This window comes from Perca fluviatilis, chromosome 6 (genome assembly GCF_010015445.1).
Source record: "Perca fluviatilis chromosome 6, GENO_Pfluv_1.0, whole genome shotgun sequence".
Classification (NCBI taxonomy): domain Eukaryota; kingdom Metazoa; phylum Chordata; class Actinopteri; order Perciformes; family Percidae; genus Perca; species Perca fluviatilis.
The window spans coordinates 14,814,837-14,886,925 of NC_053117.1; the positions used below are offsets into that span (position 1 = coordinate 14,814,837).

General features: G+C 41.0%; 2 protein-coding genes across 6 annotated transcripts; both read left to right on the top strand.

The window, feature by feature from the left end:
- The first annotated feature begins 27,234 nt into the window (after positions 1-27,234).
- LOC120560087 (far upstream element-binding protein 3-like) lies at positions 27,235-52,819 on the top strand. Of its 5 annotated transcripts, none has more exons than XM_039802194.1 (18): positions 27,235-27,424; positions 35,432-35,540; positions 37,080-37,113; positions 37,415-37,464; positions 38,523-38,594; positions 38,815-38,872; positions 38,955-39,117; positions 39,212-39,310; positions 40,325-40,426; positions 40,529-40,646; positions 41,962-42,062; positions 42,175-42,313; positions 46,902-47,062; positions 47,782-47,852; positions 48,283-48,368; positions 48,733-48,804; positions 49,397-49,494; positions 49,668-52,819. In XM_039802194.1, exons 1-18 carry the CDS (start codon positions 27,332-27,334, stop codon positions 49,674-49,676), a joined length of 1,635 nt encoding a protein of 544 aa, XP_039658128.1. In that variant the 5' UTR covers positions 27,235-27,331; the 3' UTR covers positions 49,677-52,819. The 5 variants fall into 5 exon arrangements, with proteins under 5 accessions (XP_039658128.1, XP_039658132.1, XP_039658130.1 ...); XM_039802198.1 differs by having other exon boundaries at positions 40,544-40,646; XM_039802196.1 differs by having other exon boundaries at positions 37,418-37,464.
- Positions 52,820-63,791: 10,972 nt separating this feature from the next.
- Positions 63,792-71,618, top strand: prdm12b (PR domain containing 12b). The gene is made up of 6 exons (XM_039802199.1): positions 63,792-64,270; positions 66,203-66,268; positions 66,939-67,063; positions 68,887-69,042; positions 70,657-70,771; positions 71,022-71,618. Exons 1-6 carry the CDS (start codon positions 64,012-64,014, stop codon positions 71,504-71,506), a joined length of 1,206 nt encoding a protein of 401 aa, XP_039658133.1. The 5' UTR covers positions 63,792-64,011; the 3' UTR covers positions 71,507-71,618.
- The last annotated feature ends 471 nt before the right edge of the window (positions 71,619-72,089 follow it).

The window sequence follows — 72,089 nt, forward strand, 5'->3', positions numbered from 1 at the left end:
GATTTTAAAATCGGCGATAAAGCAGAGGGTGTTTTAGGGCGTGGCTAACATGTGATTGCCAGTGAAAGTGTGTAACGTAACGTGGCTCCTCCCTCACTCCTCCCTCTCGTCTAAAATCGTCACATCCGCCACCAGGATGGCTGCGCCCGTAACGGGAAACTCGGCGACTCATAGCAGATCTCCACAAACCAATGGGTGACGTCACACATGCTCTGTCCATTAATATTAACAGTCTATGGTTTGGTCCACTGGTTCCCAACCTAGGGGTCGGTCCCTTCCAAAGGGTCACCAGATAAATCTGAGGGGTCGTCAGATGATTAGGCCTAATAGGAGAGAAAAAGAAACTAAGTTCTGATACACAAATCTGTTTTCTAAATGATGTCATCTTCCCTTTTTGCTCATGTCAAACTACAATACTGAAGAATTACCATTTATATAAATGACTCGCTGCAACACAAACAATAAACACATCCAAGACTACTGTGAAGCAAAGCAGCATGCAAGAATATGTTGCTTTTAAAATTCAGATGACAGTGAGCGAAATGCATCACAGCAGACACACACTGGAGAAGAGCACAGAGACCGTTTCACACAGCAGACAGTAGATAGTTAAAGGCCGTCACCTAATAACCAAACTGATCACGAGACGAGTTCATGATCCGGGTTCACCATGCTAATCACCATGCTAACAGTTTCTATCGTGTGAATAGAACAGACCAGTCAGAGCTCAGGAAGCTTCTCTTCTTAGAGATGTTTGTAACTGATCTGAGGTCAGGACAACTTTAACAATAACTGGACAACTTACTGATTGTTGAACAGCAAAAAAGGGACCTCCAAATAATCATATGAGTTCATGTTTAATCTAAAGATTCATGACAAATATGTGTTCGGATACAACATGGATCAAAATTAGAAGCAAACTGAACACGTCGACTCGAGTGAGTTGTAAACATATATAGTTGATGAATGTCTTTAAGATGAATCGAATATCGAAAGGTCAATCAACCAAATTTAAATTCTTAAAAAAAACTGGTTTGATTTTTGTAAGCTGGAAATATGTGAAAGGAAACATTTTATCACTGAACATCTCTCTGTCTGTCTGTCTCTCTCTCTCTCCCTGTCTGTCTCGTGTCTCGCCCCCATGGCTCTCTCTATTTAGTCCTGTTCTTCTTCCAGATGAACAAGTCTCTGTTTCGTCTCATTGTTTCCGGCTCACTGAGGAGATTGAATATCGACCACCGCTGACCCAGGACCGGCCTGCTCCGCCCACCTATAGAGGTGACGCGGCCATGTTGGAGGTCCTGGGCTCTGTCATCAGCTGACTCTAACACTATTTGTACAAGCCAAATTTCCCATGCGATACAAAGAAGAGAGAATTCTAACACTGTCCACAGGCAGAAGAGTTGGGAGGCGCTCAGATATCTGCAGGTTTTCACTGATCGTGTTTGCTTTATGTACTGCAGTGTGTTTGAGACGTAGTCCTTCAAATGTCTGTAGTTTATGACAGAGTGAATGTTTTTGACACTTATGTGCTCGGTTGTTTTATCTCAGGCTGATGTATGCATCTGTGTTCTGATTTAATGTGTTTTATTGGTGCAGCAGACCATTTTCTCCTCTGAGACACAATAACCTTAGACGACATCTTTCAGAGCTTGGAGGAGCACAAATGTCATTTCACCTCCAATTGAAACAAATGTTTCAACAGCAAAGACAATCAAACCTATGTGTTGATTCAGTGCAGTAAATCAGAATTTTTTAATGTGTGATTTGGGTGAAACGACAAGTCTTAAGAAGTCAGTAACTGTCAAAATCTTTATTAAAGTGTATTTTTCTGCTCCGTGCTTTCTCGTCTTGGTTCCTGCTGCTCGTCGCAGTGATGAAGATAAAAGCTTGACTGCATTTATCCACCTGCTGCTGAGGCTCCGACACAAAGCCAGAGAGAGTCGAGAGCGATGTTTTTAATTTTCTTTTCTTTATCTGCATCTTAGTGTATCCGTGTGTGTGTGTGTGTGTGTGTGTGTGTGTGTGTGTGTGTGTGTTTGCGTGCGTGCGTGCGTGCGTGCGTTCTTGTGTTTGGGTGTATTCCTAAATGAAGAGCTCAATCAGGAGTCATTATTAGCGATGAACAATTGTGTACAAGGCCGCTGGAGCCTTGTGATGCACACCGCTCCTTTTAGTTCACACACACACACACACACACACACACACACACACACACACACACACACACACACACACACAGACACACACACACACACACACACACATACACTTAGGTCGTGCTGTCCTTCAGAGTCACTTTACTTCATAATGGAGAGCAAACTGTCGGCAGCTCCCAATGCTAATAGCAAACCTGTATACGGCTCTACAACTCTCCCTCTCTCTCTCTTTAATGGCAGTTATTGAACTTCTTTCATCTCTTCTTTGTTTCTATAAAACGACATCTGAGGTTTAAAAGCTTCTAGCTTTCAAACAGTAAATATTTGTTTATCATTTCCCCATTTCATCCTGCTCCAGGATCAGTTTATTCTGACCTGTGTTCTGTAAACAAATAAGAAATGGAGACAGGAAGCAGCAACATCTACAGCAACAGTGTGATAATTTTTTTAAATCCCTTCTCTAGACTCTGGGGAAGTTTGAAATATAACACCTTCATGGATTAGATGTTCATAACACAAACGTAATAACTAAGCATGTTTGCTGTCACCAGTTTTATGACAGGTCTTTGGGCTGCAGGGAATTTTCCTCCATCTTTCCTTCTCTCCTGCTTCTTCCTTCCCTTTATATTTCCTTCCTTACTTCTTTCCTCCCTTTCCTTCATCCTTTCTTTATCCCTTCTTTTCCCTCTTTCCTCCATCTTTCCATCCTCCATTCCATGTCTATCTCTACTTTACTCTCTCTTTCCTTCCTCACTTTTTTCCTTCTTTTCCTCCATCTTTCCTGTGTGTGTGCGTGCGTGTATGTGTGTGTAATTGGTATCTAGTTTCTACCCACTGAGTGTCTAACTGCTTTATAATGTCAGTCTGTCAGTCAGAGAGTCAGTGAGGAGGAGAGGAGAAGAGAGGAGTTCAAGAGAAAAGTTTAATTTAATGTCGGCAGCAGAGGAAGGTGGGTCTATGGTTGACACGTATTGACCAGAGTAGTTAGTTGCAGTCCGGTTAAAAAAACACACTAATAATTTTGTCAATCTTTGAACCTTACAACATGTAGTTGGGCTAGAAGATAAAAATTAGAATTGTATGTAAATGTGACCTAATGTCACGGTACCTGCCCAATACATTTCTTGTGTTTCAATAAATATTGTAACCTGATGTTGGCACTAATGAAAAGGACATTTTAACAGCAATCTTCATGGTAATCTGAGAAGTTAGTTGCAGAGATGTCTGACCGACCTCTACATCATCAGGCCTCACTGCCAGTGGAGCAAAAATCTGAAACGCTACAGCATGCTTTAAATGTGATTCGTAGTAAATGGGCTAACATTTAAAAAAACACCAGAATTCTCCTTTAGAGGCAGACTTTGTTCGTTCTTATGCAGAGTTTTCAAATGAAAACGCCTACTCAGCCCTAGCAATGATAGTGACGTAGGTTACCACGTAAGTTAATCAATACGGTTATGAATAATGTGAACGGTAGCACTAGCTGAGTCAACGTTAGCTGTGCTAAGTTTGGAAATAATTTAATAATTTAAAATTTAATAATTTCTTAACAAAATAATAATCACAGATCTGCGTTTTGCTCTGATGCAGCCATGGCCATGGCTGCACAGGTTGACCTGCTCTCAACATTCATCCTGTGGTCATTTCACTTTGTCGTCTTGTGTTTAACATTAATCACATACAGTAACAATAATATCAGCATTTTCCGAAGAAAAGGTGTGTGAGAGCTCTGAGAGCCGCAACAGCATTTTTTAAAATCTTTTAGCGCTACCTACAGATGAAATTGTATCAAATTCTACAGACTTGCTGAATTCTGTACATTAAAGAGATATGGCAGTTAATAATGCCATGCACATTCTCATGGCGAAGTTATTTACCTTTCATTTTATTAAAGGGGGGGTGCAAGGAGAGCGTGATTTACAAAAAGAAAACGTCAGTCTTCTGGACCCCACAGCCCGTTGCTTTGAAGCCTGGCATAATAATACCTTAATACCTTAAAACATAATGAATTATTTTGAAAAAGTGTCCCCATATAAAAGAAATACAATACTTTTGTACACTTAAATCAGCTGATCATAATGTAAATTAGTGAGCCACTGGTAAAGCTCATCTGCTCACCTTGACAGCCACACACCTCCAAAAATATGAACTGAGCTCAACATGCTTACCTGAGACTCTCCACCTGACTGTCCCTGGTCTCCCTGTTCCTCAGTTCTTTCTGTCTCCTTTGCCTGTGACATAGTGACGTTAGTATTTCCTTAAGCACCCATTCTTCTAAAGATGTTACCAAATTGTCCTGATATGAGGACTTATTGTACTTACTTGGCATTTTGGTGTAGGCCTACTGAAAAAGGATCTTATGTCTGTTTTATCTGGGCAACAACAACACAAATCTTTAACGTCAGATGTCTAAATATGAGTTAGTTTCATAGGTTCACCACGCAGTCATATTATAATTCTAAAATGATCTTGCGTCCTCCAGATAAATATTAGGTTTCGTCTGGGACAGAGGATATATATTTAACTGATCAGCCACTTAACTTCATATTGAGCAAAACACAACTGTATGTTTGATCTTCAATATTAACCCTAAAATCAGTTCACACACATAACGTTAGGTTTATCGCCGTGGTAACGTTAGTTGTAGTGGGTGCATTTCTATCCAACAAGCTATTAAACAAGCTAGGTAACGTTACATTATATTACACTAACATAGCAAACTTTTTTGTCATGACTAATTCATTAATTACTCAGCATCATTTCTATTTGAGAAAAGAAATAAAACAGTCTTGAACTGCCTACTTACTACATTTCTGTCACTACCCATGTGACTGTGAGTCCAGATCCTAACCTATACTGTCTATGATCCTAACGTACAGCAGGCAGTGGACCAAACCACTGTGCGGCAAGGGAGGGGGAACTCAAAATGTTTCTAAACTTTTTGGGGTTTGTATTGTTTAACTACTTACACAGATATTTTAAGTATACATCATTATTTTATTTACAATACACAGCATTGTTTTAATGATATTTCTAGGGGGACAACCCTTAGACCCTACCGACCCTCCTAGGATTTACACCCTTGGCCAGAAGCTGAATGCGGTCAAGCCGTACAGGGGGATGAGGGGCTATTCGCTGTTTTTCCATGCTGGTCGGTGTTCTTCTTCAGCATTTAGCGGCAGTCTAGAACATTTTTAACATTAGGCGTATATACTGCCCCCGTCAGGTCCGGAAGGATTGCATCCCCCGGTACCTACGGTAGGCCTACTGTTGAAAAATAAGTACCGCCACGCTTTCAGAACTTTGGTACTGAGTTGGTACCGAAGTACCGGTTCTTGTGACATCCCTAGCGATGAGAACTAAGTGGCTGTGCAGGAGAGGAGAGGGGGAACAATGAGATAACTGACAGATAGATGGATGTTGATGGTTGACAGACACATAAAAGATACGATAAACTCTGATCTACTGATGACTAAATGACACACACACACACACACACACACACACACACACACACACACACACACACACACACACACACACACACTGAGTTTATAATGATGGCAGGCGGACAGCTCAGTGTCACCAATGATTTCCTGCCATTATCCTGTCTCAGTGTCAACACACACACACACACACACACACACACACACACACACACACACACACACACACACACACACACACACACACACACACACACACAGAGGCTTTGTGGTCTGCAGCTGTTATTTTTGATTTATTTCCCAGGATGTAAGCAACAGTGAAAGTGCCATTTGAGATTCTTAATGTTTAGCATGTAGTGTTGTAATAAGTATAGGATGTTGAGTGCAGGTACAGAGAGGAGGGAAATGTGTTGAGGGTACAGATGATAACTGAGAGGTCTGAGGTAAAAACTTGAGTGCTGAGACAGTGATGCCTCAACCTGCTTTCTGCTCTCAAAACTGTATTGATGAGAATGACTGAAGGTCTTTTGGACCAATCACAGCTCTGCCTTTTGCTCTGATGCTAAAATTCATTGCTTCTGCAGACTGTGGTCACAGTCATAGCTGTCTTCAGGTTTACCTGCTCTCAACATTTATCCTGTGGTCATTTCACTTTGTCGTCTGCGTGTTCAACATTAGTAAGAATAAAAACTGACACCAGTGAGAGGTCAGCAAACACAGCACTGGACATGAGACAGACATGAGACTGTGGAGGAGAGAACCAGAGGACTCCATGATATGTCACACTGTTCCTATAATACACCTCCACATTAGAGCGACGCTGTGCAGATATCTGAAGTATACTCGGCTCGCCGTTAAGTGCCAGCAGCAGGTTTTATGAAAAAGGTGTAATTCACTTGTTCTGAGTGTTTCCTGTAAAAACGAGAGCTGTCAGGTTACAACCTGCTGCTCAAATGAAGCACAAAGAATTCATTCACATTCACATTCAGAGAGAAATCAGCGACAAAATGATCCCCCTTCAGGCTGACAAGTACCCCTGTGGTTCACACACACAGACAGACTCGCACACACACAAAGGTAACCTCCCCTCTCAGTGCAGCATTAAAAGGCAGCTGTCATTAAGGCCCACTGTGGTGTGTGTGTGTGTGTGTGTGTGTGTGTGTGTGTGTGTGTGTGCCCGCTGCCATTAGGCGCCCACCGCAGCGAGACTCGGTCCACTCTGTCCCAAGGCATGCTGGGAAAATCTCCAGCTTCCCTGCCAGTCTGAGCCCAGAGACAGAGAGCTAAATGACAGGGTTGACTCCTCCTGGACGCCCCGCACCGCTATTCCAGCGCTCCCTCCACCTCCACTGCTACCCTGCAATTAACACACTGCTGAGAGGAGAGGAGAGGAGAGCAGAGAAGAGCAGAGCAGAGGAGAGGAGAAAAGATGATGTATATGAAGTATTTTAAGTATACGCGGTAAACAGTATATACGGCTATAAACTAGGTGTTTAAACACTGACGGCATCAAACTAAAGGACCATAGGTGATTGTGTATGTGATTTTTTTTTTATTGTATGTGTAACTTGTGTGTACTCTGTGTATGCCTAGATTGAACTTGTTATGTATTCTGTATGTACATGTCTTGTACCTGGAAGGTCAGTGTTCTTGCAGACTTCCTCTCAGCTCTAATTGGTAAATTATCCAATCAAACATAAGCACTTGTCCACCAATTAGCTGCTAATTGACCTGAGAGCAGGAGAGAGTCGAATATATCGCGTTTGTGTGTGTGTGTGTGTGTGTGTGTGTGTGTGTGTCTCAGTAGGGGTTGCTAATGGAGCAGGTAGCTGTGAATTCATTACTGTGTCATTTATAAAGAGGCCGTTTAAATGGCCGAACCCCACAGAGCTAAATTACCGCTCACTGTCTCTCTGTCTGTCCGTCTATCTGTCTTTCTGTTTGCCTGTTACCATATTTAGTTTGTCCCTGTGTGAAGACAGAGGGAAAAAACAACAATAAATATACAGTAAGAGACTGATAACAGTGAAGCAGAGCATCATTGTCTGATAAGACACGTTTATTTGTTATTCACCTTTAAACAACAAGGTGATTCAAAGTGCTTTACGTAAGACAGACTGACTTTAAAGGGATAGTTTGGATCTTTTGAAGTGGGGTTGTATGAGGTAATTATCCATAGTCAAGGTATTACACCTACAGTAGATGGCGGTCAGCACGCCCCCTGTTTGGAGAGCCAGGCATGAGTACCGACACAAAAGCTTAGCAATGTACTACTGTGGGCGGGGGGCAGCAGCTAAACCTATTTTAGACACATAATAAAATCATCAGTTTAAGTCTACAAGCCATATATATTTAGCTCTACCTTGCCATTAGCCAGCCCTTTACGACGAGGAACTTCAGCCGTTATCTATGCTCTCTTCCAAGCCACCAGACCCCTTTGTCATTTTACCTCGTAGAACATGGGAGTTGCTGGTTAGTTAGTTATTAGTTAGTTAGTAGTTATTGTGTGACTTTGGTGAATTACCCTTTAACACCAAAGTAAACCATCCTCTAGATCTCAGAAGGTTTCATAGACATCTTTCCTCAGATTGTCAAACATTTTAGTGTTCCATCTTCTGTGGCTCTAACTTTGTTCTTATTTCCTTTCACAATCCTCCGGAGCTATAAATGAGCATGATCCTCCCCCTCTCTCCACATCCTGCTTTGATTGACAGCTGACAACTCTCAGCCAATCACAGCCCTCGGTTAGCTCACTATCAGAGCTGAACACTGATGTCAAAAATACTACCTGTCACACTGCAGCGAGGAGACGAATGTGTGTGTGTGTGTGTGTGTGTGTGTGTGTGTGTGTGTGTGTGTGTGTGTGTGTGTGTGTGTGTGTGTGTGTTCCTTTATGTGTTGAGGAAATTCTCCTACTTTTTAATTTAAAAAAGCCTCTTGGATCAGATAGAAAATTAATCGTCGCTGTAAACCGAAAAACTTTTTAAGCCCAGTTCAGACCACAGATTCGCGATGATACAAGTTAAAACTTGCGACCAGGCCTTCTTCCATTTCGACCAGTTTGCAGTTTGTAACAGAAATAAAATGGATTATGGATAATTTTATTATTTAGTTTGTAGCTGATTTTGCTATTGGCTGTTGAAACAGGTGACGTTTCCTTATGTTCTAAAACCAGCCAATGGCGACTTGACAAGCTGAGTCGCAGGAGGATCACTAAACTTTCTGCTATTGTTATTTCATAGCAATGTAGCATCCAGCGCTGGGGTTTGTGCTGGCTTGGTTCGGGTTGCTGTAGTCGCTGGCTGGGAGCTGGCTGTGGCTGTGTCCCCTGGGCTGTTGTTGTCCGCTCTCATCCTGACGAAGTCTCTTAGTGGCAAGGAATAAGGCTGAGGAACCATGGTGCACTAGCTGGCTAACTTATCATTAGATCAATAGACTACCCATACAGCTAACGTTATTTGACGAATTTAATAGTTAGGTTTAAACAATCATGCAAAAAATAACACCATCATACAAAAATAACTTTATTAGCGTGTTGAACGTTGTTGTAACCTTATAAGGTTAACGTATGGTTTAGCTACCAAGCATTAGCATGAGCCACTTGTCATCGTAGTACGTCATACAAGCTGGATCGGCATTGAAATATATCAATAAATCAGGTCTCTGCTGTATGACTGTGTTGCAAGGTGCCATGCAATTAATGAAAGAAGAAGAAGAAGTGTGGCAGAAAAAAATATATTACTGCGTGTTGTGGAACAGAGCTAAGCTAGCTAGCTAGCGAGCAAGCTGAGCACCATGCAAGGTGACGTATATATTGTGAAATACAAGAGATGTAGTGCACTGAGCGGTTTCACACAAAACTAAGTGACAAACCTACAACAAACTGTGACTTTCTTCAGTTACAAAATATTTTTTTTAATTGACAAATGATCATATGTCTAATCCATGGCTCAATTCAAATGGGATAAAAAAATAATTAGTCTTTAATAAGGTCCAATGAGGTCCACCAGAAGGGGAGGGAAATTGCCTCTATTATTTGAAGCTTGACAAAATGAATTTTCGTGTGATATGTGATCCCGCAATTCACTCCCTTTTAAACTATCATGGACAAGAACCAGAGCTGTACAGTAACGAAGTAGAACTACTTCACTACTCTACTTAAGTACTAAAAGGCTGTATCTGTACTCTACTGGAGTATTATTTTTTTTCTCCTACTTCCACTTTTACTTGAGTACATATTTTCAATGAATGAAATACTTTTACTCCCATAGTTTTTTATGTGCTGCATCGTTACTCGTTACTGTTGTGAATTCCTCACGCTACGGAGACTGTGTAGGTTACAGTGTGTGTACATTAGTTACGTACGCTAGTTACGTAGAAATCCCCAAGATCGCGTCTTGTTTCTTTTCATTACAGTTGCCCGTTCAGAAGTCAGAGACGATGTAAGTTTGTACTCTTTCTATTTAGTTATTGTTGTAGCAGAGTAATCTATTCCTGAGTTTTTTCAGTCTGCAATGAGTCCTGAATGTTAACCGTTTGACCCTGTGATGTGAAGCTGCTAATTTATCTGTATTTTGCTAGCTTGCTAACTTTCCTGTAGCTATCACACATGTTACTAGTTAGTGTGTGATACGTTTTTTTGGGGCTTTAATGTTACTGTGCTGGAGAGGATGTTCATTTTACTTGCACAGTGTGATAATTGTACATTTTATTTCAAACTTTTTACTGCTTTCTTTAATAACTACATAACACAATACTTGTACTTTTACTTTCAGTACTTGAGTAGTAGATTTTTAAATAAACTACTTGCAATACATAACTACAAAATATTTTGAATACTTTGGTACTTCTACTTAAGTGTTGTGCTTAAAGAGCACTTCTACTTCTACTCAAGTCACTTTTTTGATAGAGCACTTGTACTTTTACGTCTCTAGTACTTTATACACGTCTGACAAGAACTCTTTGAGACAAATAGGACATTAAAATATCTGCAATTCTATGATAACTGAGCAAATTCCATCTGTTGACAAAGATCAGCTGACGTGGAGCTATAAATGGACCTTATGGTGACAGGGCTTTGTGTGTGTTTTTCTTATATGTACCATTAGTCTCTAGAGCTAAAATCTTTATTAGAGCACATTCAAACTGTAAAATCTCCCATGACTCAGGACAAAGGATATGAGCTTAGCAGAGCTAGCCAATGGCATCATAGCATCAATTAACATTGTGGTGATAATGTATTACATGCCTTCAAACAGCAGGTCATTATTATTACCTGTTAATACATTCAATCTTAGCATGTAAAGATGAAAAGATGCACTAGAATTTAGACCTTTTTGAGAATAAAAAAAACCCCTCAAAACTTCAAACCTGAGACTGGATTATACAACAGAAGATGTACTAAATAGTGAGATGCCGTAAAATTACCAATAATTTCTATTCTCAGATCAGAAGAAGAAGAAACATGAAGACAAACACTCAATATGTCTGAAAATACATGTTTTGATGGTGCAGCAGAAAATCTGTCATAAACAGATTTATCAATTAAAAGACACAAAACATGTTGATGCTGTAGAAGAAGAAGAGAGGGGCTGTTAATGTGGAGAATTTGAATGTTGATGACAGCAGCTGTGATTGTTTGATTCAGGTGGAGAAGAAGAGAAAGAAAAGGAGAATAGATGTTTGTGTTCAGGGTCTTTTCATCAACGAACTGCAACAAGAAAAACACAAAAGAAATTCATCATTTCATCATCAGACAAAAGACACACCACAAGTGTGTGTGTGTGTGTGTGTGTTTGTTTGTGTGTGTATGTGTGTATGTGTGTGTATGTGTATGTGTGTGTGTGTGTGTGTGTGTGTGTGTGTGTGTGTGTGTGTGTGTGTATGTGTGTGTGTGTGAAGGACAGAAAGAGGAGAAGGTGGAAAACATTTACACACTTCTAAAAAGCTTCTGTCTGTAAATTAAGTTATCTGTACCTGAACACCTGAACCTCAATTTGAAGGGTCAGTCCACCCGAATTACAGGAAAACATACTCTCTCTCTCTCTCTCTCTCTCTCTCTCTCTCTCTCTCTCTCTCTCTCTCTCTCTGTCTCTTCCCTCTGGTGTATTGATTCTGATAGATTTTATTTTATTTGTCCAAATACTTTCTGCTGAACTCTATAATCTCTCTCAGGTGTGTTACTAATATATATAATATATACCCATTAAAGCCCCTGAAAACTCAGCTTAAAGTACAAAAATCCTTTTCTACAACATTAAATAGCCACAACTAAATTATCAAGTTTTATATAGTGTGTTCATGTCAACCCTGTCTCCTAAAAATTACGTTCCCATACAACTGAACTGGTTTCTCAATTTTGTTTCAAGGGAAACGTATTTTATCCTGGATTAGGTTTGTCTTTGACGTTTCACAAATATGTTTCTAATCTATGTCTGGGTAGGGAGGAGGTCGGGATGGATGGGTCAACCAATGCAGGACTTTCACCCAGGAGACAGCTGTTTGTGTTCTGTTTAAGACCAAAACTCAACCTTGACGTTGTTTACGTAACATACTTCTTAAAGCCCACTAGGTCACCAGCGACCTGCTTGACTGAGTTACTAGCTAGCTACTACAAGCTAGCCCTGAGCTGGTTAGATCACGCATAGAAATATAAATGTTTAATCCTATGTCAATATGGACATGCTACACATCATTAGATAGGTTAGATGCTCCAAAATTCAATCGTTCAGTTCATTTTACAGCAAAAGAGGATGAAGAAGAGATCATTGTTGACAGCTACTTAATGCAACAATCTGAAAACTTTGTTGTAGACATGTTTTTAAATTAAATTTTAAATATTAGATTGATTGCTTCGGGCATGGTCTGGAAGATCTGAGCTTATTGTTTCAATGACAATGGAGCAGCTAACGCTGACATGTAATAATGATGGCAGACTAAGGTAACCTTGACTGCGACGAGGATGGGATTCAGACCCACTCTTGCAGAGCACAAGAGATTAGCAGTACATCACCTAACCCACTCGTCTTTTGGGTCTGTCTTCTAAAGGCTCTAACACACCAACCCAATGGCCGACCTTCGGCAGAAAAGGCAATCGGACTGACTGCTTCCCGAGTTGGTCAAAAAAGTGCCTCGGAACACACCGAAGCGACGCTGACTTGAGCGTACGTTCTGCGTGTGCGTGATACGTAATACGTCTCCATAACAGCAGGTGGCACTAATCTGTATTGTCGACCCAAAAAATGAAAACCGGCAGCTGATTGGCCATAATGGCGGCTCGTTCGGAATACGATCTCATATTTTACGAAAATAGTTCACCGTAATGTGTTTCTGAAAACAATTTAAATGAGAGATAGGCCATGCAGTTGCTGAATCTGTCTCATTTCAGATCAACAAAAGTCAGTTTAAAAGATTTTGGTCAGATTTTGAGAGGCATTAGTCACGCTCATTCTGCTCGTCATTTCCGGGTTAGCACTCCACCAATCAGATTCGTCAAATAGGCCCAAATGAACAGCCCAAATGAACAGCCCAACGGCTGACGACGGCACAGAACATGTCGAACAGACTCGAGTCACTGACCTCGCCAAACTATCCGACGGCCGATAATCGGGTTGGTGTGTCAGCGCCTTAAGGGGACCCCCCAGGGTGTTAAAACAAGCAATCAAAGTTAGACTGAACTCAACTTTAGTTGCAATGTTTACAGGGGAATTAGCTAAAAAGGTAAAGTGAATAGTAAATGGACACTAGCTTAGCACATTAAAGCTAAAATAGGTAATTGTCTAGTCAAATATAAAGCAACTCATAATTTATATTATTAATTTAATTTCCAATGATCAAATATTGTTTTATATTAATCTGTACATTGTGAACACATCCACAAAGACAAAAACAAACAGCAAATAAACTTAATTCAAACAGTCTCACTTCATTCAGTTCACACACATAATTGACTGTGTATGCTGTGTATATTGTTGCAGATCAGCTAACACACCATGACTTCTAATGGACACCAACACAATACACACTCATTATTCAACACTAACACACACTCCTCCCCTCTAAAGGACACAGCTGTGAGGTTTCATATAGACAGATGGACACATTTTTACAGTCCGACCCTAAACATATCACACACACACACACACACACACACACACACACACACACACACACACACACACACACATAGTCTGTATTGTAGCAGCAAAAGAGCAGCTGGTTTAGTACCTGCTAGTGTTGTTAGACATGTCCTGAAAGAGAGAAGAGGAGGTGACTGCAGGTTGTTAATCTGTTGACTCAAATTTATTATGAACATTTAATGAATATGTACTCATTTGTCAAGAAGCAACAAGTGCCTCAAACACAACTCAGTAGAGGTGGAAGAAGTAAACGTAGTAAGACCACAGTGTAGAAATACTCTGTACAAGTAAAAGTCCTGAGAGTAGACATCTGCTTCCTGATCTCCAGAGGATGAACCCTTTATATGGTAATGACTCCATGATTTTTCCTGTAGCGCCGCCCTCAGGACAAACTGCACATGTTCAGACTCTGAGAACAGATCACCAGGATGTAGTTTGTTTAGGTTTTGTCTGTAATAAACGCTGCAGCCTGTAAGGGACACACGCTAACAGGATTTCAGACTCATTCGGACTGAAATTGGAGGAATCGAACTCAGCTTCTGTCCAACTTTAGATCTTTTATAGTCCTAATAATCACCAGGGGTCTCATTTATAAAACTGTGCGTAGGATCCTAAAAGTGTACGTACGATATGGCGTACGACAAAAAAAAAAAATCTGATTTATAAAATCTGTAAGCAATGTTCCCTTTATAAATCACAGATTACCCACAAGTGTGCATACGTGAATCAGCCTCTTATCCAGCCCTGTACACGCCCATTTTTAACCATAAATAGTCAATGCAAAGCACCTTATGAATGCTGATCAGTATGTTAAGGGCTCTGTCAGTTGTTCTTTACGCCGAATCATGACGACTGGCGGGGAAAAAGCAAAAAAATTCTCGACGTTCAGGGATGGCTGCAAATTTAATCATAATTTCGGCCTGTCCGCCATTTCCCTCTGGAAACAGCCGGTTGCCCCCAGAGTGGCGAGAACTTGTATTTGGAACGGGATGGCATGGTTCCGGCACGTTGCCCTCTCTACTGGACCCAATTCACAACATAGAAGAGTACAGCTTTAGGGAATTTAAATTAGCCAGTCATCGTCGTGGTCCCTGAAGTCTCTTTCTCTCCTGTTTCTTCCATTGGCGTAGTCCTCCTGCAGGGCCAGCATGCAGCATTAGGCACGGGGGTCACTGCATTATGTTACAACAATTTGTGATTGTTAACACCTTGCCAAAATCACAGCATCAACTAGTGATATCCCGCGCACAGATACAATTTAAAGACGAAAGTGTAATAGGCAAACACACTTTTCTTCAGGCAAGTTTTGTCATGAACAGTTCCGATAATGAGGACATTAAGTGTAACGATTGCGCGAATGCTTAACGGCTGTATTTCCAGACTTTGACATTTGATGATATATGCACCATATTAAAGTCAGATATTTAGATACACTGTGTTCTGCCGTTATCTAATGCTAGGGGATTTGATGCTATCCTATATTCCATGCAGTCGGGCCGTCTCATCTTACCTGTGCTCCGAAGCGGACAATGTGACGGCGAGACAGCGCCTAAACATTAAGAACACATTTTTATTAAAGATTTGAGTCGGATTTTACAATGTGTTTATGGAACAAGTATCACTCAGTACAAGCGCAAATAGCATTGCTAGATTTATCTTCATGGTAACGTGGATGATATGGAGTGGGAAAATGTGCATGAGGCATCAATACTTGAAAATATTAAGAGTAATCATTATTCCCACATTTGCTTTCTGCAGTATGACATCAGTTCACTGCCTCATCAACTGCGACATCAGTTCACTGCCTCATCAACTGCGTCGCCAATTCCCATTGTCTCCAAAATATGCGTACGCATGGGTCAGAGTTTGCACATTCTCCCGTCAAGTTTGTTTTTTATAAATCACAACCTTTGCGTGGGAAGTGGCGTACGCACATTTGCAGCCCCGTTTTGTGCAGCTCGCCCATTAGCACACAGATGACAGCTGATGTGAGGCTGTTAAAGAGACAAGTGATCCAGACCTGCTGAGCGTGCACGCGCACACACATACAGACGCACAAACACACACACACACACACACACAAACACACTCAGATTCAAAACGGCTAATTGAATTTCATGGCCTGTCTTTGTCAAAGGCTCGCCACCTTCTGTTACTGTTGTAGAGCTCTGTAACTGTGTGTGTGTGTGTGGGGGGGTAATAGACAAGCCAATATACTCCTAAACAATAGTGCCCCCTCCCCCGGCGGCGGTGGGGGTGGCGGTGGAGGATCAAGGCCTTTACAGCCCATGAATTCATTACAGCTGCTTTCTGGCCAAGGAGGCGCGCTGCCTCGTCTTTATCGCGCTGAAATGAGCAATAAAAGAGGCTTAAGGGAGGTGACTGGAGGGATGACGGGAGGAGGGGGTGGGGGCAGGGGATGGCAGGATTTGGAAGAGGTGGAGGGAGGGGTTTAGGGAGACAAGAGAGAAACTTTTGTGGAGGAGAGGGAAAAAGAAAGGCAGGGAGTGTGGAGAATGGGGAGTAACGGGTGGTGCTAATCTGCTATCCATCTGCTACTGCAGCTCGTATTCATGACCGCCGTCCCCCGTCCCCCGCCCCAGCACCTTTAAATGACACCAAAACATTGGACTAAATGTTTTTGGACAGGGGGCTTTGTCAGCGACACCCCCTCATCACCCGGCCTGCTGTGACACAAAGAGCCCGCTCCCCCAAAATAGTTAATAATTAGATTAAAACTTTGAATAAATGAAGTGTGTGAGTGAATGGAGGCTGTAAGCTGCCTGTCTGACTGTCTATCTCCGGTCTCACCCTTCACACTGACGGGGACACCACATGCAACACCAAAATGTTGTCTCTAAATTCAATTAGTTGTTTGTAATTTTCCTTCCAGAATAAAAGTCTTTTCTGATCAATTATCAGTGACTTCAACATAACACCAAATACTGCTGCCAAAATAAAACCATTTTCTGATCAGGTTTTGTTGGTCCAAACACAACTCGGTCAGTGGTAGTGTACGGTAATGTTGAGCAAGTTCACACTTAACAAGAGCAGCTCCGTGTTCAGTTCACACAGATTAAAATCAACTCGTTCACATTTCAAATTTAGAATTTTGAACTAAGTTCTCATCCCCCCCCCCCCCCCAAAAAACTAGTTCATGTTAATTTCTTCTTTTTTTAAATAAGCTGCTCGATGGCTGGGCAGATGCTTCTACTCGATGCGTTTCAAATTTGTTGCTGATGTAGCTGACGTTTGGGCCGGTCATAGTGGGATAGTGTTTCCCTCCTGTTAAAATGATGATGAGGGTTTGGTTCAGATTTATGTAGGGAGAAACATATCGACGGGGCGCCGGTCTTCAGTCGACGTAACACCGGTAGGCTATGCCAGGGGCCGTAAATCCTCAGGTGCTGCAAAACACAGTGCATTAGCGTTTAATAACTGTCGCAAGAGTGAACAATGCTCACATTACCGTCCATTCGTTGCAATCTGATACCGTTTAGTTCGCTGTTCATTAAAAACATGAGCACGTTCAATGAACACAATCATGCACAACACTGACGGTGTGGTGTACGTAGTGTACACCGTAGTTTTGCCGTAGGTTGCAATTGCTTTTAAATCTGGGACAAGTAAATAAAGACATTGCAGTCACTATTGATGGTAGCTTGGCTATGTTTGTGCAAGGTGTCCCGTGTCGCGCTCATGACCATTCTCTCTGACCAATCGGTGGTCTGCAGTGCTTTAACTCCACCTTCTAGTATCGGCTCAGCTCGCTGGGAACCTCGACCGAGGTGGTACCAAGGGGGTAAGCCCAAGGGGGTAAGCTTCGCTTCTGAACGCGAACCTCCGATGGCGCCATTTTGTTGCTACAAAGGTATCACCTCTTGTTAGCATTCCACTGACCGCCATTTTTTTTTTACGTCACTTGACTGCGAATAACTTTACATCTGAAGCATTTAAAGACTCTATTTGTCCATTGTTTAGTTCTAAAGAAACACGACAATGTATAAAAGGCTCCATTACCTTGTACCTCACGTTATGGCTCCGTAGCAGACGTTTTTGTAAAAATACGCTAACGATTGTGTCATAACTAAGTGACTTACTGTCGCACAGTAGAGGAATTACCGTATAGTACAGGAGAAGCTCGCAGGCAGTTTCGACTTACATTAGCTGTTTAGGTTTAATTACGAATGTTAACTAGCATGTTAGTTAGCAATAATTAGCCTGTGCTTATGTTATCTCCTTACATATACCTACACTCTCCGTCTCTGTAAGATTGGGAATGATTGAGATTTCTCTTGGCACAGCTACTAGAAGACTTACAACTTTCAGACACATTGCTCACGTCACATTTACGTTGTCTCTGTCAGTTGGAGGCTGCGCAGTAAAGGAAGAGATCACCGGAAAAGTGCTTCTAATAGCCTTCACTGGTCTCCATCCAGAGCAACGGGATCTATTGGTCCATTTATTTTACTGTCTATGGATGGTACCAAACAAACCACTACGGAAACAGTGCTATCCACAACTATTGATAATGGTAAAGAGACAGATATTTACGTGTACATCTTTATAAGATGATTATATGTTAAAGCTACGACTCTCTTTATGTTTGGATGAAAAATCTTTTCAGATTCATTCTAATTAACGTGTCTATATGTCTAATAGAGATACATCTGTCTGTGTGCCGCATGCTCGGAAAGAGAAGTGAAGGATAAATAAAAATAAAAGCAGAAAAAAACGAGAATAAAAGGACACAGACACAGAATAATGTTGTTGTTGTTGTTGTTGTTGTCTGGTATCAGGTCTATATCTCTGTCTCTCTGCAGCAGCAGAAACATTTAAACTGGAGGAGATTGAAAAAGAGATCAGACATGATGACATCTTGTGTTTGATGTGAGTTTTCTCAGCAGGAGGTAAAGACTTTACTTTAATACCACACATAGCAGCTCATGGTCCATTCGGGGTGAAATCAGGCTGTTTGTATTCAGTCTGACATCTATCAGATAAACATGACTCCTCTTCATCACCTCCTCTTCCTCATAGGAGCTCCTCTTCTGTCCCTCTGTCTTCATCCTCCATCAGTACACTCTAACTTACATTATACAGTCTACGCTCGTAGTTCACCGCCAATTCTGACATTAACACAATCTACTCATTCACATTATGTCAAACTTTATTTATGCGGCAAATGTAACTCAACATGGTTTACAGAAATGAATACAAATACAAAAACACTCTAGAATAAAAACCGACTAAAAACAGAAGAATAGTTTCAGCTGGGAGATGTGTTTGAGAGGCAAGTTCACTACGTTCCACAATAGGGTTTTTATACTAATAAATAAGCAAAATAAACTCACAAGAACCTTTTTTCCTTACTAAACAGACATTTACAAACTTTCACCAAACTAAGAACTAGAATTGCCTTGTTAACTGTCATTGTAAAACACACTTCATTCAATCTGGACAGAAACAAAATGAAACTCTTTCTGTTCCAACAAAAAACAACAATAGTTTGGCTCAAATAAACTTTGAATTCACCGAGTTAGATGTGAAAATATGCTGTCTACACACGCCCTGATGTCGGACAGTCTGGCGAGGTCAGTGACTCGAGTCTGTTCGGTGTGTTCCGTGCCGTCGTCAGCCGGAGGAGCCGTTGGCCTTCATTTGGGCCGATTTGACATGTTGAATCGGAAGGCGAGCAGTCGGACTCAATGGCCAATCTGATTGGTGAAGCGCTAACCCGGAAATGACGAGCGGGATGAGCGTGACTAACGCCTCTCAAACTCTGAAGAAAATCTTTTAAACTGACCTTTGTCGATCTGAAATGAAGACAGATTCAGCAACTGCATGGCCTATTTCTCGCTTAAAATGTTTTCAGAAACACATTTCGGTGAACTATCTTCATAAAATATGAGATCGTATTCCGAACAAGCCGCCATTATCAAATCTGGGAGCAGCCAGACCCACGTGAAGCGTTCGTCCAATCAGCAGGGGCAACAATACAGATTAGCGCCGCCTGCTGTTATGGAGACGTATTACATCTCGTGCATGCGCAGAACGTACGCTCAAGTCAGCGTCACTTCGGTGTGTTGCGAGGCACTTCTTTGACCAACTCTGGGAGGCAGTCAGTCCGACTGCCTTTTCTGACAAAAATCTTTGTCCAAATAAAAACACTAAAAAACATAAATGAAGCGCTGTCACTACTGCGACAAACCAACAGGCAGCGATATAACTCTAACCCTAAAGCAATTTTGGCCAATCAGCAGCCTTAAAAAAAAAACTATTACCACTATTAGTACCTGGCTACAATGGCGCATTGATTGCTCCGTAGCACATTCTGATGCCTCTGTTCCTCAATATAGTGGAAAAGTAACTGTACATTTATGTATAAACATATAACAAGTCCTGTTAGCGGTTAGAAGCACTGTTTTGGCCATGTCCGCCATTAAATGTTGCCTCATTTGTGACGCTTCACAAAAGGAGTGGACATAACTGCACGCTCTGACGTTACAAGACAAAAACTTGGCTTTTCCTGTCTACACGTCAACACTGAAAACAGAGTTTTCCAAAAAGATCTGTTTTCAGTGTTTTCAGTGCAGTTTGTGTGGACGAAAGACCAAAACGCAGAGAAAAAGATATGTGTATGTGTGGATAGTGAGAAGCACTTTTCTAGCTTGACAAACATGTCTCACAACACATCTTTGACCTCTGGTTGCAGTAATCAGCTGATATGCTGCTCAGCTGTTAGTGCTGCATTTCAGACTGCGCCTGTGTTGTGTTCATCACCTGTGACAGCTGGATCTGTCTCTGTCCTGGACACTCAGAAATTAAACTGATATCCTCTGAAAGATCTGGAGAAGAGTTTAAGATTGATCCTCAAATATGGAGCTACTGTGTTGATGATGGACAGAAGAACTTCAGATATTCAGTGCTTTTCTGTCTGTCTGCTGACTGATAACATTCATCATCAGCATGCAGCGCTGTATTCACTGTGTTCTGAGCGCGCTCAGTGGACTGAACGAGGAAAGTTTCAGGCTCCATACATTTAGATGTGTTGTTGGGACTAGTCTCTGTAATGTGTGATGGATTCAGTCGGCAGGAGGTCGCAGTAATGAGTCATCTAAAAGCAGCAGCCTGCAGCAATACAGACACTCTGATCATCAATGTCTGTCTGTCTGTCTGTCTGTCTGCCTGCTTGCCTGTCTGTCTGTCTGTCTGTCTGTCTGTCTGCCTACCTGCCTGACTGTCTGTTTGTCTGTGTGCCTGTCTGTCTGTCTGTCTGCCTCCCTGCCTGCCTTCCTGTCTGTCTGTCTGTCTGTCTGTCTGTCGGTCTGCCTTCCCTCTCTCTGCCTGTCTGTTTCTTTGATTTCAGCCCTGTCCACATACGGTTTGGATCGAATGAAGGTTTCTCCAGCTTGGTGAGGAAGATCTTGACTGGTCTGCACAGAGCTCTGACCTCAGCCAGCCCTATCCAACCCCGTTTGGATGAACTGGACCACCGACTGTAAGCCCCACCTGGTCACCAACATCAGTGTTGGACCTCACCGATGCTCTGCTGTCTGAATGCAGCAGGTTCAGCATCTGGTTTGAATCCTGAAACCAGCACAATGGAGGCTGTTAGAGCACATGAATGACAGGCAGGCAGGCAGACAGACAGGCAGGCAGGCAGGCAGGCAGGCAGGCAGGCGGCAGGCAGGTAGGCAGGCAGGCAGACAGACAGTTACATATGGTCAGCTGTCCGCATACTTTTGGCCACCTATCTGTCTCTCTCCACAGTGTTATAGCAGAAGCTCAGATGAGTCAAGCTCAGCGGGAGGATCACTCAGGGGTTAAAGATAAAGAGGAGCGAGTATTACCGTCAAATGGTCCGTGAACTAACTGTGTGCGTGTGTGTGTGTGTGTGTGTGTGTGTGTGTGTGTGTGTGTGTGTGTGTGTGTGTGTGTGTGTGTGTGTGTGTGTGTGTGTGTGTGTGTGAGAGTTTTGTCTGATCATGTGGATGACTTCTGTTTTTTTATAACACTGCTGTACTGAATGACGTGACTTTAAAATGATTTAAAGAATAATTCTGGTTTATTATAACTCTTATTATTGTACTGTTCTTCATCATGTCTCTATTTAATAACACTGTTGTCACCAAGTTAGGATCTGAGATCTACGACGACATATTAGGACCATTGATGGGTAAAACAAAAACAAAAATATGATTACATAGCCGGGGGAGGGGGCTAAGAAAGAAAACTTAGAAATTCCAAGATTAAAGTTATACATTTACATTGGTGTGATGAGGTTGATCCAACCTTGCAAAATGAAGCGATTTGGTTCACTTTGCAAAACACAAAAACCTTCCAAGGTTTTTTCTCGCAAATTTGTGATTTTAATCTTGGAACGTTTTTTCTCCTCCCCCTTTACCTTCAGTTTAACTGAACTTCTTTTTATTCATAATGATCTGCTTATGTCACCAACACACACACTGTTCCTTCTATATTTTATGTTACAGTAAGTTGCTTTAATGTGTGTGAGAGAGAAAAGCCCCATATGGTCCAACAAACAGCACCCCCATTATTACCACACACACACACACACACACACACACACACACACACACACAAAACACACACACACACACACACACACAAAAAAACACTCTTAATGCCACTTAAGGCTGTTAGTGTTTCCTGTTGACGTCCAACAACAGCCTCTTCACAAGCCATCATTTTCCACTCCGCAGAGCTCTTTATACACACACAGATAATACAGACCACACACACACACACACACACACACACACACACACACACACACACACACACACACACACACACACACACACGAACACACGAACACACACAAACAGGCAGATAGCAGAGAAAAACTGAACAGCGATGTTTCACTTGTATTTGCATTTTTTCAAAAACATCTTTTCAATTATAAATGTATTCTCATATTGATCCTTCAGGATTTCATCAGAATTACTGCACAGTTTCAACAGACCAAAGCCTCACTGTGAGGTGAGTCCTTCTGCTTCATTATCTGCTCTTAAACAGGGTCAATATGTCAAAGATCTCCACCAGTAATCTGACAGGTCTTTCACACCAGAAACACACATTTTGCTTTGTGATAATATTGTACTTTTTACTTCACTGCAGTTATTTGACAGGTACCGTTACTTTCATTTTACATACAAAATGAATTCATAAAATATGACGCATTATTATAGATTAAATGCCATTTATTGCCACACAGGTGATTTCAGTTATGTTGCTGATTAGACGTTCAGGTTGGAGATTTGCAAAGCTCTGCTGGGATTTACACAAGGTAACATTTAATAATAACAAGACGAACTTGTGTGCAAAAATATTAAAGAAATATCATCTTCGGGGCTCCATAACTTACTGTAATACTCTGCAATGGGCTTTTCTGTAAAATGATGAGTACTTTTATTTTTGTTACTTTAAAGGGATAGTTTTGATCTTTTGAATTAGGGTTAAGGTACTTACACATAGTTAGTGTATATGGCGGTCGACACATCTCCAGTTTGTAAGAGACACCGATAAAAAGGATCCCCTAAAAAAATGTATATCAGTTTAAGTGTACGCTATATTTAGAAGATTTTTACTCAAGTGCACACTAATGCAGCCTATAGCTGGAATCAGCAGGCAACGTGTTGCTTTAGCAAAGCTCTTCTTCAAACTTCACAACAGAAACAGAAGGTGAGTCTAGGGTTAGCACTATTGGAATATTAGCTGGCACAGATGCCGTGTCTCCCTTCTGCCTGAAAGTCTGGGCTGAGCAGCTGGCGCCCAGCTTCATACAGATCTTAAACAGATCACCGGAGCTGTGTGAAGTCCCCTCCTGCTTCAAACGCTCCACCATCCTTCCCGTCACCCAAAAAATCCACCATCACAGGATTAAAGGGCTACAGGCCTGTCGCCCTGATGTCTGTGGTCATGAAATCCTTTCAGAGGATGGTGTTGAGCCACCTGGAGGACATCACAGGCCTGGACCCCCTGCAGTGTGCCTACCAGGCAAAAGGGTCAGTAGATGAGGAGTCAGTGGGACTGTATTACATCCTGCAACACCTTAACTTCCCAGGGACATCGCAAAGATCCTGTTTGTGGATTTCACCTCAGCATTCAACACCATCATCCCAGAAGTTCTCCCCAGCCTCCACCCGTCAGTGGATATATAACAAGCTTCCTGACAGACAGGAGGCAGCAGATGAGGCTGGGTTATATCTCTACATAGTAGTGAAATGGTTATGTTTATTTTGTTCAGTTTTGTTGTCCTTCCTTTTAGCCGTATATGTCTGTGTACTTTGAGAGCAACCAAAAGCTGGAATCAAATTCCATATGTGCTTACACTTACTTGGCCAGTACAGCTGATTCTGACATTCTATAGACTGAAAAATCACAATTGAAACTTCTTCAATCTAACCACTGAGTAGACTGCAGAGGCCCCAAGAAAAATGGACTAATTCAATATTTAGACCCTATTGCCACTTTTAGACACTATGGAGCCATTTGATTTCACTCAAACACCAACCTGTCCTGTAGCTGTGGTGCATTCTGGTCTTTGTAGTTTCATCACTGCAGCAGCAGTTTAACATATAGATAACTCTGAATGTTTTTTTAGCAGAATGTTCCTTTAAATCCTCAATAACTAACAGAGATATTTTACAGATAAAGAGACAAATAATCAGTTTCTATCATCTGACACCACCTGTGTGTGTGTGTGTGTGTGTGTGTGTGTGTGTGTGTGTGTGTGTGTGTGTGTGTGTGTGTGTGTGTGTGTGTGTGTGTGTGTGTGTGTGTGTGTGTGTGTGAAGGACAGAAAGAGGAGAAGGTGGAAAACAACTTACACACTTCTAAAAAGCTTCTGTCTGTAAATTAAAAAGTGTTGTCTGACAGTTTATCTGATGGTATGAGAGGTCACAGTGAGGTCACAGGGTCTCTGTTACCATGGTAAAAAGGTTACAATGCCAGCTGAGCAAAGCAGGCTACTGTTTTTGTGTCCAAGTGACTGATGGGAACAACAATCTTTGAAATTGGTCCAGCATTAAGCAAGATCGCTATCGGCAGCAGCGAAACAAGATACTATGTAAATTAATAGGGCAATTGACCAGCTTGTATTTACCTTCACAAAAGTGCTCGTTATGCCACTCAGATTAATATTCTAAGTGTGACAACATTATGGAAAGGATTTCTAAGGAGGTCGACCTTTCTGTTAAAAAGTAAGATCCTTTTTGAACATAAAAACATCCACGAAATTGCGTTCGCTAAACCCACCAGACTCCATGTAAACAAACAGTAATTTTAGCATGGTAAAATATACTTCATTCAAAGTCGACAGAAACAAAATAAAACTATGAAAAGCCGTTTTGTTACCCTTTAAGAATAACTATTGTTGAAGTTAAAAAGTTTAAACACAATGTACTTGCTAGATCTAATCAAATAACTACACTAATTAGCATTGGTCTGGTTCATTCCGTCTGTAGCTTCTAAAGAATTAATTAGGTCATGGCTGTTATTTAGCATACTGTAGGAGACTCATTGTCCCCACAGGAAAGGTAACTGCTAGACGTGATTAGAACAAAGGAAATGCAAACTCTGTAAACTTGAATACAATCAACACTTCCATGATAATCAACCTTAGTCTGTGACCTGGAGTAAACCTAAATTCAGGTGTGTCCTTATCCTGAGGGACAGGATAAATGGGGGCTCCTGAGACGATCTCGGGACTACAAGCCTGGGTCCCGACAAGGGCACAAGGTTCTGTAGTCCGCTGTTTACAGTGTATTGTTTGTCATGTCGCATGGCTGCTAACTTGTGTCCCGACAGGGGAAGCATGTTTGCAGTCTGATGCTGGTAGTGTTTTATGTTTAATTGTGTTTTGACTGTCGTTTTCACAGTGTTGTTTTATTAAACCTCTTGCTTAATCTTTCAATTCAAACCTAGCCTCTCCTTCGTCCTCAGAAATCTAAGAACACGTCATTTAGTGAAATTCTAACACTATATAACTAATAACTAACAATCAGTTAAAAACTCTCTGTAGTTGCTTTAAGTACTAAAAGTAAGCTACTTAGTAGACCAAACATTCCACCACTGCATAAATCAATTAATTAATTCATAGTTAATGAAAATATTGTTTATTTCATTTAGGCACAGAACATTACACGTCAAACTTAATTTATTTAACAGTAACTTATTAAACATAGAGGCCAGATCAGTCTAACAGAATCAGTGTGAAGCTTTAAAATCTTCTTTTATTCTCATTACAGCCAAACACACACAGGTCAAAGGTCAGAGGTCACTAAGACCAATATTAAGATTTGACTCCGATCCATCGCTTCTTCTTCTTCTTCTTCTTCTTCTTCTTCTTCTTCTTCTTCTTCTTCTTCTTCTTCTTCTTTTCTTCTTCTTCTTCTTCTTCTTCTAAAGTTCACTCTCTCCACCTGTGGAGCTGGCCAAAGCACGTGACTGAACGCGGAAGCGGAAACAGAGCAGCTACTTGCCAACAGCTGAGCAGCGGCAGAGATCCTCTATGAATAGCACGAACCACTCTGTAGTTAAAAAAAAAAAAAACACCGTAAAAACCATCACCTGATAACAATTGTTGAACTGTCAGCTGATATTTTAGTATATAAGGTTAATGTCATACTGTTACAATGGTGACTGGTAGAAAACTGAAACCATGTTTTGTTGAGTTATTGAAGTGAATAAAATCCAAATCACATCAATATATTTACCAAAATTTGCTTTCTTAATGTGTCGTATTTTAATTAATTAACTCTGGACCGCTGCTAATGATCAAATGATGATTTTCTTTTTTTCTTGTTGTTTTCAGCTGGTGGTATTGCTAGTGTGTGTGTGTGTGTGTGTGTGTGTGTGTGCGTGCGTGTGTGTGTTCGCGCGCGCGTGTGTGTGCGTGCGTCCGTGTGTGCGTGCGCGCGCGTGTGTGTGTGTGTGTGTGTGTATCTCTTGACCTTGTATAACAATAATAATAATACTAATTTTGACTGACTTCATTACTATTTGCACTATTTTAATATAATACTGCCGGACACTTTTTACAGTTTGTTATAACTTAACTGCCACTTTATTTTTTTAAAACATATTTGTACTTTTACCTTTATTTTTACCTTATTTATTTATATGTATATATTTAGTTTATTTTTTTATTTATTTTGATAGCATCGATACAGATGTTGCAATCTTAATATCGTTGTAGGCTACTTGTACAATGACAATAAAGATATTATATAATTCAAATTAATGATTGAACACAAAATAATACTACAAATGAATAAATAATAATAAGAATAATAAGAATAATCTAACCAATTAATCAACTAATCGTTTCAGCTTTTAATAAAATATATTGTATCTTAACTCCAGTCACTCTTCATAAGAAGCAGCGTGTTATGTGACTAGTGGATCCAGTTTCAGAGATCTACTTCCTCTTGGTCTCTGAAAACGCCTTCAGAGTGAGATATCTTGCTCTCTAACCGCTCTCTGACTGCAGCTTCAGCACAGTTAGCAGCCCGAGCTAATCCGGCTAACAGCTAACAGCTAACGGCTAGCTAGTGGCGCTATGATGGCGGAGCTGGTACAGGGACAGGCCTCGATGAACCAGCCGGGGCTGAAATCAGATGGCCTGGCCGATGTTTTACAGAGGGCCCGGCAGGTAACAACAACACTGGGGCTCCGCACACATCCGTTCTGGGTCGTTTAGATCGAGCCAAAGCACTTTTATTTGGATTCGCCCGTGTTGTCTCAGCTGCTAACTCCTAACTTATGCGCTCCGTCAACACACTCTCACACACACACACACACACACACACACACTAGCATGCTAACTAGCTCGGAAAGCAGTTCAGAGTTGGACTTGTGGCCGGTTTGGAACACTTTATCCGGGCTGACACGGTCCGGGAGTTAGTTTAGGGGTAGTTTGTGGAGCTGTCACCCGGAGGGGAGCGCAGTGGGACCGGGGGAGGTGAAGGGGGGAGCAGGACAGAAGTTTGGCCACACGTGTCACTGAGGCAGACAACCTGTTGGGCTGCGGTACAGAAACACGGTGAAAAACCACCGAGGAGAACACCAAGTCCACTCTTTCTGCTCCGCTTTATTGACCTACTAACTGTCCTCAGCAGGCCGGGGGAAGCTGTGAAATGCGGGTTTTCATACTGTGTTATCCGCTTTCCAACAGTTAATATGAGAGTTGGACCCCCCCTCCCCTCCTCTCCTCCCCTCCCCTCATAGGCTGCTGTTTACTGTAAGTTGGTTAGAAACTAGGCTGGCGTTATGCAACAGCCTCAGAGCCATATACAGCCGATTGGAGGTGTGTCTGCTTCCTATAGAGAGACAGACATGTAGTGAGACAGACAGAAAGGACATTTAACCACCTCCGAGTGTTTGAGTTAACCAGCAGGACGTTTACTCTGATAAACTGGCTCATCTCTGCATGCAGGTGTTTTATTCTCTGTGAGATATTGGATTATTATCTGTCTGTATGTTACAGACACCTAAGAGACACTGTAGTTTGACTGACAGGCCGACTGTTTGACTGACAAACTCAGCAACTAGATTACAGTAACGTGACGGTTTGTTTGAATGTTTATTTACTCATTTCTTATTAAAGGGAGAGTTCAGCATTTGGGCAAGTAGTCTTCAGACGGTGTTAAAGCTTCAGGTCAAAGTGAGGCCTGATATACAATCCAGGAAGTCAAGTTTGAGTGACAGATCTGTGACTACACACGTTTAGAATACTTCCACTCAGGATTTTACAACTTATCATGGTGGCAATCATTTAATTTTTCCTCCAAGATGAACTGTAGTTATACGCTGTTCACATAAAAAAAAACAGGATTGTGTACTTGCATGCATGTTATTGGCCAAAGCAGCATCTTTCGGGAGGTTGCGTTGCTGCAACGGCTGGTTAAATATTGTTGCTGGACGACCTACACTTTGAGCGTTGGTTGTGTCGACGGACTGGAGTAACACAAATGTGAACGCTAGGTTTCTATCACGCAGAGCTAAAGGCCATCTGAACAGTCTATTTTTTTCTTACTGATGGTGAGAGGTTCAGATGGAAATCAGTTTCATATCTCTCGGTTCAGTACAGAGCTGGAGTCAGGATGTGGTTATCCTAGCTTAGCATAAAGACAAAATAGGGAAACAGTAGCCTGCCACCTACCAACACCTCTGAAACTGTGCTGAAGTATGATTTAGTTAATCTTGCCCATCATGTTAACTTATTTCTATCACAGCTCAGTCTGAGTTAGGAGCCACCACAACGTGTAAATAACTAATAATATATAAATGTGCTCAATAATATTAAAACATGATCACTACAGTTTATAATGGATCTTTTGAAAGCAGCCATGTTGGAAATCGGAGAAACTGAACATTTTAAACTGCAGGCAGACAACCAAAATGTCAGTCAGGTTTTGCCTATCCGTCAAACTGAAAATTAAACGACATCCAGTTTGGAGGAAATTAGTCCTGATTCTAAAACTAGCCAGAAGCTATTATTTTTGGTTAAAATCAGGCTCGATCTGTACAGTGTCTGTACATTAAGATCACTAATAAAATTGTTGCATCTCATTGTTTAATCTGATAACAGACATGTAAAAACTAACTTGTGGTTTTAAGCGGAGTTAGGTGCAGTTTAGTCTATTATATCCTTGACGTTCCACTTCTGGGATTGCTCCGTTGCCGCCGGAAAATCCGCCCAATTTCACTCATTTAGGCTGGATATCCGTTGCCTTTGGGCTTTCTTTGTGTTGGCATTTTAAACTCCGGTCGATTTATGAGGACTATGGTTAACCTTTTCTCAGATCTCTGCAGGGTAAATCCAGACAGCTAGCTAGACTATCTGTCCAATCTGAGTTTTCTGTAGAATGACTAAAACAACTTTTAAAAGTACACATGTTCTAGGGCTGCACGATTATGGCCAAAATGATAATCACGATTATTTTGATCAATATTGAGATCACGATTAATTATCACGATTATTTGTTGATTTTAGCCAAAACAAATTTTATTGTCACATAATTATATAATTATAACTGCTTTTACATCCATATTGTGCTACATTCCTACTAATACATCCATATTGTGCTACATTCCTCCTTTATTGAAGGATACTGTGAAGGAGTATGCCATTTCAGCTGTTGCGCGCGCTTTCCACACATGCATGTTTGCCGTGAAGATACAGGCAACGCAATTTTCTGTTCACGTTAACGGCATGTGGTGCCTGGTATCTACCGGACGAAATAGCTACGCGGATTTCTGTGGCTCATTACGCTGCCACGTAATGTCTGCGTTACGGCTCTGATGCTCGAAACCCACCGTTAGAGGCAACATAAACATCGCTGAATGTCACGCTAGTAAACACTAGTAACACGTTACACAGCAGGTAATGTTAGCCTACCGTTAGCCACAGTAGTAACTGGATTAAACACGGCTAAAATGCTGACTGCTAAACAGTGTAGTGCGTCTGTATTTCACTGTAGGATTCCAACAGCAGGACGTCCAACAGTCTGCTGCTAAAGCTATGAGCTAAAAGACACAAACTAGCACTATGGTCACTGCTGTTGTCTGAAAAACAACACAGCCGGGACAAAATGTTGCGTTTACTGGTAAACATTGTGACCGGCTTATGATGAACGACTGCTACCTGTTGTGGAATTTTCCTCACGTTACTCTGTCCTCTGTGACTGTCTACATCTAGAAACTAAGCTGCGCGGTGCAGGCAGGGAACAGCTCTGATTGGCTCATGGAGACGTGATCAGACAGTGGTTTATGGAGCGCTAGATTGGCTTTGCAAAAACTGTTCTATGAAGGGAATGACGCATTTTAAATATCGCTCGATCACGCAAATTTGATCGTGGGAAGCCAAAATCGTGATCGTGATTAAAATTTGATTAATTGTGCAGCCCTAACATGTTCCTTCCGAGCCTATTTTTCATCGGCGGTGCAGCTTTTCTCCGGTGCTTAGAACCGCCCAAGACGATTGTGATTGGTTTAAAAAATGCCAATAAACCAGAGCACGTTTTCCTTCCATCCCCGAATGCTGTGTGGAGTAGCCAGACCCTCCTCCAGCACACTTTGGAGGAGGGTCTGGCAAAGCGAGACTGGGTGCAGCGTATCCATCTGCCCAGATTCGGACAGTGAGCTCAGGTTTTGGTCTCTGTACTTTTGGCTAATTCAGGAATTATTGATTTGTTTTAGAACTTTTAATGTATGATACACATTTCTGTATGTTTCTGATTTTGTGGCAGATGTTGTGTCTTTTGCTGTTTGTAACTTGCTGCCTTACTTTGCCAGGACTCTTTTGAAATGAGACGTTTTTATTTGAAATAAATAAAAACAAATATAGGGTTGAAATAGCTAAGCTAGTGTGGCTAGCTATACATTAGCACTGTATGCTAATAGCATTGCAGACTTGAGTGACAAAACCATACTTTTTTTATTCATGTGTTCCTGTTAGGGATGTAAATGATTAACTGTTAACTGGCAATAAGAATTTTGACCGATTTAATACTGTAAATTAAACAGTTTAAAACAATATTATTAAAACAAAATGTTTTTTTTGCATTGTAAAAGAAAATGGGCTATACTATCTATTTCTTAACTGCTAGCATTTTAAGCCCTTTAACTTGCTAGTGCTACCAAGTTAAGTTTTAAGCTCTTTTTTTTCTGCTAAGTTGGTGGCTCTCTGTTGGACGGCGCTCACAGCGGAGAGCTACGTGACACATGGCACTATATCGATGAGGACCGGCTGGTTAAACCGGCCATCCTACGCACAGAGTATGCCTGGTAGACACATTGCTGGTTGATGTGGAGACAGGCTCAGACATGCGCTCCGCGGACAGCGGCGAACATTTTGTAGTGTGGACGCGCAAGCGGTTCTAGGAATGGCTGCATGTGTTTGCGACGTATCACAGAACCTCGTGACCGCGCGACTGATGCATGTCGGCAGCTGTCTGCGGACACAGAGTGCAGAAAGTACGTCCAAGCGTCCTGGACGGGTGAACTGGAACTCTGTTGTCTGCTTTTGTCAGTTAGTGGTCAATGATCGGCTAACAAGGATCGGCTGTCGATCGGAGAAACAAAATCTAAATTAGCATCTCTAGTCCGTGTAAACCGTCAACATTACCAGGACCCTGAAACTGAATCCCTCATAGGGATGTTCTGATTAAGTTGAGTAGCGTTTGTGTAGCGTAGCATCAGTCCCTTGTTTTGCAGTGGTGGTGGTTTTCCAATTAAGTTTTCTTGCCCTCATCAGCTTCATCGTATAGAATTTTTTTGTTACACTCCAGATGGCTGCGCACATTTGAAAAATGACAGATTTTGGTTCTGACTTGTTTTTCTGTCGACCAAGTAATTAATTAATCGACTAATAGTTTCAATCCTAGCCTCCACTAACATCAGAAACAAATGATGGCATTATGAAATATAATATTAGTCTCATTAAGCTTCAGAGAAAACGAGCAGTGGAGTCAGTAACTACATTTATGAGATAAGGCACATTAGGATCTGATTCACCTCAGCAGTGATTGATTGATTGATTGATTGTAGTAATTAATCAGAGTACTTACTGTTCAGAGCAGCACGTCACTATTGTAATTTGTTAATATCTTATGGAGAATTAGGGAGCACTTGGTTTGTGTAGGTTCTGCCTGCTAGTTCAAATATGGCAGAACCTCATATCGATATTTAGATCCTGCAGCCTTGTTGCATCAGTCCTAGTGTTGAAACAATAATCTGCGTCACGTTGTCAGAGTGAGGCTACAGAGCGCAGGTGTTAACAGGTGTGGCAGTGAATGTTTGACAGCAGCAAATTCCTCCACTCAACTGTTTTTTTTTCTTCTTCTCTTTTTCTCTTTATCATGACAACGCTCAAGGTTACCTCCCTCTTAATGTATGTGTGTGTGTGTACTGGCAGTATTTTGCATTGTGTTGTCAGCCAAAGTGAGGTCAGCTAGCAGCCAAAAGCTAATAGCTGTGAATGAGCTGTAGTGTTATTGACTAAGTGGACGTATTTCTGACTGAAACCAACCGAGCGAGGTAGCGCAGACATCTGGAGCTGATAACTGGGCTTCAGAGTAAAAGCCACATAAAAGATGAATCTCTGACGCATCAGTGTGTCACATTAATGCTGCTGCATTTGAGCTTCAGGCTACATCTGCACTACTGTTTTTATTTTTAAGCGCCATTTTGAGACAAAAACGATCTCCGTCCACACTAGAGTGTTAGCTCCTGTAGCAGAATGAATCTCCATATTAACATATTTAAGTAAACATATCTGACAAGACGTATCACATGACCATTCTCATACACTGGGCACGTGCGACAACCGGAAGCAGATTGTCTGACGTTACACTGCACTTGAAAATCATGGATGTGTAAGTTGAAAATACAGAAAATACTTGGGGGGGGAAAAAATCGGCAATGGCGAAAAAGTAAGACCAGGGATTTATTTGCTTTGACCGACGACGAGGGGGAAGTGTTACGGTATGTTAGCCTACCTAACCTAAGGCTGTCCGTCCAGACTATAACGGAACCCTGGAGTTTTCCATCCAAAAGCGGGGGCTCAGAAACGCCGGAGTATTGTGAGGTGTGAACATAGCAAATGGTAGAACCACAACCTATTAGTGTAGATGTAGCCTCAGTTCTTAACTATAGGCCTCCCGCTCACACTTTACGTACGTAATGTCCGCTTGATGCAGCTGAAGAGCAGTCAACTCCACTGCCACAGATTATTTTCTGCCATCCCAACCAACTGCAGAAGTCCACGGCACGCTTAATCAGAGTAGTTCAATAGCTTCTCTTTACACATAAATGATTGTTTCCTGGATTTGTGCAAAACTAACGCTGGGTTTATACTTCTGCATTAAGAGGTTATGTCATAACTACGGCGGCCACATGCGTAGGCTGTGATTGGCTGCTTGTGTTTTCCCCGAAATGTTTCTAATGCTGGTGGAGTTTGTTGAGAGTTAAAACAACATGAAGGAAATTAAAGAAAGACATCTAATGAAGCGATCACACTGCAGACCACTCTGTATGAATGTAAACTCCTGGGCCCTGTTTCTAATGTGGGATTAGTGAAAACTTCAGCCCTGAGATGAGGGGAAACTGTATTTTCAGTTCCAGAAAGATAAATTAAACCCTCCTTTTGTAAGAGCAGTTCAACTAAAACGTTTAATGCACATAATGTGTCATCTCAGTTTAAATCGTAAAAATCGGTACAAAGCTTTAGTTGCGTATCAATGAATAATCATCTCTATCACCCATAATGTGATTTGTCGCACTGATAGAACATGATTCCTATAATATGGAGATTATATGTAAATGTTTTTAAATGAGCAGAATAGTGGTGCAGCTGCAGAATGTAGTTATGCGTATAGTCTGAATGTGTTTTAACAGCAGTGACTGTGTTTAAATTGACTACATTTGTTGAAGTAGCTGAAATAAACCCAGTGAATGCTGTTGAGCCAAAATCCAAATAGATGTCTAAAATTTAAAATATTGTGTACTTTATCATCCATTTAGAAGATATACGTCTGGTGAATTATTTAATTAATTAATGGGCAACACTGAATACAACTTTATTGTGTAAACTTAATGATAGTTTTCCCAGCTCTAACTCTGGCTCAATTCTTTGAAAGATAAATTTGCACAGTGTGCATGCAGTGCATTAATATTACTACGCCCACTGCAAAATGGAGGCTCTGCCTTTTATTTACCTGTTGTCATGTTAAAACATTTTATCAAAGCTCAATTAATGATGGCTTTTTTTCCATTTACCGCACACAAGCTTAACCTGGAGTAAACCTACTAAGAGTGTAATCGAACCAACTCTCTCAGCTATTTTGGAACCGAAAAACTCTTTCCCATCCCAGCATGGATGTCTTTTCGCCGATGTCCGTTTTTTTTCCGCTTTCTTTGTGTTGGAATTTTAGGATTTATCAGGACTATGATTAACTGCTCCTCAGATCTCTGCATGATAAATTGAGACAGTTAGCTAGACTATCTGTCCAATCTGAGTTTTCTGTTGCACGACTAAAACAACTTTTAAACGTACAAGTTCCTTCCCGAGGCTAATTTGCAGTGGTTCAGTGTGGAGCTTATGGCCGTCCATGACGATTGTGATTGCTTTAAAGAAATGCCAATAAACCAGAGGAAGTTTTTCTCCTATCCCGGAATGCTGTGTGGACCAGCCAGACGCTCCTCCGCAGCGTGTGGAGGATGGTCTGGCAAAGCAAGACTAATAAAATGTAAATGTTCACTGCGTTACGCCACTACTGTATATTCAGTAGTGGGCCGGACTCGGTGAAACAAACAAACAAACACACACATATACGCACGCACGCACAAACACACGCAATAGAGCAGGGAAGTGAGAGCCGATCACAAGTGGTCACTCAAGACTCATATGGCGACACATTCTACATGTACTTAGAGCCGTCCACTTGTGATGGGATCACTCAGGACGTATATTAAAGCCAGGTAAGAGCTTTAGGGCCTTAGTTGTAACTTGCAAAACAAAGACTTTGTACCCTGAGCTGTGCTGCTACTAGATTTGAATGTGTTTCTCTTGTGTCAGCACTGAGCTGCTTCTCCTGCCAGGAGTTTACCTGTTCTAATATCCAGGTGTTACAGCTGTTTGTTTCTCTCTGTCTGTCAGATGGTGGGTAAGATGGGCGGAGAAGCCATGTCTCACCTCAACAGCTCCTCAGGAAGTGTCGAGCCCTCGCTCTACTACTCCGGCCAGAAACGACCAGGAGAGGACGGAGGTGAGGGGAGGGGGGCAGAAAGGAGGAAATCAATTTATTCATGAAAACTTTTTCTTCCCTGTCTTAGAATCTTTTCACCTGACCAGGAATATTTAACCTGAATCTAAATGATCCAGAACCTGCCACCTGAATCTTTTAACCTTACCTACGCGTCCTAGCCTATTCAGTGAAGAGCTAATGTCACACAGTCCAGCTGTACACCACCAGAACTAGTGTTTAGTACTTGAATTCCTCATTGCACAAGCTGCAGAGACAAGGAGACAGCAGAACTGCTGTGAATGAGAGAAATAACACGCTTTCTGAATGTTTCACAGCGATTATGTTCTAGCACAAATAAATAACCATCTGACATTTAACAGATGATTTTGTGGAGACAGATGCTCTTTGTTTCATTCTCCTCTGCATTTCATTTGTTGCAGGTGCAGCAGTAAACAAGTAGGCTACTCTAGTATAGGGGTGGGAATCACCAGAAGCCTTAAAATATGATATCATCACGGTACTTATGTCATTATATTGCAATATAATTATATATATTATTTTTACTTTAATATTATATTATTTTTATATATTTTTGTATCTTATTTTTTTACTTATTGCAATGACTGAATATCTGTAAACTATTTTTAGAAATTAAGTTTTAAAAAAGCAGGGTGTTGGGGGAATCACTTTTTCTTCTCTTTTTCATCAAATCGCAGTTTTTGCAAGTTCCCGCAATTTCATCGCATAAAATTGCAAAAATATCCCGCATATTCCATCGCATTTTTTAAGAAAACGTGCCGCATAATCAAAGACTTTTGCCTGCAACAATCACAAAAAAAAACTCCGCGTTTTTCTGGAAGGACTGTGATATGCTGCGGCGACCTGTGACAATTGCCTCATACCTGTGCCTCGCATTTCCAACCAATGACATTCAACCAATGACATCATTTGTCCCGCCATGGTTGTCTTGGCGACCCTGGTCCTGTGCTATTCACAATGACATCAACCCACGGTCAACCCTTGTCGGAAGAACTAAGCCGATTCAATCAACGAAGGTTAACCCACTTAAACACAAAGTCAACCCTGGTGTAACTCTGCTCAAGCCCTTGGTGCGAAAGGGGGATTAGAACATTCCAATTTACCTAGAACCTTTAAACCTGAGCTTAAATGTATAGCGACCAGCTGATTTAGGAAATTACTGAGCCTTTTTTTTATATATATATATATATATATATATATATATATATATATATATATATATATATATATATATATATAATAATATTTTAAATAATAAACCGTATATTTTTGTTTTTAAAGATTTACGTCTTCAGTATAAGCCAATGGGCTTGGGGCTGAGAGCCATAGACAGGAAATCACAGTATTGAGAGACGGACTAAGATGTTGTCGGTTTTTGGATTTGTGGACAATGGGGACATTGCTGCGGTTTCTTCTGTATTGCTGAAACATGTCCGTTAGTTTTGGTCAGCACCTCCGTCAGGCCACTTAGCCTGGAGAAAATAAATGCATTTATGTCTAATCTATGTCTCTGTCTCTCAGTAGGTAACCAACTAGCAGCCATGGGGCATCAAAGGTACGATCAGCAGTACATATTGATCACACACACACACACACACACACACACACACACACACACACACACACACACACACACACACACACAGCATGGTGATAATGATACACACATAATGACAAGTGTTCAGCATCATATTCTTGTTGTTCATCAGTGTGTTGGTGTTGGGTTGTAACAGTAGATAAGTGTTTATAGATCTGTTCTCCTACTGTCTGCATCAACATAATCACTTATTGACACACACACTCACACACACACACACACACATTGTGTGACCAAGATGTTTATGTGTGTATTGCAGCAGGGTAATCACAGAGGATTACAAGGTCCCCGACAGGATGGTTGGCTTCAGTGAGTATGACCTCCGACCACCCCCCTTCAACCTGAACCTTCTCATTTTACCTAAAACATTTTGAGCTGGCCAATAGCCTTCATGTTAAATATAACCTTTAAATCTGACCTAGATCCTTTTAACCTTAGTCAGAAACCTTTTCACCTATATCAGAAATGTTTGCACCAGACCTGGAACCTTCCATCTGACTCGCAACATTCAAGATTATATAAAACCTTCCACTTAACCTTGAACCCTTCCCCTGATCTAAAACTTTTGAACTGTAATGTAGAAGCTTTCACATGACTTGGACCCTTCCATTTGAGCCACAATCTTTAAACTGAGGCAGAATCGTTTCAGCTGAGATCAAATCTTCCCCTTTTAATATGACCTAGACCTGTGGTTCCCAAATGTTTTCACGTCAAGGATCCTTAAACGGACACAAATTTGGCCATGGTCCCCTATTGGGGTTTTGTCCCAGGGTCCCCCATCTGATGGGATTTTTGCGTTGAGATGTTTTATTACAGAAAGTGTATGAAACCCATGACCCAAATTGTAATACATTCTGTCATCGTGTTACTTATGGATGGAATTTTAGTGTAAATAAATGAATTGCCCTTTTTGCTGGGCACCCCCTGGAACTCCCTTAAGGACCCCTGGGGGTACCCGTAACCCACTTTTTTTTTTTTTTTGTACAATTGAACCGTCAATATAATGGTTGGCTTATACAGAATGTTTTTACCCCGACTTGACCTAAAATCTTTCATTTGAGCTGGAACCTTTTACCTGACCTAGAACCCTTACACCAACCAACCTTGAACCTTTTATGCTGACCTAGCCTATTTACCTGAGCTACAAACTAACCTAAAACATAACAAAAAAAAAAAAACATAAACCCTTCCACCTGACCTTTTAACTTTTAAGCCTGAATCTTACTATCGGACTTGATACCTTGAACCTTTCAACTGATCTGGAACCTTTCACAAACGGACCCAAAACCTTTTCACTTGACTTAACGATAACAAAATGTTGATCCATAACGTTGACATAACATTTCTCTCCTCTCTTCCTTCTACAGTTATTGGAAGAGGAGGTGAACAGATAACCAGGATCCAGTTGGAGTCCGGCTGCAAGATCCAGATTGCTGCTGGTGAGTCCATCTGACTTTTGTTTGTTTACATGCTTCTCGCGCATGTAAAGTTTTATCATCTTTTCCTCTAGCAGTGCTGCTCGCCTGTGGACATTAACTGATTTGTACGGACACGTAAAAGGAGACTTTGATGCCACTTCTGCTCATCAAATCTTCCATCTGGTTAAACTAAAATATTGCTCCTTCTCTTTCCTCTTTTCTGATTGTGTGTTGTGTGCAGACAGCGGAGGTCTGATGGAGCGGCCATGTTCCCTGACTGGAACTCCAGAGAGCATTGAGTGAGTTTCTAAACATCCACCAATCATCTCCTCTGAGGACTTCCACCAGCTGCTCACCTCCTGTCTGTGTGTGTGTTTCCAGGCAGGCGAAGCGTCTGCTGGTCCAGATCGTAGATCGCTGTAGAAACGGTCCGGGTTTCCATGGCGACGGTGAAGGCGGAGCCTCTGTGCAGGAGATGCTGATCCCGGCCAGTAAGGTGGGGCTGGTGATTGGCCGAGGAGGAGACACCATCAAACAGCTGCAGGTAGAGTGATCGACACCATCAGCTGGGCGTTATGACACTACCAACTACTGAGGTGTCTATGTTTTTAATATCTCTGATGTTTGTTGGGTGTTAGGAGCGAGCAGGGGTGAAGATGATGATGATCCAGGACGGTCCGATGCCAACAGGAGCTGACAAACCTCTCCGCATCTCTGGAGACCCGTACAAAGTGCAGGTAAAAACTAACATTTGTACTGAAAAACTGCAAACTGTGGCCAACCTGGAATGGTCTCCTCCCTCAAAACAAGCCCAAAATCTTGCTCTGAATGGAACATGTGAGACTGGTGACCAGAACGAGAGTACAGCTTTCCTTTTGGTCAGATATCAGCCTTGTTTTGTTTACTGATGGCTTTATGTCAGTATTGGATAGGCTTGCCTCAGTAGTCTGCGTTACCGGTTTTACACGGTGGTCGGGCATACAACTATTACATTTCTTGCCCACCGTTGTTTTGCCTTTTTATTCAAAGAAACCCCATTTAGTTCATTTTTGCAAATCAGCGCCAGCGTGAACGTGTCTGCTCCGCTCCGTACAGCAGCAGTGTTGCAGCACAGATTAGCAGGAGTCAGATTCAGAGTGAAAAGCAAAAGTGCATGCTATTTATATCGTTTAGAATATCAGTGTGTTTTCTTGCTTGTTGAGCCATGGAGAAAATAGACCTCGAGCCGACGGCTGTCTGAACAGCCCAATTGGTTTACCTCATATTTATAAAAGGTCTATGGTTAACAAAAGGGAAGCGGGCAGTGCGTCGCAGTGCTTTGGCGGCTGCCAAAGTGAGCCGCGCAGCAACAGCAAGAGTCGGAGAGGCCAGACACAGCCGTTGTGCATTCACAGTGTAATCGGTAACACCAGTATTGTCACGGGTTTTTTTTAATCGGAGGGGGGGGTTTCCTCACCGTGGCTTCCCTAGTATCAGAGTTGTGTTGAGGTACTGCTGCTTCACATTCGAGGCTTTACACCCGCAGACCATTAGAAGGTTTAGTGTGTGACGCTGCGGTCAGCAGATCGGTTTGAAATATTGCAGGGACATACAAACAGAAACAGCCGGTGTAAGAAGTTAGATGAAGAGCTGCAGCCTCTTACTGTGGTCTAGGTACATGTACCTCTAAAGCCCAAGAGTACACAGTAGGTAGATTCAGTGTGAACAGTCTGACATCTAACGGTTTCCCTCTCTATCTTCTGCTCCTGCAGGCAGCGAGGGAGTTGGTGTTGGAGGTGATCAGAGAGAAGGACGGAGATTTCAGGTCGGGGCGCAACGACTTCAGCGCCCGTCTGGGAGGAACCAGCCTGGACGTACGACACGCATTCACAAACGCACACTGTTAGCATTCTTTAGGAGCTAGCATGTTTGAGGGTGCGTTTGAATCACTATTTAAAAGATACATTCATGTCTAGTCTGTTTCTCTGCAGGTGCCAGTTCCCAGGTTTGCTGTTGGCATCGTGATTGGCAGGAACGGAGAAATGATTAAGAAGATCCAGAATGATGCAGGAGTCCGAATCCAGTTTAAAGCAGGTCTGTTTAGTATAATCCAATTTAAAACTAGTTTGTTTACACCAGGATGAACCAGATTATGTAATTCAGCTGAAATTGATCTTATTATTCCAGCAATGCAGTTTACAACTGGGTTGTTTAACTCCAACATAATAAGTTATGCTAAAATAATCCACATTAAAACGAGTAATTTTACACCAGTAAAATCCAGTTTAAAGTGTGTTAGGGCTGCACAATTAATCGAATCACGATCACGATTTTGGCTTCCCATGATCAAATTTGCATGATCGAGCGATATTTAAAATGCGTCATTCCGTTCATAGAACGCTCCTTATCAAGTTTTTGCAAAGCCAATCTAGCGCTCCATAAACCACTGTCTGATCACGTGCCTCCATGAGCCAATCAGAGCTGTTCCCTGCACCGTGCAGCTTAGTTTCTAGATGTAGACAGTCACAGAGGACAGAGTAACGTGAGGAAAATTACACAACAGGTAGCAGTCGGTCATCGTAAGCCGGTCACAATGTTTAGCAGTTTACCAGTAAACGCAACATTTTGTCCCGTCTGTTTTGTTTTTCAGACAACAGCAGTGACCATAGTGCTAGTTTGTGTCTTTTAGCTCATAGCTTTAGCAGCAGACTGATGGACGTCCCGCTGTTGGAATCCTGTCACACTACACCGTTTAGCTGTCAGCATTTTAGCCGTGTTTGATCCAGTTACTACTGTGGCTAACGGTAGGCTAACGTTACCTGCTGTGTAACGTGTTATTAGTGTTTGCTAGCGTGACATGCAGCTATGTTTATGTTGCCTCTAACGTGGGTTTCAGAGCATCAGAGCGCAACGCAGACATGTAAGTAGCAGTGTAATGAGCCTCCGAAATCCGTGTTGCTATTTCGTCAGGTAGATACCTTACAGCAAATGTGCATGTATGGAAAGCGGTCGCACAACAGCTGAAATGGCATACTCCTTCACAGTATCCTTCAATAAAGGAGGAATGTAGCACAATATGGATGTATTAGCAGGAATGTAGCACAATATGGATGTAAAAGCGGTTATAATTAGCCTATGTGAAAATAAAATTTAGTTTTGGTTAAAATCAACAAATCGTGATAATTGTGATCTCAATATTGATCAAAATAATCGTGATTATCATTTTGGCCATAATCGTGCAGCCCTAGTGTGTGTTTAAATCATTGTTATCCAGTCCATGTTCACATGTAATCCAGTTTGAAACTAGTTTGTTTACACCAGAAAAATACTGATTGAACCAGCCTGTCTATGATGGTATGATCCAGATTAAAGGCCACTTTTTGACCTTTGACTTTTCGATGTCCTGCAGATGATGGCATCAGTCCGGAGCGTGTTGCCATGGTGATGGGTCAGCCAGACCGCTGTCAGCATACTGTCCACCTCATCAATGAGCTCATTCAGACCGCACAGGTAACACACACACACACACACACACACACACACACACACACACACACAACACAGATAGGTGAGTCTAAACGGAACTGAGATGATGATCTTCATTTTGTGTTTGTTTTCGTAGGAGCGTGATGGTTTTGGCTCGGCCCTGCGGGGTGGGAGGGTAAGAGGTCGTGGTGATTGGACTATGGGCTCTCCTGGTCCACTACAGGAAGTGACCTACACCATCCCTGCTGACAAGTGTGGCCTGGTCATCGGTAAAGGTAGGAGAAGAAATCTTTTTCAGTCTGACCACTCCTTACATTAGCAGCTGTGGAAATTATTCACACCTTTTGTGTGTGTGTGTGTGTGTGTGTGTGTGTGTGTGTGTGTGTGTGTGTGTGTGTGTGTGTGTGTGTGTGTGTGTGTGTGTGTGTGTGTGTGTGTATTTAAATTACACACACGTTTAGTATTGGGATGATGGAAAGGTCCACATGTTAAGTCACGAGTTACCAAGATGTCCCTGTCATGTTTTTTTTTTTTTGTATCTGATCAGTTGAAATAATCTGAAGTTTATGACTTTGAAACATTTTCTTTTACGAGCTACTTGATTCAAATACTGTGGGTCCTGGTTCCAAAATGTTTACGTTTTATACAGACGTGAACTAGTCGACTCACTTATGGATTCACCTCTTCTGTCTGAGTTCAGAAAAAGAAACGACGCAGTAAAGAAACTCAGTAGAGTTCAGTAAAGTCATGTAGTAGAGCGCGGTAAAGAAACGTAGTAGAGCACCGTAAAGAGTAGTATTTCTTAATATACCTATCCAATAAAATAAGCCTGTATCAGCATATCTTCTTTTAACATTTTCTAATATCAGAAAAATGTAAAAAAAAAAAAAAAAAACTATCAGAAAAGTCCAAGATACAGCAGAGGATTTAATGTTTGTATTTGGTCTTAATTATGGCCCGAGCAAGAAAGTGCCAGGGACCCAACTGTCCCTTGCACTGAAAGTGCGAGGAACCTATTGTTTTTTCAAAGATTAATTTTCTGCCGTACAATTGCATTTTTGAGGGAATTTGGACGTTAACAAACTCACAAATTGTCACACATGTCAGACCTGGCGAAAATTGCAAAGTTTTGCAGTGATTGGGCTCAGGCGTGGCCAGCGGGTTCCAAACGCACGGCAGGGTTGGGATGAAGTTCCTTTGATGTTCACAAAATTTGGTTGGGAGCATTGTTGTTATTTCTAGGAACGCATTAAATTTTTTTGTTTTTACAGGTGATCCATTTTGGATTTTGTGCGTCAATTTTTATTTTACGAAAACGTTTAAAGACTTTAGGATGCACAAACACAACATTTTGCACCCATGTTGAAACTAGTAATTATTTTGATTGTTGTTATTAGGCCTGGTTGTGGCACCTCGGCTCTATAGCGCCCCCAGTTAGTTTTAACCTTTTGAATGCATTTTTGTTGCCCTTGATATACTCGAAAAAGTTGGCACAAATCAAACCTGTGAGGCGCATTACAAAACTATACAGCGATTTGGTTCATGTGTGTTTAGCTGGCTCCATGACGCCCCCTAATCCGTGGAAGGCCTTAATTTGGACAAAGTTGCATTACACATTCACAAGATTTGGTACACACATTCCTTCGTTAAACGTTGTTGCCATGGCGAGGCGGGCAATGTGCATGTTTCGCCGTTTGATTTTGCATAGTCCAATGGCCCTAAATTCCACACGCTGCTGGATAAGAGTCCAGGCCTGAAGACATCTACGCGTCCATATCGAGTCATTGTCATTGCGACGCCTACTGACAACAGGAAGGCCGCCTAATGTGACAAAGATGATCCAATTTACATGAACTTTACATGGTTTGGTCTACACAATATACAGCACCATGATGTATACTTAGTGTGTGTTGTGTAGCGCCACACAGTGGTCAGGAAGTGCTACAAAATGTGCAATATGTCATTTCCAGTGCCACACACTCCAACCATGAAATAATATCTAACTCGTGTGCACAGGTTCAGAAGGCCACAGAAATGCACAGCTGTATTAACCAGCGTCCCACCAGTACACCAGATGTGCAGGGAGGTGTGAGGACCCGTTCAACGCAGCTTTAATTTAAACCTTTTCTTTGTCTGCAGCCTGTAGAATAAGACTTAACAACGTGAGCTCCATTAGCCCTACTCTCATTCTATTTGAAAACGCTTAAAAACCTCAACCATTCACCATCGTGTGTGTGTGTGTGTGTGTGTGGGTCGGTCAAGAGGGTCGAGCAGCAGCTTCCAAAATAAAAGCAACCAAAAAAGAAATGTCAAGTACCTAATGCTTAGACACCATATGGTCTGTTTGTGTGTGCGTCTGGTGGTCTATTGTCTGTCAGGACTTTCTATTGGACAATACTCATGAATGTCCTACTGTCTACTCTCACACACTAAAGCCTGTTGTTCAGTAGATTCAAACGTGCTATTAAACAAAACCATTTTTTTTTTTTTAATGGCATCAGATTCAGTTAAAAAATAAACTAAAATGTTTAGTTTATTAAAGGTTACACAACAAATATTTGAATTAGAGCTAAAGGTAAGAATTAGATTATTAATGATCATGGAGTAAAATTCAGTTAATTATTGAGACATTGTCAGAAATGATCATTAGATAGATACTTTATTCATCCCGAGGGCAATTTTATTTTAATAATTATTCACTCATTTACAGTCAATAGAAAAACACCAGATGCATGTATTCAGAGTTTTTAGTAAGAAAACACAAACTATTAAAAGTGAAACTTTTCATCGAATCTGGCAAACGTAGATTTTAAAGCATCATTTTATAAATTCAAAACATATGGCCGTATGGAAAAAGAACAGTCACAATTTTATAATGTTACAATGCCGCTGAAAATAAAACCCAGTTAGATTTAAAGGAATGAAAACAAAATAGATGTCAATGTCTGAACAATATGGAGCTTTAGCAGAGGGTGAAAACCTTCAAATATCCTACTCACTCACTCTTACTCACTCACTCATTCATTCACTCGCTCTCCTTTTCACCTCATAAAAGGTCCATTAATGGTCTTCTCATTTGGTTAACAAAGGGTTAATGACCTCAGGATATTCTGCTGACCTGGAGGAGGAGTAGGAGGTGGTTGTTCTGGCTACAGACTTGCTGGTCCAACCAATAACTGAATCACGCTTAAAAGATTTCAGCGTCCAGTTTTCAGGCTGTCATAGATCATGTAATAGTAGTTTTTTCACCGTTTTGAACTTACCTCCCAAGATTAAGTTGCATCAACTAGGGGTGGTACGGTTCACAAAACCCACGGTTCGGTTCGTATCACGGTTTTAGGGTCACGGTTTTCGGTTCAGTACGGTTCTTATTTTTTCTTTAACACTCCAGAATATACTTCAGCATATAGCTAAAATCAGCATATTGAATGCATGTTGCACAAAACGTGCACACAGTGGCAGTTCTATATTGTTTTATTTCATCATAGGTAACGTGAAATCCAAAATGTTCCCACACACAGACTATAAACGACGCTGGCGCATCCTCCAGCTCTGGGCAGCCTCTCTCCCACTTGACATTTCTGCAGGTGACGTGACGTGACCTGCAGCGGCACCCCACTCCACTTGAGGAGCGGTCGGCTCGGTGTCTCTCAAAATCTGACGAAAATCTTTTAAACTGACCTCTGTCGATCTGAAATGAAGACAGATTCAGCAACTGCATGGCCTATTTCTCGCTTAAAATGTTTTCAGAAACACGTTTCGGTGAACTATTTTAGTACAATATGAGATCGTATTCTGAACGAGCTGCCATGACAGTCTGTTTTGAAATTAGGGACCAGCCAGACCCGACCCATGACGCAATCGTCCAATCAGCTGCCATGGGTTGCGTTTGTCACGCCCATCCCGCTCGTCATTTCCAGTAACTGTTTTAACATAGGTGTCGAAAGTGGGCACTACGGCAGTAAGAGGTTAGTGCACATTAACAGTGTACTGACGAACCGTGCGGTACACACACGCTCCGGACCGAGACTAGCGAACCGAGCGGTTCGGGTGTTTTTTCATGAACCGTACCACCCCTAGCATCAACCAATCCGCTTGACTGCAACCTACAGTTATCCGTAAAAAACTCTGCTCGTACCGTAGAGATGATTCAAATCCTCACAGTAGTAAATGGACCTTTTTCCACAGCAGACATTTTGACTTGTCATAGTAGGAAATTGATAACCTTAACGATGGCTCAATTCCATCAAGTGGAAATAAAATTAAAAAAAAAAACTTTCATGTTTCTTTGTAGCTTTGCTTATTTAAAGCTAATGTACTTGCACTTACTACCTGTTGTCTCGAGTTTGGACCTTCACAGTTGAAAGCACTTAATTGTAAGTCGCTTTGGATAAAAGCGTCAGCTAAATGACATGTAATGTAAAAGTGTCCCAGTAAGCTATTTCAGTGAGTCAGCATGCACAATACCATATCTCTACCGGCTGGCTGATGTCTCTCCTCGTTTCTCTTCTGCTGCTTTCATTTGCATTTATTTACATTTAATAACTTTTGTTTAATGATTTTTCAGTAAACAAAAGGTCTTGTTAATTGACTCCATCTCCATCCACCCGCTCCATCAGGAGCGCATCGAACCATCCCCGGGAGTGCAGATACATTCCCTAATTTACCAACGTGCGTCTGTGGAGGGAAAGGTCCGCTGTGCGTCGGGTGCAAAATAGGAATGATACATGCGTCGGTGTACAAAGTCAATTGTGCTGGGTGCAAGATAGGGCCCATAATGTCTAATACATTGTGTCAAAAGCAACGCATGGCTTCATCAGTCTATGTGAGATATGAGTGTTAACACTTTGTGTGCGTTTGTAGGTGGAGAAACCATCAAGAGTATTAACCAGCAGTCTGGAGCCCACGTGGAGCTGCAGAGGAACCCTCCCCCCTCTACGGACCCCAACACCCGGGTCTTCACCATCAGAGGCACCGCCCAGCAGATGGACCTGGCCCGCCAGCTCATAGACGACAAGATCGGGGTACTCAAAACAAATTGAACTCAATACAATGACACTAACCTAAACTTTCTACTCGGCAAACAGCTATGAAGCTGATTCCTAACTCAAACGCACATCATCCTCGTACCTGTAAAATAATAATCCATGTTTGTTATCACTAAGCCAGGCTGTCTCTTAAACCTGAGCTTTCTGATTTGTTTCGTCCTGACTGAACTTCAGATATGCTGGATGTTGTGATGAATTTGGCAGCATTTATTATTTCATGAATAGTCTTCATTTTGTTATCAGTTTGAAGGTTGCTTTTATTTTCTTCGAGAAGTGATTTGTCTCGGATTAAATTATTGCATACAAAAACAAACCTGTCACAAAATACACACAATTAAAAAAAAAAAAGAATGAACACGTGCAAACACTATATTTACTAAGAACTTCATGCTGGTAAAAATACAAGAATTCCACAAACTGTTACATTTATGCTTAGTTGTAAGCCCAAAACTCCACTCAAAGATCATGCAATTTAAGCGACTGATTTATTGAGAAAAACACACTCAGGGAAGAATTTAACCTCAAACAAATTGGTCTATATAAATAAATAAAGAGGTCTCACTGGTTTACAGTCATTGTCCTGAGATACATAAGATACAAATATGATTATGTACAGTGGCTCATGGCAGATTAAAGGTGGCATGTGTTAAATGTTACCGGAATAAATTTACACTTTCTCTCTCCTCTCCTTCCAGGGTTCAGGTATCATGAGTAATGGAGGTTTTGGCTTCAGTCCCTTCACCCAGGGCCCTGCTACACACCAGAAGTAGGAGCTTCTGTCTGATATTGATTTGATTGATTTGAGCTCGTCAGATTGTGATTATGATGATGAATTATGGATGAATTGTGGCACGACAGTGGAAATAGAAGCAAATATGCAGCACAGATGCAATATAATCAACTTGCATAATCTCTGCAGAAAATCAACCGTTTCTGTTAAAACTATTAAAAACTGGTGCTGACAAAGTCTCATCTATTTCCTGTTGCGTTCTGATTGGTTGGTTTGTAGTTGGTAGCAGCAGTAACACAAGATTCAGGACCACAAACGAAAGATTTCACCACGTTATTGTGTAGCAGAAGTGAATGAATGAGTAGTAGATATGAAGTATAATGTTTTATGTCTGTGTAGATAATTTGTACATGTGATCTGTACTCTGTGGAGTGTGTTTCATTAAGAGTGTGTTGTGTGTGTGCAGCTGTGGCAGCGGTCAGACCTTCCTGACTGGCGTTTGGGGAAACACCTACCAGACCAGCTGGCAGAACCCTGGACAACAAGACCCTGGTAACACACACACACACACGTTTGTTTTTCTTGAAATCATTCTCCTTTTTGACGTTGAACCCCATAAAAAACGACAGTGGTAAGAAACTGGCATTTAAAATGTTAAAATTCAAAAAATTAATGAAGTTGATTTAAAAGAGTAACTTATGGAAAGGGGAAAACAATAGTACTAATTTTTCATTTTATGGCAGTTTTTTGACACAGACATCAGAGTAACTATTTTAAAAGGATGCACAAGAGCTACATTTTCTGAGTTTGATTCCCAAGAGCTGTTTTTAATGGATTGGTTTGGAGTTGGTTGTAGATGATCCAGTGAGTTCAGTCTATAACCACCGTCAGATTTACTGTCTGTTTCTGTCTGTAGGTCAGCAGAGCCAGCCTCAGAGCTTGATGACAGACTACAGTAAGGCCTGGGAGGACTACTACAAGAAACAGAGTATGACATCTGTCTGTCCGTCTGTTCCTCCAGTAACAAAACAAATGAAAAAGAATGTTTATTTGGTTATTTAATTAGGACACACATTTGTGAGTGGTATTCTTTCTTGGGTCTGAACATGCAAATACATACAACAAAAAAGTTAAAAACGAAGATAAAGAACGTAGAGTAAATCCAGCAGAGAGTATGTGGATATTAAACATGAGGGTGTACGTTTGTAGGAATGTTATGTAAATTGCTGTATTTACTATACTGATCCCCTCTGCTTTATGGAGCTTCATAGTAAGTTTTAGCTCATGGTTAAATGTTCCTGTTTACTGTTGTGCTTCACTCTCAGCGCTCTCAAAGCATTGTTTTTAGAGAAAATGCTATTAAAAAGCCACTGTGAAAACAAAGACTCCTAATCATAATGTTGCTCTGTAACTGCTGGATGTGGAAATAAGTCGTTAACATTTTAACTTGAAAGGGGATGATGATGATATGTTAATACTATGTTCACTGCTTGTTTTGCTATTGCTGGTTTAACTAACTCACTTATTAAAACAATAGCAGAGATGTGGACGTGACCTCATGTTCATGTCTGTGTCTGCAGGTCAGTCCTCTCAGCAGAGTTCGGTGCCAGACTACACTGCAGCGTTAGCAGAATACTACAGGCAGCAGCCCTACCTGTGGAACGCCGCCCAGATACAGGTAACGCACAGGAACTTGCCATCTTACTGTACCTGTAGTTTACCTGTTACAGGTTGTGGCTTGGAGTTTGGAGCCCAGAAACAATCAGGGAGGATTTTAAACAACAAACCTCACTACTGCTACAACATGTAAATATACAATACACACAATGATGTCATTTCCTGTCTCTTTAGGATCACTAGAGGCTCATTCGTCACCGGTGAAGGCCTCGGATGGTCGTCGACGGCAACCGAATCGGGGTTTCCTAGCAACGCTCTGCCGCTTCCTCCTTCCTTTTGTAGAGAAAAATAAGGATTAACTGAAAAATCACGAACTCTTTTCTTTCTGTTTTTTAACCTTACAAAGTTGATATTTTGTCGGGCAGATTTTTTTGGACTAGCCTCTGGTCTCCACAGTGTAGACCTGGTTTTTCTTTTTGTTTTATTTTTTATCAAACTTGAACTTAAAGATGTATCAGTGTGGCTTTGAACAAAAAAATCCAGTATAATCTATATTTTGTCTAGTTTTATTTTCCAATAAGAAAACGGTATAAGGCTTAGCAGTCTTGAGTAATAAAATCAGATATTATTATTATTATTATTTTGTTTATGATAATGTTTTAAAGCATGCGTCAGATTGTGTGTTGACTCTCAGTTATTTTTTTTTTTTATTTTGGCATAGAAATATTTTAATAGCGTCAGATGGAAATTTAATGTTTTACCGTCAGAGACAAAACTGTTTTTTGTACTAAATTTGTGCTCGCTGGGTCTGTTTGTTCTCGATCTAATTTTACCTGTTTAGTCGCCATCTTGGAGGTGCAATGACGCGTTTATTGTTTTCTTTTGGTTTGATGATAGTTCTTATTCCTGTATCTCTATAGTGACTCTTTAGTTTTTATGATGTAATGATGAATAAATGACGATTTATATTGCGTTGTCTAAAGCCGGATCTCTCTGTGGTCAAACTGTTTTTGTCCTCCACAGGATTTAAACCTCTAGCCGACACCATGTTTCCCCGCCTCAACTTTCATTACAAAAAGGGGATAAATGACTATTTTCTTACAAAGTGAAACTTTATTATTGTTATTGTAACTTAGTTCTGCATTTCTACTTTGCTGATTTGTTTATAGAAGAAGTGTGAGCTGAACAATGAAGTTATCGATTCTATTAGCAATGTAAACTGGCGTGTTAGCTAAACGTGTGTTAACACACGAACAATGTTTGTTAGCAAAAATATGTGTTACCTCAACTGTGTTGGCTGAATGTGGTGCTTAAACTGTTTCTGTTAGCTGTGTTGTATTAGCTGAATGTTAACTGAAAGGTGTGTTGTCTGAACAATGTTTTTGTTAGCTGTGTGTGTTAGCTTAGCGGTTTGCGTTAGCTTTTACTGAACATGCACATTACGAATTTGTGTTAGTTGAATCAAAGTGGAGGCTGAACTGTTTCTGGGTTCCAGTGTGTGTTAGCAGAGTCTACTGGATGTGTAGCTATTAGCTAAACGTGTGCACTAATTTAACTTTGCAGCGCTCATGATTAATCGTAAATAGCAGAGTAAGGAAAAAACATTCACTTCAGCCTCCCAGTTGTAATTGTAAAAAACATATCCGCAAACCAGTGACAAAATGGCTCCAAAGAACCTTCACTGGCATTAACATCTAAATAAAACCCAATAAACAAGAATATAATCCACTCTGCTAGTTAGAAATAACTGCTATAACAATGTAAAACATTCAAACACATTGATCTACTATAACTACATGGCTAGCTAAGCATTATCTTTGAATAATTTGTTAGGGTTCCTAAAATCTCCCTTATTCTCTAAACATGACGTGAATACAGCATTAGTTAAATAAATTGTTAGCTAATGTGCTGGCAGTATGAACCTGTTAGTTAAACCATGTACATTAGCAAAACTGTTGTAGCTTAATGGCGCGTGTTAGCTAAACTGTGTTTTGTGAACTTGTAGCTAAACTTGTGTGTTAGACGTGTGGTGTGTCAGAGTTAAACGGTGTGTATGTTAGCTGTATGTTGTGTGTCTGTTAAGGCTGGATTATGCTCCTCGAACATGCACGGTTGTCAAATTTTCGTGGCTCTTTTATACGAACGTGGAAGTATTTTTTCCTTTTTACTTTTCCAACCCAACTCCCAACAGGTTTTTGGATTGTTTAAAACATGTTGTTTAGATTAGGAAGACTTTAAAGTTTCACCCCTAAAGCCCTCTTTGCATAAATACAAAGAGAGGTTTGTGCACCTTCATAGAGGTGTAATTCCAACCTTAGCTGTATGTTTGTTAGCAGCGTGTGTGTCGTATTTTTGTGCGTTAGCTAAACGTTGTTGTGTTGGACCACAGAGAGATTTGTCTTGTGTTGAGGGAGATCTGGCGGCTGTTGAGTTGAATATTGAATCAGTGGTTCTGCTTCTTGTATGTGTGATAATGATGATGATAATAATAATGACGACGATAATAATGAGTTCTCCTGTACAAGGGTCTATTTAAATCTCTTTATCCAGTTTGAATATTCAGTTTGTCGATAAGATAATATGGTTTGTGTAAATTTCCACTCTGGCGGGTGCTCTCCAGTTAAAAATGTACTTTGTTATCCTGTTAAAAATGATATTGTTTAATTCACATGTGTCTAACCGATTTGCAAAGAGAAGCTGAGTATGTGTTATTTTCTCAAGACTGCTAGGCTAACTGTCTCTATCTCCTCTTCTTGTCTGTCTCAGTCTGTCCGGACGTCACCACATTTAAAAAGTTAGTGGGATTTGTGATTTTCTTTTTTTTTTTTTTTTTTTTTTCTTTTTTTTTCTAAACACGTCTGTAATCGGACCAGGCGCGTTGAATTGTCCCCAAGCTCGTTAGCGTGGCGGCTCTGAGACTAGGAGAGCTGTAGTGAGGGGATTTTGCTCCCCGAAAAATAATTAAACACTGGAGTGGACGGTGGCTCGATGTCCAGCCCCAGTTCCAGGGTTCCGAAGGTGTCGACTGTTAGAACCCGCACTGGGTTTAAAATAGTTAATAACTGGTCAGCGGGGTCACACAAAGCCTCCCCAACGTCCCAGTCCCAGGGCCAGGACTGAACACGACATCACCTTCCACTCCGGTTTAGATCTTCCTAGTCCCGACTCCTCGTCCTGAAGGGGTTATAGGGAGCTTTTTGGTTTCTTGGTTTCTGTTGTTTTTCTAACGGACAGATGTCCTAACTGTAACCTGCAGATTTTTCTATTAGATTCTATTGACCGAGTTGTGTATGAACCCGAGCCACGAGACTGTCGGTGGCCGAGAAATGGGAAGATGGATGATGATGATTAACATGAGGGCTAATAAACAGGCTCAATCTTTCTGACTGATTGTGTTTTTATGAATCTCTTTTACTTAAGTGTCACAAGATTCACAAAGGATAGAAAATGAAACGTAAACTAAACCAATGTTATGGGGGATCAAAGTCTTTCCAAAACGACTTTACACAAATGATCAGGCCATATGACTCCTAAATTAGATACTATCCAATGTAGTCGCAGAAGCTTCAGGGACTATGTGAAATTGAAGTCTCACAAAGGTGAAGCCTGATGTCACTAAGTGTGACTTCAGGTTACTGAAGTTCACCCTCAAAAATCTAGACTGAGTAAACCCAGCCTGATCTGCCGGCGATTTGATTTCGCCCTGCAACTCAGGCTGGAAACTTGTACGTTTTTCTCTCCTGCTTCCGTTACAAATCTGCCGGTACCAATCACAAACTGGCTTATCCTCCTGCTGCGCTATTGGCCGGTTTAACACGAAGCGACGGCAAGCAGCTTTTTGTTTACATTCAACATGGCGGCCACCGAAGCGCAGCAACCCGTTAATGCCGCTGTCGCCGCTGTTTTCAAAGTATGTCACCCAGATGGTTGGTCTGATTGGTTGAAGGACTATCCAGTTGCGTAGAGAGTCATTTGAACTATGCCCGTTGATCACGCCTCTTTTGCAGTAGAAAATACAGAGCAGACTCCCCAGACTAGCATTCAATCTTAAAAGATTGAACTTGGTCTGGTGATAGCCAGACTATCGAAAATCACCATTTGTATATAAATTACTCACCGAGTGTTTCCTTACATTCTTGATGATGACTTTTTTGTCGCATGCCTCCACGGTGAACGGAAAATCCGGAAACGGAGGAAATCCTTGATGCATTGAAGGAATAGGGGCCGCTTTCTCAACCACAGCAAAACCATATCAAAACATCTTTTTACAAACTCGCACAACTCGTTATAATCCAAGTCTAGTTTATCCAGTCATTTGCTTATTACTTCCTAAACACGTCTTTACTTACTTTTTAAATCCCTTCCACCACTAACGTCTCACACTTATGCAGGAGTGATGCTAGTCCATTAAATATGAGGCACAGCTAGCAGCTGCTTAGCTTAGCATTAAGACTCTCCAAATGTAACAAATCCACCTACCAGCTCCTCCAAAGCTCACTGATTAACCCTTGTGTTGTCTACGTCCCATATTTTATGATATAAAACAAAAATTGAAAACGGGTCAATGTGACCCGAAGTCAACGCAAGGGTTAACATGTTATATCTCGTTTGTATAATATGGACAGAGACAGCCTAGCGGTTTCCCCGTTTCCAGTCTTTATGCTAAGCTAAGCTAAACAGCTGCTAGCTATAGCCTTGTATTTAATGGGCAGACATTAGAGTGGTGTCTTTTTTGTCCACTAACTCTCAGCCAGAAAACAAATAAGCATATTTTCCTAAATATCACTTTGCTTTAAATTAAAGGTCCCATGACATGCTGCTTTTGGATGCTTTTATATAGACCTTAGTGGTCCCCTAATACTGTATCTGAAGTCTCTTTCCCGAAATTCAGCCTTGGTGCAGAATTACAGCCACTTGAGTCAGTCCCACAATGAGCTTTCCTTAGGATGTGCCATTTCTGTGTCTGTAGCTTTAAATGCTAATGAGGAGGAGAAAGGGGGGGCAAGGTGGAGGGTGGGAGTGTGGCCTTGACCAGCGTGCCATGGGCAAAGCAGAGAAAGGGGAGGTAACGTTTCCCCTTATAACGACATACAGGAAGATTCCAGATCGGCCCATCTGAGCTTACTTTTTCTCAAAGGCAAAGCAGGATACCCAGGGCTCGGTTTACACCTATCACCATTTCTAGCCACTGGGGGACCATATGCAGGCTGGGGAAACTCCTATTAATGTTAAAAAACCTCAAAGTGAAATTTTCATGCCATGGCACCTTAAAGCCAGATTTGCTGCATTTTGCTGTCAGACTTAAAGATTGGGATATGTTGAGACAGTTTTCTGTAATACTCTGCTTGTCCTGTTACCTTTGCCTAATGTAGCCCAACTTTGACCTGTAAATTAGTGCCAACCTAGTCTTGCATTGCCAGACTTATCTCCACAGCGCTGTGAAGTAATGTCTAGCTACACCATACATAATTCTAGGATAGAGGAAAAAAACGCTCTGGTTTGTTGTGATTAGTTTATAGAAATGCAATTGTCTTGGGCGGCGCTAAGCCCTGGACGCAGCAACGATGCCTCTGCAAAATGGTCTCAGGAAGGAACTTGTTTTGATGGAACATTCGTATTTGTGGTTTCCTTTGTGTTATACATCTTTTTTGTGCATGTTATAGGTTTACAACAGGAAAAAGCCCAAAGTCCACCCCAAAGGAACTTATCTCCAACAGAAAACACTGTTCACAAACTTCTCCAAACAGCTCTATTTTAGTCCAGCCAGTTTTAGCCAACAAAGATGGAACAGAAGTAAGATGCCTCACTCTGTAGCTAAAACAGAGCTCAACACACAGGGTGAAAAGAGGAACTGCAGCAATGTGCAGTACAACAAAAATATGTTTTTTGAAAATTAAACCATGTAAACCTATTCTGGTACAACCTATAAATACAATTATGAACCTGAAAATTAGGTTAATATGAGCACTTTAAATTAGCTGGATACATGGTTAAACGTAATTTGCTCTTACCAGTGTATTGCCGTGTGTAGTTTGTCCATAGCAATCCCCACCAATCGGTCCCAAAACGTCCCAGTTATAGTAAATGCCGTGAACATATTCTTTGTAAATCATTCCCCGAAAGAACCAGGCAGGTTGCACAATCCAATTTTTCTTTAAAACTTGCCATTTTCAGTGTGTAGCTTGCTAACTCAGAAGTTTGTTAGGATTTGGGAACAGCAACACACAGGATTCATCCTAGAAATATACTTCCGTTTATCCAGACTAGTGCCATCCTAACAGAGCTAACCTTTCAATAAATGGAGACCCAGAGAATCTCTATTGATTGATTTTCACTTAATTGAAGCTCAACTGTAAAAGTATAAATGAGGACATCATACTAATACACAACTTGTAATACGCTGTGAAAACTTACTATAGTCTTCTGATAGCGACCGGACAGCTTTGCATCTGTTTCAATACGACTTTATTGAATAAAATGATGAACAAACTAAGGTGTGGTAAACAAAAAATTACAAAGAAAATAGAAAGAAGCTCAGAAAAAATGTGTCTGACTAGTGTTAGCATGTTAGCTGAAGCTGACTCAGGGTCAGTGCATCTGAGCTTCCGTCACAGCATCTTTTTTTTTTTTTCATGTCCTGACATGAAAAGTGGGATTTATCATTTATTCATGTTCCCAGAGCGGAGACAGATGGTCTGGCTGACGGTGTGATGTCATCCGTCATTAAGACATTACTGTAATCACACACACACATACTGACCTCCAGGGATCAATGAAACGGCTGTGAGGGAGGAAGAGCAGACACAGGAAGAAGAGCGGTCAGGTCTGCAGCTCTTCTTTTTCTGCAGCTTCTGAAGGATTTCTGCTTCTGTGCAGGTGTTGACATTAATGCATCACACTTCTGTTGGTATCTTATCTCCTCTCTTTCTCTCTAAAAGTTAGATGTTCAGATTGATACTGTCATGTCTGTGCACTATATAAGAAGCTACAATCAGCAGCCGCTCAGCTTAGCAAAAAGAGAGGAAACGAGCCTGGCTCTGTCCAAAGGTAACAAAATCCTCCACACTTTGTGCCCTTGATCTGCTTTAGTGAGCACTTTAGTAGTACAAGGTTTTATTATATTTATGAGTAGGGATATCTGGGTGATATATTTTAGTCTATTATTCATTTATGTTTTTAACTTGACTTTATTCTATAAACTTAATTATGTCATTAGCTATGAGATAGCACAGTTGGAGTGGAGTCAGGAATTCATTTCACTGCTTGTAATTGCATGGCTATGCATGTGACAAATAAACTTGAAACTTGAAACAAAGCTCACTGATTAACATTTTACATGCAGTTTATTTCATCTGGACGAGCAACGTTTTACCAGCGCAATTTCATATTTTGTGTGCACAAATCGATCACCTATGCACACAAGTTATTACATCCGTTAGATAAACTACATAGCCCCAAAGATATTTTTCTATCATGTATCTCATTATGTTGTGCATAAGAAAGTTATTCCCAAACTATTTCTTGTAAGATATTAGATTTATACTTCTCACACAAGCTGTAGAAATTATCTTTTGGATCTTCGGATGTTTAACGTAAAACTTTTTGAACTGAACTGAACTAGTTTTCTGGTTGGGTTAGGGTCATCTACGTACATGCACAGGTTGTATTAGTTCTTTAACAGCATTCTTCAGAAAAGAAAAAAATCTTTCTTAATTATGAAAATTATGATTTGCTGCTTTTTCCTGTTTCATATGTCAACTGACTTTCTCTTTAGACCCTCCAGAGTAAATGAGCATAATTAGCATGAAAACATCACTTCTCACTGTCATTGTTTATATTTTAGGATGTAGATCCATGTTGGTGGTCAGGATTCATGTTCTTTATCATTTTAATTGACAGTGTTTCAAGCAGCAGCTGAGACTTTATTTATTATTTTCAACTAGATAAAATCTCTCACAGGGGGCAGTTATTCAGGAACTTTTTTATTTTTGACAGAATCAGAGGCTAGAATGAAAGGAGATGAGGATGGAGACAGAGAGGAAATGGGACTTTATGGTAAAAAATAAATACAAGTAAGGTTGATGGAGGATAAAATGGAGGAAGAGGGAATAAAAATATAGGGATGAAAAGATTAAGAGAGAGATGGTGGAGATAATGACTGATGGAGAAATCAGACAGGAAACAAGAACTAAGTGTGTGTGTGTGTGTGTGTGTGTGTGTGTGTGTGTGTGTGTGTGTGTGTGTGTGTGTGTGTGTGTGTGTGTGTGTGTGTGTGTGTGTGTGTGTGTGTGTGTGTGTGTGGTCACAAAGTACAGGATGCAGCTCTGTAAGTACAGATGAACTGTGTGTCAGACCTGATTAAACATTAAAGTGATGGCAATCTGGATCTAGTCCAAATGTTTCCCATGATGCTCAGGGACCAACAAGGGCAATAAACTACATCTCAATCCACCGCACTACGTGGCCAAAAGTATGTGGACGGCTGACCATATGTGACAGGGTAACAGCCTCCACAACTGGTTTCAGGAGTAATCTGATCAGATTTCGGCAGTTGGATTGGATTAAATCTTAAAATATGAGTTGTTCAAAGGGGGGGGGTTCTGTCTCTTCACATAGTAGGCCCAGCTTACATTGTGATATGTAGTCCTATTTAGAGCACTGATTATCCTGATTTGCTAATCTTAAATTGTTTGCAACTGCAATGGTGATCCAATCCAATGTTGCTTTGAAAAATCGACACAAAAGTGTTCTGACAGAGTTGTGTGATGATAAATCTGTGAAATACTCCCATATAAAAGCACATATACCCATCCACCCCTTTCTATAGAAAGAACAAATTACTTTCTACACTGAAAAAAAACAGAGGAGGAGACAAAAGAGACAAACATAAGCATTGTTTAAAATATAATTGTATGCTGCATTAACATTTTACTTCATTGGAACTAAAAGCCAGAAATCTGAAGAGGTGTCCACATACTTTTGCCGTGTATTTTTCCTCCCCCAGTCAGTCTGTCCCGCTCCTCAGAGGATGATCCCTGGTATTGAACCATTGGGTCAGTAGATTTTCATTAGGTGTCCAGATCACGTCCCTGCACATCAGAGGATGAACTCTTTATATGTTTAGGTTTTTTGTACTTAAGGTCAGATGGGATCAGGTGGTGGACTCGTGGATTTCGACAGTCAGACGTTCGTCTTTCAGCGCCGATCACAAACAGCTCTGAGCTTCGAGGTGACCACCTCCATCGTCCCTCACTTGACTGCTGGTCTACTACATCCTGTACGGAGAGGGGACGTCCGAGCTGGGGGACGACTCCGTCTGACTGGACGTCAGAGACGAGTGTGTCAGCGGACTCCAGGTACAACAAGATACTGTGTTTTATTCTGTAGACGTCAGCACACATACGGACAGCGCAGGGATCCACAACTCACACTCAACTTTATTATTTAGATTCAAACGTGATGAAATTCACAAATTTTAAGTTAAAAAAACTTCAAAAGTACTGCACTGATTTTTGGGAAACTTGCTGTAGATGTTCCTGCTCCCCAGAGGATGAACCCCTTTCATTATCATGTAAAAACAAAAAGCTATTTACTGTGTAGACCTATAGCATAAATATTATTCGTTAAATAAGTTTTAAAAACGTATATGCACCACACAGGACATGACAGAGGTACAGATACTGCTGTTATCTTTATGCTACTGAAACTTGTCTCCTGTCTTGTGCTTCGATATTTAACCAAGACCACCGTCTTTCCTGAACCATAAACAAGAGGTTCTCGAGTTGTCTGGAGAAAACCGTTATCAGGAGCTGGTCGCCAGGACACGAAACTGCATGAAAACAAATGAAATGTGTTGACAGTGAACAGTTTGCAGATCCAGCGATTAAAACCACGTTAAAGCAACATTACCTGTCAAAACAAAACATGCAGATTAGATGCAAATTAACTTAATTTTCAGGAGGTCGAGTTGGCTAGAAGGTAATGTATATGGCCACCAACCACCAGTCACCATCTGATTATTTATTAACCACTGACTATTTGAAATTTCTCTGCCTTTAGTCTCACTGAGTGTTTGAACATGTGAGTCAATAAACACACTGGTTTATGGTCATATGAATTTGTCAGGTCTTTGATTAACTACATTATTCAAACACAGACACTCAAATATGTTGTTATTGTTGTTGTTGTTGTTGTAATGTTTTGTTTATTTTTTTAAGCAAGGCGCCGTTAAATCACAAATGTACAATAACTTAAATCCCTTTCCCTCGTTCAGGTCCACTCCTCCTACATTCTCACTAACGCTTCTCTTTCTCATGCTTCATTCATTCATTCCTCCATTTTCTCTCTCCTCCTTTCTCCCTCTACCTCCATACTCTCACATTGACCCCCGCCCACCCTTCATACCCCCCTCGACCTCATTCGTTCATTCATTCACATAGTAAATTTCCACCGGGAATGGACGAGTACAGAAGTCTTAGAGATTAACAAATATACATATACAAATTAACAAAGAAAGAAAGATAAAGAATGATTAGACAGCAAAAAACAAAGGGGGAAAAATATATATATATATATATGTATATTGTGTAGACACTCAAATCTGGTTATTTCATCTATAAACAGTTGTTTAGCTAAATGTAGTCAATCACAACGCATATTCATTTTAGAATACATTTATACTGTGATAGAACATTTGAGCCATATCATACACTAGCACTACCCGTTGAACCAATATAACCAGTATACCAGCCTCTAATCACCAGCCACAGTACAGACCAGTGTGTTCAGACCATGTAGCTCCCAGCAGTGGGTGAGAGTGCCACGTCTCTAAAACCCTAATGGCAGCAGCATCTGTCTGACAACATGATATCTCTGCATGACTATCTGTTCTGGTCTATCTGTAGACGTTTAGTCAGCCTGCCAATTAGACTCCTCGTCAATTAGTGACGTCCATTAGTGCTGATCTGTCTGACTGACTGCTTTAACAGGTCGCAGTATGAGATAAACAGCAGCTCATCTGGTTCTACAGAGAGAACATCCCAACATCTCAAAATAAAAAAAAATCTACAAGCCTACAGAATCCCAAACATATTTTCTTTCACAATGAATCCTAGAGATTCATTTGTATTATGTTGTTTGTTAGTATATGGGTTTTTTTAATCAATAAAGTTAAAATTACATTCATATATTTTCTACAATCTATAAAATAAAGGATGTCCTGCACTTTTAGGACATCATATGTCCATTTTAATTTCTCTGAATTTGAACAAAAACTAAAAGAATGTCCATTCTGTGTAACATATTATTCTTATGAGCAACCCCTCGACATGCAGATGATTCAACAGAGCGGGGGAAATACGGCGACAAGCTGCAGAAGAAAAAAGAAACGGTGAACAAGAAGAGGGAGCGTTTGATTTTGAGTCCCGAGCAGCTGACAGCTTCTCTCTCTCCGCCTGCTGATGATTATTAAAAAGCTTTTTAAAGGAGGATTATTAGCATGAATACTAATGAGGCCGCAGTACGGCGCCTAATCACGTTAGCGGAACAATATTAGTGCGCCATTTGGGCTCATTCCCACCACCTCCTCCTCTCTTCTCTTTCTTCTCCATTCACCTCCTCTCCATCCTAAACTCTACCTCTCCTTTCCTCTCCTCTCCTCTCCTCTCCTCTCCTCTCCTCTCCTCTCCTCTCTTCTCCTCTCCTCTCCTCTCTTCTCTTTTCTTTTCTTTTCTTTTCTTTTCCTCTCCTCTCCTCTCCTCTCCTCTCCTCTCCTCTCCTCTCCTCTCCTCTCCTCTCCTCTCCTGTTGTCCTCTTGTCTTTACGCGTGCCAGTCACCTGCCGCTCCCTCCGCCTCCTGACTTCCCGTCGTCTTTTCGGGACTAAAGTGGTTTCTTATTGGCTGTATAGAGCGAGTATAAAGGCGGAGAGGACACCGGGACACACTCACTGAGGGCTTTTTTGTTGTAAAAAGCTCATTAAAGCGTGTCCTCCTTTAATAAAGACGCGGGTCTCCATTAATAAACTCCCGCTCGGCCCGCGTGCGTGGCGGCTGCAGCCAAACTCTCCTCCAAAAGAAAGAAAGAAAGAAAGAGACAGAAAAAAAAAAGAAAATCCAGCGTTCATTGAGTCAAATCAATTGAAAAAACATTTGCAAATCTGCCATTATTCCCGGATTTTCTCTCTTTTCTTCTCTTCTGTCTCTCGGGACAAAAGCGCGCAGCCTCCGTGTTTGGCACGGATCCGTTACGCACGGAGCTGCGGGGAGCCCTGCGGGGGAGAGCCGGCGGTGAAGCCGCTGGTGGTGAGAGGAGAGCCGGCTGAAGGACTCGCCGAGCCGCCTGGCAGCTCCTGAAGCCGACAGAGGTGCGCTGGAAGCCGGCGAAGTGTTTCTGAGCGGCGGGTAGAAAAACTGTAGCTGCGAAAAAAATTTAATAATATTTCATATAATATATTATATGAAATAATATATAAATAAGATTTTATATATGCTGAATACTTCCATATTTCAAATTAAAAATAAAACCATATTCATAAGAAGGAAAGAAAACTATTACATTATATTAAAAAAAACTAAGACTGAAACACATTCAGATTAATACATGTTCTATATTATATTTATAGCAGCAAATCGAACTGGATCTGCAGATTACAGGTGGTTAAATGTCTCTGCAGGTTGACATTTTTCCGTCTGATGAATATTTCACATCAGTGCAGAAACATCAACAGGTTGAATCATTTCAGTCAGAAGGATCTGCTTCAGTTTCAGCCAAACTATAACATAAACTAAAATGAACATGAGCCATGTCGCAGATTCACTTTCATCTTTTGTAAATTTTTAGCAGAGCTGCTGTGAAGATTTCACCTGTTTCAGAATCGTTAAACATTTTTAAAAATGTTTTTGCCTAACTCAAATTTCTTCGAGTATAGGCTAATAGTGTTACTTTTATATCTTTGTTTATTCTTCATCAGGTTCAGTTCTTTTAAAATTATTCTGATGTTTCAACCCACAGACTGATGACAATAAAGGGGTGTGTGTGTGTGTGTGTGTGTGTGTGTGTGTGTGTGTGTGTGTGTGTGTGTGTGTGTGTGTGTGTGTGTGTGTGTGTGTGTGTGTGTGTGCGTGTGTGTGTGTGTGTGTGTGTGTGTGTGTGTGTCGCGCGCTTACGAGTGTCGACAATAAATGTTTAAAAGCTCATAAATACAGATCAGAGTGAAAGAGAGAATAATAATCCTGAGACGACAGGAGGGGGAGGAGGAGGAGGGTGAATGGAGGGATGAAGAAAGCAGCTGTTGTCTTGGTAATCTGTCCTCTAATCTGTTTTCCTGCTCTGTCACTCACACTGCTGCACACCTCCTCCTCCTCCTCCTCCTCCTCCTCCTCCTCCGTCTCTCCTTCTCCTTTGCTCACATTCCACTGCTGAAGATTTGACTTTTAACTTTTTTTTTTTTTACTTTTAAGTGTTGTACAGTAGAAAAATCAACAAAATCCAGTAGTTCATCCCAGAGGTGTTGGAGCTATGTGGGCTCTTTATACTTTCGGCCAAAAAAAAAGAAAAAAAGAAATATATATATACATACATGTAGGTTACTCTACTGATAAATTAGCAGACAGACATTTTTGTTTCAATCACACTGTCAGTTAAAAAGCTTAGTTTATACATGCAAACATACAGCCTAGTATGTTCACAAATATTCTACCCAAAAAGGAAAGTGAGAATTATTCATTAAAGAGAATGTGTTTGCCTTTTTCTTCCACATCACAACAAATAGCCTATATCTAGTCTATATATTTTCTGCCTTGACTTTACACTTGATTTCTCAGATACTTCTCTACAAGCACTTTTGATGTATTCTGCAGGTTGTTCAGAGTAAAAGATGTTTCTGTTGAATATTTTAAATATAATCTTTCAACACTGTGAGCAGCACAAACATCCATTCACCTCCACTGTGTTGATGTGGAGACAGAAATCTCGCATCAGATGGAGGAGAGGAGATTCAGTGAGCAGACCCTTTAAAGCAGAGTATAGTCAGAAAACCTTGAGCAGAACAGGTCTCTAACTGCTGCTCTGCTCTGTTCTGTTGTTGTTTTCTCATTAAGTCCTAATTGAGAGTCTCTAGGGTATCACGAGCCGGAGCTGTAAACGGAGCCAACAGCGTGTGGAGGACACACACACACACACACACACACACACACACACACACACACACACACACACACACACACACACACACACACTCTCCTCCCTCCTCTCTTTATAGAAATGTTGGAGGAGCTGATTACAGCCCATTACAGACAGACCAACAGACAGACAGGGTGTATATAGACCCACTCACTTCGTGACCAGCAGCACTCCTAACTTGTATTAACACTTTAACACATTACACATTAACACATTGTATTGAAATAGAAAGAAAAAAACAGCAAGTGCAGCTTTAATTCCAGCAAGACTCTGACACTTGTTTGGATTTTTTCTTTTTAAGTTTTGTTCACCTGAAGGGCTTTTTTTTCCCCCTCCGGTCCCCTGACACCGGCTCTTGCTGCAGCTTCTGCCCGCCCCCGGCTCCTTCCCGTCCGGCCATGGGCTCCGTGTTGCCCGGCTCCTCGCTGGGCCTGAAGTCGGGCTTCAAGCCGCACCAGCCGCTCTCCCTGGCGGACATCATCACCTCGGACATCCTGCACAGCTTCCTGTACGGCCGCTGGAGGCACGTGCTGGGCGAGCAGCACCACCACCACCTCCCGCACCAGCATCACCTGCAGCACGAGGACCGCACCACCCCGAGCGCGAGCCCCAAGACCGCCTTCACCGCTGAGGTGCTCGCGCAGTCCTTCTCCGGAGGTCAGTAACGGCACTTAAATTAACCAGTTCAATTAACCGTCACACCTTAAATATCCTTTAATGATAAAGTCACGTTTTAATCCCTCCAGTTTCAGGAGACTGACGCTTAAATGTACCTCCAAAACAGTTCATCACTTCCATGAAGTCATATAGGCTAGCCTACGATTTTATCGTATCAAAATTTATTTTTTATCTTAATGTAGGCCTATATCATTATGTCAGACTGATGATAGAATTAACAAAGAACTTTTATTTTTGCCACTTTCTTTATTTCAGAGGGAAATATAGGCTAGCTATTTTAGTTTACCTCATTTTTTTTTTTTTTTACAAATAGGCAATATAGGCTAGTTTCTGCTTATTTTGCGGATTAAGGTTTTTCTCCCAAGCAAATAGCCTCTATCATCTTACAAAATATGAAGCATTGTTAGGCTATATCTTAAAATATAGCATACCGAACCAAAGCCCTATAAAGATAAAATGATCACATTGACCTTGGAAAACATTAAAATGCTGATGTGTTTCTGCATTACAATAATCAATATTGTAAAAGTTTAAAGTCTGACAAATGTGTCAAATAAGTTGAGAGTTGACCTGCAAATATAATTTTGATTTATATGATTCATATATATATAAAGCCTAAATTAAATATTTAGTCTATAGGCTACATTATGAACCTTATCAATAACCGATCAAACCGTTTGAACGCGGTGAACTCTGGGTGTGACGGGTCAGATTTAATGTCTTTATCTGCGAGCCACCGGCCAATCTCTATAAAATCATTAAAACCCCAATAATTACCTAATTAGGTTTATCAATTAATTTAGCGGCCACCTGTTGATCGTTAATGGAAATGTCCGAACGTGTCGCTAACGTTAAGAAATCCTTTCTAAATGATGATGAGTCTGCGCTTTTAAAGCTCAAATCTTTGAACAAAACGAAGCTTCACTCGCGGCCTTTTTTTTTGTTGGTCTTTTATTCATGTTTCTTTTTTATTTTAATTACATTTTATTGTGAAATTCGTTTCCGTTTTCAGTCAACTTCGTTAGGGACAATTTCAAAGACGCCGTAAGAGCTTGAACCCGGACTCATGATCCTCCCGTTTCATTCGTAAATGATTATTTCTGGTTTATTATTTCCCTCTGCCGGAATTTAAATCCTTTTTTCTACGTCGTGTGAACTGAATCCGCTGAACTTTCTCCTCGTGGCATTTATGAGTTTTTTCTTTTCTTCTTTTCTAGTTTTAAATTCGGATAATCTTCTACTTTTATCTCCATTTAAATCTCTTTTCTCCTTTATGTCCCAACCTGTTTCACGCTCCGCCCTGAGCGTGAAACAGGTTGTGACATTTCTATGTTCCTCTTTGTATTTTTATTTTGATCTCCTATAGCCTATCATTTTATTTATTGTATTTTTCCATTTTACTTACCCTGGTCGGGATCTCAGACTCTTCTTCTTCTTCTCCTCTTCTTCTTTTTCCTCTCTAGTATACATAAAGTCTGTCCATCTAAAAGCCGTCATGAATTAAGATTTCTTCCCCCCTCCCCCCGGCGGCTCAGTGGGCAGCCGGGGGGAGTTGTGTAGACATAATGCGACTATTGAAGGAGAAAAAAAGAGCATTTAACCTCTTTTTTCCCTTTGCCAAGGCTCAGTTTCATGCTGCTGTCACTGCTTGTGGGAAACTTCATCTTTGCAACATTGCGAACATCATGTCTTTTTCCAATAAAACACACAGAACGAGGCTCCAGCTCACCCGACTCACTGTTAAATCTGCAAAAATGTAGCCCATATGGAGTTCAACAAATCATTTTTTTTTTATTGTCACTTCTATTCTTCTGATTTCACTCATCAAATTTTAGTTTTTTAAGAGAAGAAAATAATGTCAAATAAGGCGTGCAAATCAATAAATGTTATTTTAATTTTGTTTGTGTTCAGAGGTCCAGAAGTTGTCCAGTCTGGTTTTACCCAGTGAGGTGATCATCGCTCAGAGTTCAGTCCCAGGTAAACTTCTAAATCTTCTATTTCTGTTTGAATGTTAAATGAGCTAACGCGTAATCTGTCTTGGTCTTTCTTGTTATTTAGCATGGAAATTAAAACCAAATGTAGCGTAGGCTACTTAATTAGGCTACTTGTTCATATGAATAACTCTTTTTAAGATTTTAATCTGCTTTCTCTGGCTTTTTACCTTCATGCCTCACATCATCTCACCTGTCACTCTGTACGTCCAACGCTTTGTCTCCTCATGAACACCTGTTGAGGAGTGTCTTGTTATAAAAGCTCGTCTTCATCTAGCTATGGGTGCTGCAAACATTTAGCTCCAGCTAAAATATGCATTGATCCACTAAATATGAATAATAAAGAAATAAGATTTTAGAGTGATAACTGGTCTGGGTCCAGCCTACAAAGCATTTCCCTTCAGTGTCAGTCAGAGATAAAAATGAACTGAAGGAGATACAACTTTTAAAATATGAAAGAAACCTGAAGAAACTGACTTCACTACAGCTATAAAGTAACTTATTTCTGTAATGTCAGAGGTGTGTGTTGTATTAATGTATAGCTCCTGTTTGGGTGTTTGGTTTTTACACTGTAAATGTTGGCGTGTAGGTTATATACAGTATATATAGCCTATATTCCTGCAGTATAACAGCAGTGTGTCTCTGCTGTATTTCAGGAGAAGGTTTGGGTATTTTCTCTAAAACATGGATTAAAGCTGGAACAGAGATGGGACCTTTCACCGGACGCCTCATCTCACCTGAACACATCGACCTGTACAAGAACAACAACCTCATGTGGGAGGTAAACAAAGTTTGCTGTAACTCAACATTAATATTTACATTTACCAACATTTACATGTATATTGACTTAAATATTGACTATATGACTATATGACTCATTGTTAGCTAGCTAGCTTGCTTTCTAACCTTCTAACCAACCATCTCGCTAACTGAAAGCTAGTTAACTTATAAACTGACTAACTTTTTACACATCCTAGCTACCTGATTGCTATTCAGTCAGATAGCTATGGCTGGCTAAGTGATTGTAAATCTGTAATTAGCTCCTGTAGCTAACCTGTACCTAACTGACTGACTGCTAGCCAGCTAGCTTGCTAATTAGCTGACCAACTTACTTGCTGTCTGTTAGCTTGCTAACTAACCACTAGACTACCTAACTAACGGATTGCTAAGTGCTAGCTAATTAAATAACTGACTGACTGATTAAAGATATTATGTAATATTTCTGCATAAATGTCTGTAGTTGTGTACTTACATTATCCCAAAAGTTTCCAACAATGTTCAAACCCAGAGAAATCTATCATTTTAATTAATGACCCAGAGCATGTTGTTTGGTCGCCTTTTAATGGCTTCATATAACCTTTGACCCCTCTAGTTGCTCTAACTTCCATCAGAAGACAATAAACACCAGCTGGTCAGAGAACTGTAAATCATACAACGTCACAATTATACTCAGTAGTAATACAGCATTTTGTCATCAATTGCATGCCACTTTGCAATCCAGTAATACAGTAGAGACTTCATTTGATATATTTCAATATCGATCCAGCTTATTGCGATGCTACGTTGAAAAGTGGCTCATGCTAATGCCTGGTGGCTAAAGCGTAGGCCTACGGTAACATTTTAAGGTTCCAGCACATTCATAAATTTATTTGTTGTATGATTGTTTAAACCATGGTTAACAGCACTGGGCTACCCCCACAATACATTTTGCCACATAACTTTAGCTGATTGGGTAGTCGATTAATATAATGCTAAATTAGCCAGCTAGGGCACCCCAGGTGCGTTATAATGGACCCCAGGTAACTTCTAGACAAGTCCCGCCCTACGAAGAAGCTCGATTGGTTGGGGTTAGGCATTGACCTTGAGTGGTTAAGGTTAGGATAGCCGATTGGTCAGGGGATAGGACCTGAACAAAATGGGTTACATTACCTTGCATAAACATGGACGCCTGGCCAATAGTAGTGTGTGAATGGTATTGAAGGGCGGGTCTTGCGTGGAAGTTGCGTGGATTCCATAATAACGAACCCCCGGTCCGTCTGCCTCATTCCCTGCTGCTAAGTGACTTTGGTCGGGATGAGAGCAGACAACGACAACAACCCAGGGGGACACAGCCACAGCCACATGCTTGCTAACCGGTCAGCTACCACCACAAATAGAATCTAAGTAATTATGTGGGATACACTGCGGCTATATCATTATAATGACATGACATGAATACATATTACCAAATGTAACGTGAATAAAAATGTAATACATTAACATGTCCGTGAACAGATACATTTTAGTTTGCAATGGTGGTTAACAATGAAGACAACAACACCCATGATCCCACGCGACCTCACAACGTCGTCAAAAGTCCATGTTTACATCCATAGTTGATTTTAAGAGACCCCTAGTGGCAGAAAATTACATTATAGTACGTTTAACTAGCTAGGCCTATAATAACTAGCTACTGTAGGTAACTAGCCAACAATCTGTATCTTACTCATGGGCACAGTGTCTAGGTGATGGACAAATTATTGAACTATTGGATAATAAAACAACCAGAAAACAGTTAAATATATAACTGGATATAATAAGGATATGTTTTCTCCTCCCTCTCAGGTGTTTAACGAAGACGGGACGGTCAGGTATTTCATCGATGCGAGTCAGGAGGACCAGAGGAGCTGGATGACTTACATTAAGTGTGCGAGGAACGAGCAGGAGCAGAACCTGGAGGTGGTTCAGATCGGCAGCAGCATCTTCTACAAGGCTGTGGAGGTCAGTGAACGCATCACCGTCGGCAGGCCTATAATATCAGCTCGATGGTGTTTTAAGCCGCAACGTCGCCTTCCAGGCAGCTAACCCTTAACTTAACCCTAAACATAACCATTACCACACTGCCTTCCGTTGGGGGCTTAAAACACCATAATATCATATAATATAACAGTGGTGGAAGAGGTACAGCCTTTACTTCAGTAAAAGTACTAATACCACACTGTAATAATACTCCACTACAAGTAAAAGTCCCGATTGATCATCAAAAAAGTAAAATGTTCTCTGTCAAGTGGTTCACATTATATCTGATGTTTCTGGATTAATATATCTGCTGCATTAATGTGTATGTTGCATTTTACTGCTGTAGATGTTTAAGTTTGAGCTGATTTTAACACCTTTATATGCTGTTGGGTAGTTTAATCTACAGCAATGCATCATCTTCTATGAGATCATAAGTTTGTATCGTCGCTGTCCTGTGAGAACCACGTATCTCTAAAAAGTCAACTTTTCATGGTGTCAGACAAACAGCCCTGTTTTAAGCTTTGTGACGATGCATTTTCCAGCTGATCCAAGAGGCTTTTTAAAGACTTTATTTAGATGATTTAGCATTTAACATAAAGGAACACGTCATCCTTCAGTTATAACAAACATTCAACATCAACACATCTGTAGATACATAGTTTTTCACTGGACAGGGAGGGGATAAAAAAACAACTGTCATCTGAAAAGTTACTAAAGCTGTCAGTCAGATGTGGTGTAGTAAAAGCAAAATAATTAGCCTACAATTACCTAAAATTTCTACTTAAGTATAGGCTACTTGAGTAAATGTACTTGGCTACATTCCACCACTGGTGTCCAACAACAGCTGACTTCACTCTCTCCCTAAACAGAATAAATATCTAAATATAAAAATAAAATCTTATTAATGATGTCTATCTGAAACGCCATAAGAACCTCGAACCAAAGACCCTATGGTCTCAACAGTTAAAAGTTACGAGGAGAACCAGGTTACAGGATGCTGCAGGTATTTTAAGGTATTTATAGCCTAATGCCAGTGCCTGCAGATAGATAAAAATCCTGTTCCTATTTCATTTTATATAATATAATGTAATTTATTTCTAGAGCAGTTTCCGAAATGTGCTTTATACATTATATGAATTAAACATGAAATCCAGCCTTTAGACGACAAAAGACATTCAATTAAGCAGAATTAAAATCAATTCCAGTAATTTAAGAATCAAAGACACAATTCAAGTAAAACCATGAAATTCAAGACCCATAAAGATGCAAACAAAACATGAAGGTGAAAAAGATGCAGAGGTTTTTTGAGTAAACTGAGTCATCTTCTTTAGCAGCCGAGCAGACGCATTAAGGTTCAGGTGTGTGTCGCCCTCTGCTGGCCGAAAGAGTTAAGACTAAATCCAGTGTTCCTCCTGTGATTTTAACTGCCAGATCAGAACTACACGTAATAAGTTTCCATTTCAGGTGTTCTAACGGAGTGCTTGGTGATTCATACATTAATTATTCATATGTATTTGTAATTTTGGTTAAAAGACAGGAAATGTCCGAAAATGTCCTCCTCCAGTGAATGATTAACCTCCATGTATTTCTCCTCAGACAATCCCTCCGGATCAGGAGCTGCTGGTCTGGTACGGAAACTCCCACAACACCTTCCTGGGAATCCCAGGAATTCCTGGAGGAGAGGAAGAACAGAGCAAGAAGACCAAAACCGGTAAAGATGATTGGTTATTGATCTGTGAATTTATCCACAAATTTGTAACTGAAGCAAATAAACTAAACAGACCTGAGAGGGACAGATTGACACATATAGCTGCATTTTGCTTCCATACATTCAGCTGATAGAATAAACCATTACATTTTCTAGCAAGGCTGTTTAATCAGCATTAATATCAGGCCTCGATACATCAAAATGCAGTTTTAGTGCGGCATCAGTCCGAATCATTTCTCCTCCTCCTCCTCAGATGAGTTCCACACCTGTGAAGGCTCCTCCTCCTCCTCCTCTTCTTCCTCCTCTTCCTCCTCCTCCTCCTCCTCTTCCTCCAGTCTGGGCCGCATGCGTTGCGTCATCTGCCACCGCGGCTTCAACTCCCGCAGCAACCTGCGCTCCCACATGCGTATCCACACGCTGGACAAACCGTTTGTCTGCCGCTTCTGCAACCGCCGGTTCAGCCAGTCATCCACGCTGAGAAACCATGTCCGGCTGCACACCGGTGAACGCCCGTACAAGTGCCACGTCTGCCAGTCGGCGTACTCGCAGCTGGCCGGCCTGAGGGCGCACCAGAAGAGTGCCAGGCACCGGCCCACAGGAGACGCCAGCGCTGCGGTGGGAAGCGTGGTGCTGCACGCTGCTCACGCAACTCACTCACCTCCTCCTCACCCACCACAGCTGACCACCATGCCTCATCCAGCATCACTGGTTCACCATGTACCCACCATGGTGCTGTGATAGGGGGTAGACAGACAGACACACGCAGCAAATTACAGACAGACAGATAAACAGAAACATCTTTTAACTTAAAAAATATTTGGACAAAATAAGACAGAAAGGTGTATCACCATCATTGATGAACATGACTGGAAGTTACCCAGGTAGCCAGATGAATCGGTACAACTGCGGCTCAGTGTCGGCACATTTGGCTGTGTTCTGGTAGCCCAATTCTGACAAGAGGCTCCAGTTAGTGGCTCTCACTCCAGCTTTTGGCCAGAGTCACAACATGAAATCAGACCAGGTTACTTTGGCTGATTTTGGCAAATCATTCATCTTCATGAGTCCAAGACCAGTCATTTTCAGATGGTATTGTTATGCTAGAAACACAATACATAGTCGGCCTGTTGACCTTTCAGAGCAGAAGTACTACATCAAAAATGTGTTGATGCTTTGTATCAACACGCCAGAAATAACCTCAAATGAGGATATGCTCTCCAGTCTGCCACAAATATTTAAAAGCTGAGTTGTCCGTTGACTTTCTTGAACAAAACAGCAGTAAGCTCACTTATATTCTGAATTTCATTCTTAAATAATGTGATAC

What these genes read in the sequence shown, in the direction of transcription:
- LOC120560087 (XM_039802194.1), top strand. Translation starts at nt 27,332, where the DNA reads ATGATGGCGGAGCTGGTACAGGGACAGGCCTCGATGAACCAGCCGGGG. An exon ending in GGAACTCCAGAGAGCATTGA is followed by an intron (nt 38,873 to 38,954) that starts GTGAGTTTCTAA and finishes GTGTGTTTCCAG; the next exon opens with GCAGGCGAAGCGTCTGCTGG. An exon ending in GGCCCTGCTACACACCAGAA is followed by an intron (nt 47,853 to 48,282) that starts GTAGGAGCTTCT and finishes GTGTGTGTGCAG; the next exon opens with CTGTGGCAGCGGTCAGACCT.
- prdm12b (XM_039802199.1), top strand. Translation starts at nt 64,012, where the DNA reads ATGGGCTCCGTGTTGCCCGGCTCCTCGCTGGGCCTGAAGTCGGGCTTC. An exon ending in CGCTCAGAGTTCAGTCCCAG is followed by an intron (nt 66,269 to 66,938) that starts GTAAACTTCTAA and finishes GCTGTATTTCAG; the next exon opens with GAGAAGGTTTGGGTATTTTC. An exon ending in GAGCAAGAAGACCAAAACCG is followed by an intron (nt 70,772 to 71,021) that starts GTAAAGATGATT and finishes CCTCCTCCTCAG; the next exon opens with ATGAGTTCCACACCTGTGAA.